This window comes from Castor canadensis, chromosome 1 (genome assembly GCF_047511655.1).
Source record: "Castor canadensis chromosome 1, mCasCan1.hap1v2, whole genome shotgun sequence".
NCBI classification, from domain to species: domain Eukaryota; kingdom Metazoa; phylum Chordata; class Mammalia; order Rodentia; family Castoridae; genus Castor; species Castor canadensis.
Genome location: NC_133386.1, coordinates 193,113,113 through 193,185,201, shown reverse-complemented (window position 1 = coordinate 193,185,201; position 72,089 = coordinate 193,113,113). Strand labels below are relative to the sequence as shown.

Genomic DNA, 72,089 nt, shown 5'->3' with positions numbered 1-72,089 from the left:
TTCTATTTCCATTTAAGCTAATTACTGATAAGGAATGATTTGTTAGTTCAATTTTGATGTTTGTTTTCTCATATCTTGATGTCTCATATCTTTTCAAAATTAGCATATATTAATTGTACAAAGGAACTGTATTACAATATTTACATAAACGCCTGTAATGTACTTTGATCATATTCACTCCTATTTCTCTTTCTTGCCCTCTCTACTCCCAATTTTTTTTATTTGGTGGTACTGGGGTTTGAACTTTCTGGGGCTTTGCTCTTGCCAGGCAGGCAGGCACTATACTGCTTGAGCCATGCCTCCATCTTTTTTTTTGTTGTGGTTATTTTGGAGATAAGGTCTTGCTTTTTGCCCAAGCCAGTCACCCTGCCATCTTCCTATCTCCTGCTGATTCCTGGTTCCCTTACCCCCAGGCAGTCCTCCTTTTCCCTCATGTACTGTTATCACTGTCATTATCACCATCATCATTTTAGGTCTAGATTCTACATATGACCAAAACATGTGGCATGTGGCCTTTTCAGTTTGGCTTATCTCATTCAACATGTTCCATCCATTTTTTTTCTGCAAATGACATAATTTCATTCTTATTTTTGGCTGAATGATACTCTATTGTGTATATATTTCACATTTGCTTTATCCAATCATCAGTTGTTAGGCAGAGGGGTTGTTGACAATGCTTGGATATTGTAAATATTGCTGTGATAAACATAGATGTTACAGGTATCTTTATTTTATGTTGATATACACTCTTGAATACATGCTCAAGGGTGGTATAGCAGGATAATAAGGCATATCTATTTTTAGTTTCAACTGAGAGCCTCATGTTTGCTAATTAGATGCTCTACCACTTGAGCCACACCTCCAACCCTATTTTTAGGTTTTTTTTGTGAAATCCCTCTGTATTCATGAACTTGCTTGTGTTTTTCTACCTCTCAGACACTGTACATAGGCTCTCTGAGCCATGATTATTGCTTGTTCTCATGTCCCCAGAATAGATTGTCTGAAACGATAGACTCCCTGTCAAGATGGCACCTGGCTATAGTGCTATGGGATATGGGGAATGACAAAATGTCATTCTTCTCTAATGCTAGCCTCTTATACAGAAGTAGTCTCTGCCATACCAAATCTCCACACTGAGTTTAAGACTTGCGGGAAGTGTGGGCTTATTCCATGGCCAGGTCTGCCAGTCTGTCATCAGGGTCACCTGGCTTACATTATAGTTGTGGCTTCAGTTTTTTTCAAGGAGCTAGGGTTGATTTGCAAATTGTTTCCTACTTTTTTCAGTTGCCTTTCTATTTCCTCTTGCTTTTTAGTTGTCCTGTTCCTCTTCTGTGCAAAAGACTAGCACCACTAATGATTTAAATTTGGAAGACACCAGCTTAGTAAAGTGTTTAATCCAAAGCTTTGAATTCTAGAAGGCTTATATACTTGGAGAGCATAAATACTATTTAACATACAAATGAACCAGCAATTACAATTACACAACAGATTGAAAGAGATCAAGATTGCTTGTCCATCAGATACCTTTTGCAAACCTTGAATCAGGCAGTTTTATAAGAAGCAATCACTTGGTTTTAAAATCTGCTTTTTTTTCTTTAGTCCTAAGTGTTTGAGAGTTAGCTCTTGAAGGCCTGGATTTTGGCTAAACATTGCTGAGCTAAGAAAATAGCTATCCTTATCTCAACCAGCAAAAACCCTTGTTCCTTCCTATTATGGCTTATACTCTCTCTACAACAAAATTAGAGATAAGGGCAAAATAGTTTCTGCTAGGTACTGAGAGGGTAGGGGGGAGAGAGGGGGCGGAGTGGGTGGTAAGGGAGGGGGTGGGGCAGGGGGGAGAAATGACCCTAGCCTTGTATGCACATATGAATAATAAAAGAAAAAAAAAGATTAAAAATCATTAACCTCCATCAAAAAAAAATAATTTTTCAGAAGAGACAACAGAAGAAGAGAGAAAATGAGAAATAACAGAGGCAACAGCTCATCTACATTAACAAGTTCAAGAATTATTCTAAAGATATACACATACACAAGTTGTAATGCAGGTATGTCAAGAATATCAATTTAAACACCTGAAATGAGGTAAAAGTGCAAAAATGAAGCTGTCACAAGTCTATTACTTATTTTTTGATTTTTCAGGAGAATATTAAGTTTGTCCCAAGGTTGTTTTTTAGGACTCATTTTATTAGAGGCTCATCTTGATGGCTGAAGCCAGAATCAATGCTAGCAAAGTATTTCGGGTCAATCCTCAACAGGACTGTGTTGTCACAGCCATCAGATTTTTAGCCTCCATCAAATCAATCATCACAGACCCAGACTAATACACATATGCAAAGTGACATGTAAAAGCAATTACATGATTTCAGAGTGCACTCTCAGTAGTCAGCTAGAATTCTACGGGGACAACAAGGTAGATTTTGTGCCTTTCATTCTCTCTTTTTATATATATATATCTTTAATTCATATATGCATACAATGTTTGGGTCATTTCTCCCCCCTTCCCACCTCCCTTCTTCCTTTTCCCCCCATCCCCTCCTGCTCCCCCCCATCCCTTCGCTTCCAGGCAGAAACTGGTTTGCCCTTATCTCTAATTTTGTTGAACAGAGAGTATAAACAATAATAAGAAGGACCAAGGGTTTTTGCTAGTTGAAATAAGGAATCTCCCTGTATAGCTATCTTTATCTCAACTAGTGCCTTTCATTCTTATACAGATCACAGCATAAACCTCAAACATCTCAGTTTCTCTGCATACCTTACACCCCTTCCTTCTTCCTTACCAACATGGTTACAGAATCCAAGATTCCTTATTAGACAAAGAGCAGAAGCCCAAATTAATTCAAATGAACTCAAGGCTCAGAAGAGCCTCCAAATGACAAAGAACTCAAATTCTCTGTAAGACATGACAAAAGCCAAAATTAGTTCAGAGGAAACCCAAATACTCAGAAAGAGCTTCCAGACAGCTAGGAAAATGAAGAGTAAGGCTTGCAGTATACTGGTCAAGGAGAACTTACCAAGGGTTAGACTCCAAAGCCCATAGAGTTCAGATACTCATTTCTCTGCCTAACCACTTGATAGTTTAAAAGTAGCTAGTGCCAGCCCAAGTGGAAAAATAAGAAAAAGACCCAGGAATAAAAGCAATTCTAGTAACTGTGTTGGGACCGTTCCATCTTTTCTTTCCACCCAGGGTCAACTTACTGTGAGTGGCTAATGCTTAAAGGGATGTTTTCTCCTGGTGTGACTTGCCAAAATTGTAGCAGGGAGTTCAAGGCCAAAGGCCCAACTCCAAGGGTTCCAACATGTCAGGTGCAGCCCCTTGCTCCAATATGGCAATAAAGAGATGAGTAATAGTGAAGGGCAGATAAGGGAGATTCGTTATGCAGCACAGGCACAACATGGGAAGAGGCCAAGTAAACATTTTAGCACATTCTTGGGCTAAGTAGACATGATCTTTAGGTTTAAATTGAGGAAGAATTAAGGCAGGAGGACAGAAGTATGCACAGATAAACAGTCCTGGTCGCAGGTGATCATAGGTGGTCAGGGGTGTGGTCCAGTTGTTGATCAACTCAGGATTAGTTGGGTGGCATGTGTTCCTGTTAAGAAAGTCATTGTCGTCTGGTGTGGGGAGGTAGCTTCAACTACTGTTACAAGATGTTATTCATCAGTCCTGTCCTTCCTGGATTTGAAAGTGGCTGCAAAGTAACTGAGAAAGAATGGCTCAGAGTTTTTATCCTACTTTTAGTCACCCTTTGGACAATTGCAGATCCAAGTCGGAAGTCAGTGCTTTTTAGCAAAAGCAGTTTTTAAGTAATTCTTATACTAACTACTGTGAGCACAAAAACCAGATCATAATTGTGTTTATCGAGGATTTAATATTTTAAGGCCCTAGGCTAAAATGTTTTATATGTAGTGTCTTATTTAATCTGTAAACAATCCTATAACATAACTGCTGTTAGCATTTGTATTTTACACATAAGGGATCTAATGAAACATGAAGTAACTTGGTCATACTTACACTGATAGCACAAGTTGAAGCTAGAATTTATACAAACCAGTTTGAACCCAGATCTTAGGAAATTAGTCACTAGGCTAAGCTGCACCCAAATTTGATAAAAACTGAGTTGAAGAAACTTTCAGTGGTCTTAAGGAAAAACATTAATTTAGTGATATAATGTTAAGTGTTCTATGCTATTTCAATAGTATTCTATGTAAATGCAACAAATATTATTAGCATAAACTATGTATTAAGCACTAGTCTAGGAAAAGGAACATATGGATATGATTCTTAAGGATTTTTATATATTATATGTAGCAAAATAGGGTAAAAACAAGGAAACCTACCCCGGCTTAGATTGTCTTTTGGAGTGCTATTTGGAAAATAAAATACAGTTATGAAAGGGGCATAACTTCAGTCAGAACAAGCCTCCTTATAGAGGTAGCACAGTGGGAAGAGCAAACCCAAAGGAGGTGGAAATAATGCAAAATCTTTAAAGTGAAAAGTGGAATGGGCTTTGTTTGTGTTTTCTGAAGACAAGAAAGCAGGCTGGAGGGATCAATAAGAGATTTATTACATGTTGTATTACTCATCCAGGTGAGGGAGGGCCAGGTTGGGGGGGTTTGGTATTATTCTAAGTGTTGTCAGGAGCTCAGCCATGTAGGATAAGTGGGGGAAGTGACAAAGGCAAATCATTGTATTTGACAGTACTTATTGTCTCTGATTGAAGTATAGACACCAGAGCAAGAATGGAAGCCAGATGTCATATATGAAGCTTATGCAGTCATCGAATTCAGAGAGCAGTTGGAACTAGGGTAGTAAAAGAGAGATGGAGAGAATGGCATTCAACTTTGCAACTGTGAAGATAGAGTTTATGCTAATTGCTTTTGGATTGAATTTTGAAAGTGAGAGAACTGAAGTTTGACTCCACCTTCTTCATCGATTGTGTGACTAGGTGCCATTTAACTGCGATGGAAAGATGGAAGGAGTAGGTTAACATCAAGTACAGAGAAAAGATAAGACATTACCAAAGAAACAAATGAACCCCCCAAAGCACCACCACCAATAAGAAATCCATCTCAGTATAACTGAAACATAATAAAACACATTACAAAATGTTTCATAAGGGACTTTGTCAAAACAAAAATTGGTGAAAAGCTGCCAACAGTCCCCAGAGACAAAGATGGATTTTCTTGCCCTTCACCGAATTTCTCAGAAAACATTCTTGTCAAACACCCCTGAACAGCACAGAGCAGGTCTGGTCCAGGCAGCATGATGCAAAGGCAAAGCTGTTCACACTGCAACTCTGCTGCTTGCAGAACTTGAGGGAAGACTGACCACAGTCCACCAGGGTGTGGTTAACTGAGCTCCTGCCAGCCTCCAGAAGATGTGAGCAATCTTCCCAATGAATCCAAAGACTTTGAAGAACAGGAGTAGCTAGTCTCAAACAGCCTTCATTTCAAACAGGCTATAATCTTTTATTGAGCCAGGACTAACCCTTTTAACCAGAAAAACCCAATTGTTAGTAATACCCCATCTGTTATACAAAGCAGGTGAGGCTTACCGGGACACATGGTGTGGACACCTTTCGATCACCTTTTTTTGTGTGTGTCAGCTGATACTGTGCACTGGCTCTCAATTCATAAAGTATTTTTTTTGTTGTTTTATTTTGTGGTACTGGGCCTTGAACTCAGGGTCTGTGCCCAGTAGGCAGGCATTGTACCACTTGAGCTGTTACCAGCCCTTATTTGATAGGGTATCGTGTTCTGGCCTGGGACTGGCCTTGAACTATGATTCTTCTATCTGTGCTTCCTGACAGGTTGGATTACAGGTGTAAACCACCATGCTAGCTTGTTTGTTAATATGGAGTCTTGCTAACTTTTTTCCTGGGATGGTTTCAAACCATGATCCTCCCGATCTCTTCCTCCCAAGTAGCTAGGGTTACAAGCATAAGCCACCATGCCTACCCCCTAAAGTATCTTTTGATGGGGCCATGTCTTGAGCTAAAAATAGTTTCGTGAATATTTAAGCCGTTACATGACCAGAGAAAGAAGACATATTTGGTGACAAAATTTTATTGAGCTTTTCTATTGTCCAAAATTGTTGATGTCTTATGATTTCTGTATGGCCAAGAGATTTTGTTACAAAAAGTGGAAGATGCTCTATCCATTTAGTCATTCAATCATGGAGCACCTGACTTAATCCTGGCACTGTTCCACATCATGGTTCTGGCAGTGAAGAAGAGATAGTTCTTGTGGCTGGGGGTGTAGCTCAATGGTAAAGCACTTGCCTAATGTCATGAGGTTCTGAGTTTGATTCTGAGCACTGATGAGGCAGAGAGGGAGAGGGAGATGGACAGGAGGGGAGAGGAGAGGAGAGAAGAAAGAGAAGAGAAGAGGTGAGAAGAAGAGTGACACACACACAGAGTTTGTTCTTGGTTCTCAAGTTCTCATTCTGATGGGGGAAAACATAAAACACTATTAAAATTATTAATACATATTTTGAAGGCACCATAAAGGGCTGCTATATCATAAGTATGAGATAACCTATAAGATTATGAGATGTGTTCAAATCAGACCTGGATAAAGTATAGGTATTTTTATGTTTAGTACATGAGAAAGCATTGGCAACAGAGTTGACTTACTCAATACAACTCCACCACTCGTTCTTAGAACTCTTATGGACTTTTAACTGTTGCTACCCTTATTTTTGATACATGGGTGGTCTTAATCTCTCCTTTTTATTCTGTATTAATCTTATCCTCTCAACCAGGCCTTTGAGAGCAGAGCAATGGCATGCCCCTATTCCATACGCCTGCAGTGAGTCTTAGCCACCATGTATGTTCTTTATAGTTACTTGTTAAATAGTCTGAAGCCAGTTATCAGGCCTTCTCCAAATAGTACTCTATTTGTACTTGGATTGTCCAAGTACAATACAATGTTTTCCCATGGCAGGAGAGTGAAAAAAGGAAAACTCACTCCCCAAACACTTTTTCATAATGGCATTAAACCCTACACACCTTCGTAAAGGCTGCATCATCCAACACTGTGCACTGGGGACTCCATTTCCAATATATGAAATCTAGGGGACACATTTCAGATCACAGTGGGTGAGGGCACAGAGGCTGTGTGCCTTAATTGGAATGAATGATATAACACAACCTTTTATAGAAGTTTATCTTAATAATGAAAACGATCCCCTGGGGCAAATATGTGGGAGAGTTCAGGTAAACGAAATGCTAAGTTCAGAGGTGCTTATGAAGAAAGAAGAGGGTAACAATGATAGTAGTTAGGAAGTCAGCACAGATGCCAGACATAGTACTGGTATTTTCAAATTTTGGTGAGGGGAGGGTGTGGGACTGGGGTTTGAATTTAGGGCTTTGCTCTTGCAATGCAGGTACTCTACCACTTGAGCCAGACCTCCAGTCCATTTTGCTCTGGTTATTTTCTGGAGATGGGGTCTTGTGAACTATTTACCTGGGGTGGCTTGAAATGAGGACCCTTCTGATCTCAGCCTCCCAAGTAGCTAAGACTGTAGTCATGAACCACCAGCATGCAGCTCACATGTATTTTATTTTTAAAACTCAAAGTAATCCCATGTATTTCATTCATCATCTGTGGAAAAAGGTAGCAATCCCTAGAGAAGAAGCAGAAGCCCATGACTGCATAGTGAAGTAGAAATATTAACTAGTGTCACTTCTAAAGGAACCCATGTTCAGTGTCTGGTCATTGAACCCTCATGGTTAGAAACTCTTCGTGTGATGTAGAGTGGCCTCACTTTCTTGAATCTTCCACTATGACTTTCTCTTTACTAATAAAGCATGTGTTGAGACATACATTCTCATGGTGTGAATCAATGTTTAGGTTTATCTGAAAAAGGTGGGGACCCAGATCACTTTTGTAAAACTTCTCTCAGTTGACTGAGCAAAGATCCAAACTAAAGGCTTTAAAAATTCCATCCACTCAGGCATTTTTTTTGTTTGTTTTTGGTCCTGCTGGTCAGAGCTGGATCCTAAGAAGCACTTACCAGGAACTTATGAGATGCTTTATAATGAGAAGAAAGATAATTTATTATTTTTCTCACTATGTTTTGACAGTTTGCATCTTTGCTTGATATACTTAATTAGGAGGTTTTATAGGCCATGTAGAAATGGTCAAGTTCAAATCACCTGAGACCTTGAGTTTAAGTTTGATTTTGGACAGGATATTTGTCTTTTGTAAACAAGCTGCTTTTTCAGTATATTGAACAGCTCTTAAAAGGTATGGAAAATTACCACCTCCCATTCTGAGGCAGTCTGGTGGGGATGGAGGGTATCCTGGTAGAAAGGGAGAAGGAATTGTGGAACTTAAGGTGGAGGTTTACCAACTGACATGGGAGTATTTCAATATTATAATAACTGACACTACTAAACTCCTGAATATTAGTAAAGCTGTCAGTGAAATACATACATGTGCCCTTTTAGTGGTATAGACCAGAACTTCCCAACCTGTGTGTTGGGACATCCTGAGCTGCTGAGATATTGGTTCCCTCATCTGATAGTTCCCAGTAAATCATCAGGGGATAAGTATACAATCCTACTTACTGTTATCTTTCATATAAACTTTATAATTTTTTGTACCATTTCAGAAAATTTTTTGGTTCTATGCAAATATAATATTCTCATTTGTGTCTTCAAAAATGATGAAAAGCTTTGAAATGCAAAGCAAAGTAATCCTTTTAGAACACAGCGGCAAAATTCAATGCATAATCTTCAGCCTGGATGTTTAGTTCCTTCTTCATATAAACCAAACAACTTTTTCAGACCAATCAAAGTTAGTCAAACATAAAATTAAATGGACTTGTTTCTATAATGGCTTCTCTCACTGTCGTTTTTATTAGCCACACCACTAACCTTCCTTCTCTCCTACTTTCTGTAGCACATACTCTGTGCTTCCTGTCAAGTTTCAGCTAATCTTTATCTTTGTTGCCCCTTTTCCCCACTGCTCTCCTGCAGAAAAATATCCTTTAAATTCTCTGCTCAATCAAAACTCATCCTCTACTCTTTCTTCTTGGTGACTTCTTTGGAAACTGTCTAAGTTGCATCTTTTGTCTTTATTTTCCTTCAAAGTTTCAAAGGACTTTTCTCCAGTTACTTGTGAGACATTTTCACTTATTTTTTTAATGCCGTTAAGTTCAATATGTTTAAAAGCAACCCATTACTTATTTTTTAGACTTTATTTTATTTTCATTTATTCATATGTGCATACAATGTTTGGGTCATTTCTTCCCCGTCCCCCCCACCCCCTCCCCCCACCCCCTCCCCCCACTCCCTCCCCCATCCCCCCCACCCCCCCACCCCATCCCCCTCCCTCCCACCCCCCATCACTTCCAGGCAGAAACTGTTTTGCCCTTATATCTAATTTTGTTGAAGAGAGAGTATAAACAGTAATAAGAAGGACAAAGGGTTTTTGCTAGTTGAGATAAGGATAGCTATAGAGGGAGATTCCTCGCATTGCTTTCAGGTATATATGTGTTACATTCTAAGTTGATTCTTCTCTGAACTGACCTTTTCTCTAGCTTAAAAGCACCCCATTACTTTTGTTCCATACCCTATTCTTCCCCTTTTGATGAATGTGATCATCCATAATCCAGACTTGGGGTTCTCTTTAAGTTTCCCCCACATTTCATTACTTTTCACGTCCTGTGAATCCAGGCTCCACAAGTTGGCCCTGTTCATTCCTTTATATTTCAAATTTGTACTATCACCTTTGGCTTCAAAATGGGTCTTTCTTTGGTGCTATTGGGGTTTAAACTCAGTGCCTTACACTTGCTGGGCAGGCACTCTATCACTTGAGCCACACTACCGGCTAAGGATGGGTCTTTCTAAAGCCCAATCCATTTTTACCCCTATCCCCAGATCAGAGGCCTTTGCACTTTCTTCTGATGATACTGCTCATGGGTATCTCATGGCAGGTTCCATCACATTCTTCTGTGTGGACCATGCAGTCATCTAAACCAAGCATGTGCATTCCATCATAGCATTTTAGATTGTTTTCCAATATGAAATCCTTTTACGTACCAGGCTTATCTACTATTGCTCTAACAAATGAAATATTCACTAAAATCTTTACTGAGCACCCACATTAGGTCACAATGGGTTGGGGCTAGTGATGAAATGATGACACAAGGTCACTGCCCCTATTGGGTCTTCAGTCAGTTTTATCAGTGAGGTACACAGTGCACAAGAGTGTATAAAGAGGGAGTTAACCTGGTCATCTAACTCTGGAAAAATTCCCAGAGAAAACTATACTAGTACAAATCATGGAAATTATTTTGAATACTTTTAAATAGCAGAACATGTTGCCCTGGTATTTGAGGTAGCAGCTTTACATGCTATTCCAGTCACACAGGTCTCCTACGTCATTCTTTGGACAAAAGATTGTTTCTGCCTCTACACCTTTTCACTTGTGTCTGCTGATCCTGCTCATCAGGATCTCATGGCAGGCTTCTTGGATACTTTTCTCAGAGTCACCTTTTGTTGACCTCCTCAACTAATCTAAACTAGTTCCCTGATTATATTCACCCCTACTTCACATGATTTATTTTCTTTATATGTAGTCATCTTTGATTTTCTTCCACATGCTAATTGACGGCCTTCTCCAACAGAGTGAAAGCTTCTAGAGCTTGTAGAGCACAAATGATATAATGTGATCCTTCCTTAGGCCATGGTATATGGTATATATATATATATATATATATATATATATATACCATATTTTCTATATCCATTTATCTATTGATGGGTACCTAGGCTAATTATATAACTTGGATATTGTGAATAATACCATGATTTACATGGGCATAAAGGTACCTCTATAGTAAGCTGACTAATTCTTTTGGATATTTACCTGGAAGTTGTATGGCTGTATCATAAGAGAATTTTACTTTTAAGGTTTTAAAGAACCTGATTTCCTTAGTGGTTCCCATAGTGGTGGGCTAATTCACACTGCAACTAGCAGTGAAGAAAATTTCATTTTCCCCCTGCATCTTTGCTTATAATCTCTTTTTTATGATAACAGTTCTGACTGGAGTGAGGTTTAATCTCAATGTTGGTTTGATTTGCATTTCCCTGATGGCTAAGTATGTTGAAAATTTTTCATGTATTTATTAGCCATTTATGCTTTTATCATTTGAAAAGTATCTTTAGGATAAAGGAAAAATATACTCTATTGACTGTATAACCTGAAGTTTATTTTAAAAAACAAGTCCCTGGAAATTTACATTGAAATATATGAAAGAATAAAATGGATTAATTGACAAATTGAGAGGAGGATAGATGAATACATATAGCAGGAAGTAAGTGTACTAAAATATTGATGTTGAAATCAAGTGATGTCTACCCAGATATTCACTATAAATTTTTTTCTATTTTCAATTTCTTTGCAAACTTTCAAGAATACCCAAGTGTATTCTTGCTTTCAATAGAGTTCAACCTGAGTTTCCTATATGTTCTGTACTTCTGAGATTATACCAGGTGAGGAGATGGTTAGCAAGGAAGCAATAATCTATCAAGCAACAGATGTTATTCTTATATTTAGTAAGATTTTCTATAATAAGATTTTTGCCCTTACATGGTCAATCAGAATTTTGGGTAACTAGAACTTTCACTCTTCTCTCCTGACAGCTTGAGACTTGGATGCTGGTTTCAGGCGATTTTTGGTACAGTCACAAGAGACAGGTGACTTGTGGGTGTTACTTGTTGCAACAGGAGAAATCATTTCCTCATTTGTGATGCATAAGCTACTCATTTGGTGAAAGGTACCTTCATCATTATTTAAATGATTGAGTGTCTTTCTGTCTTGTGGGTCTGTGTGGCTCTATCATCCTTTTTGATGTTGGTGGATCTAGGATATGAGAAACACTAGTTATAGTAATAACCAGAATCAAAATGGGTGTTCCCCCAAAGACATCATCCCATTCACCTTCATTTGATTGTTACAACTATGCTATGATGCATATAGACAAGAAATGTTACGCACCACACCTATTTACAGAAGTGAAGATTGAGGTATGAAATATGTAAGTGAACTGGTCAAAGTCATTATAGGATAAAATTATGAGCTGAAATTAGAATCTAGGTTCATGACTTCTAATCCAGTTTCCTTTACTTAATGTCCAACTAAAAACTCAGACAAATTTTCATTATTTGATTTTGCCAACAAGAATGAAGCCTTAGAGGAAATAGGGTATTGAGGAAAACCTTACAAATACAAATATAGACATGAATTTTCCATGGATTGAATTCATATTATGCCATTGTAAAATCTGAATTTTTTCCGACTTATTTGTCCATATTTAATGCAGCGTGTATATTTCTGAAAGTTTCAATTTCAGCTTGAATCTCTTCAAGTGAAATTGCTCTGATCTGGATACTTTTTAAGGATTGGTAAGTGGAAGTTGGCTGAGAAGGATCCTTTCTAGGTTACTGTTGTGTCTATCATATGCTTCTCCCAAATTCCCTTTCCCCTCCACAGGCATTCTGTGGAACACACTGGCATTGAGGATTATTTCCATTTAATTAGCTCCTGGGAAGCTATCATAAATATTCAAAAGATGCCAACTGTCCATGTCTTTTAATGCCACTTAAATTATACTTTACTTTGGATTTCCTGGCATGGGAAATAATGATCATTGACTATAGAGTCAAATATTCCTAGATCTGAAGTTCTACTCCCTGAGTTCCTACTTGTGAAATCAGGCAAATTGCTCAGCCTCTGTAAGTTTCAGGTTTTTCATCTACATAATGAGGTTAATTACAGCTCCTGCCCAAAGGGGCTGTTATGAGAATTAAATGAAACAATGTCCATGAAGGGTGTAGCTCAGTACTTATTGCCTGGTAGATGTTCCTAACTATTAGTAAGATTTTTATACAGCAATTCCACTTCTGCGTATTTGTCTAAAAGAATTGAAGTTAAGATCGCAAAGAAATTATTAGCATCCTCTTCTTCATTGCAGCTATATTCACAACATCCAAGATGTGGAAACAACTTAAATTTTCATCAGTATAAAATGAATAAGAATTTGGTATGTTCCTACAATTGAATATTATTCAGCCTCAGGAAAACAAAATCCTGCAATAAGCAACAAAGTAAGTTAACTTTGAAAACATCACACAAATTAAAGAAGAATACAGAAGTGTTTCTTATATCTTCAATAAAATTTATTTCTATCTGATTGGAAAGAATTACACTAGAATTTTTGTAATCAGAAAAATCTTGGAATAAGAAAAATCTTAAATGGTGTAGCTATGGAGTAAATTTTAATTTGGTTAGTTGGTTGTAATCAATAAAATCATCATTTTCCTGACTTTGTGATCTTGGTTAATTTTATCTCTTACGCTGTGGTGACTGGTATTTGCACTTGGCGAAGGAATTGATTATATTTCTATCACTTGTTCAATATGCTCCACAGAGGTAGAGAACCAGAGTCTGTTTCTCTTGTAACTTCTCAGACCTTTGAGCACTGTTAGAATTTAGGTTGATTGATCTTGTAGGTCATCTTGTTTTTGCTCTTTTATTTTAAGACTGTGATCTATGAGCATGAAAGAGGGTAGCTTGATCAGTCCTGAGTCTTTAAATTGAACAATTCTTGAGAGTTCTTGAGAGTGACATTATAGCCCTATCTGAAAATCTTCATTGGCTTCCCATGGCTCTTGGAATAAGGACCATTAACTCCCCCACTTTGTGCCACTCTGGCCATTGCTCCCTCTGCATCAATCTCACTGGCATCTCTTTTGCCACAGTATATTTTCTTCTGATTCTAGGGCCTAAACCAGTCTAATACTCTCAAGCCCTCAATCCATCCTACAGGGTGAAGTTGCCACATACCTAGCGCCTTTTCTCCTTCATGACTCTCAATTTTTATTTTTATAGTCTTAGTTCCCTTATCATGCTACCACATGTTGATGAATCACTAGACAGGAAATTGTTTCGTTTGTATCTTTTTGTACACCATAGAAATACAAAGGATCATAGTGATTACTGTAATTATGCACCAACAAATTGGATAACCTATATGATATGGATAAATCTCTAGATAAATGCAATCTACCAAGATGAAGTCATGAAGAATAGAACATCTGAACAGTTAAATAAAAAATAAGGGATTAAAGCAGTAATTAAAACCTCCCAACAAAGGAAAACCAAGGACCAGAAGACTAGCAACTTTCTTGAACTGATTCTACATTCCCCGTACATAATCTACCTAAATCTAGTAGATGTCTTCAAAATTATACAGGAGCTAACTTTGTTTGGGGAGCTACAAAGTAGGCTAGTTTTGACATTGAGTGAGGAATTCTTTTGAGGTAATTAGGTTTGCCCAGGAACAAATTTTGTTGCTATTTCCCGTGATTGGGAAAACAAAGAGTGCTTGAGAATTTTTGGGAGTTGGACCAGTTAAAAGACAGAAAGCTGACCACTGTATCCACTCCCACTTGCAACCCTGAATTTGGTCAGGTGAAAGTTTCTACAGACCATTAGCAGGAGGAACAAGGCCTCTTGACACAATCATTACAAAGAATCACGAAGTCAACAGAGCTTTGCATTCTTTTCACTCCCTGTCCAAGTTCCTTATTTGATATTATTACCGTTTCAACATTTCCTGTTCCCAGACAACCAGCTCTTGCTTTCTTAGCCATGGGATACATATCTAATGCCCCAGGAGTTGTGGGTGATTTACTCTGTTGTTCACATTAAGAAACATTGTTCAATTAAGAAACAAAATGCCAGAGTGTTTTGCAGAGTTTGGAGAGAATAGATGCTTACCAGTAAAATTTCAGGCAACAAATAAACCAATAATGCTGATTTTCTTAGAATTGGGTAAAGAAGTCTTGCTGTTATCCTTTTCCTCCCTATAGCTAAAGTCAAGTTTTATCACACCCCACAGAATAGCTGAACAAAAGCACAGCAAAGAGGTCAGTATGGTACTGAGCATATCTGAGTAGATATGATCTCATTCATCTAGCACTGAAACCTTTGCAAGGGGAAAAACACTTTCAAGACATGCTTAATTTGGTGCAAAAGTTGAAAAAATGCTTTGACACAACCTACAGTCTCCATTATAGAAAATGAAGCTCTTTATTTCATCACGATAGCCCAATAAGGATGTCCAGTAGTTCTGCTCTGTTGAGTAGGGAGCAAGCAAAGACACCTTGTAATATAGAACTGCTTGACAGTTACCATTAAGACTGCATATAGGTAGTGTTTTAATGAGATTTTAATGAGATGATTATTTCTCCATATGGAAACACAGTGTATGTACACACTAATTACACACATGTAGGTATGATAATGAAAGTCTGACATAAATAGTGAAATCTTTGAAGATATTTTAATGTTAATTATAATCAATTTTTAAAGAAAAAGAAATTTGCATGTTTGAGAAGAAATAAGAAAAAATCTGTACTATAACAGTGATTTCTTTAAATAAATGATTCTTTTCAAAGAGCAATTGCACACTGTTTTCCAAAGTACTCCATCAGATGTCTCTCTTTGGCCCATTTCTTTCTATGTCCACTTCATCTGTAAAACTTTCACCTGATTCCTATACTTGTGCTCCTTGACTTACATGATCTGCTTAAAGTCTATTGATTGGACTAAGTTCAAGATCTTAGTGAAAAAATGAAAATAATAAACTCTCATTTCCTTTTGTCACCCTGGCCAAAGTCAACTTGTGTTTCTTCTGGTTCTTATTTGCAGAGAAGACTTTTAGGGACACAGTTCTCATGTGTCCTTGGGATTCACATTCCTGTCACACTCAGGTGTACCAAAGGTGCTAGTTAGTTTCCAGTAAAGCAGGAAAGAGCTTTTGCACAGCCACCAGCCCCCTTCAGAGATACAATTAAATGCATGGCTCTGTATCATTCATAGTAAGCATCCATCCATAGGGCTGCAGATTTCTTCAAGGCCCTGTGGGAGGAGTAAACAAAATCATCAGTCAGTGAAACTAATGGAAAACAAACTTCTCTTTGGAGTGTTTATTTGCTCCTCTGCATGGATCAGGACAATGTTACTTCCAGCTATACCTGATAAATGCCATTCTCTGTTGACTATGGGAGGGGATAAAATACATTGAAATGATTTGGTAGATGACTTCACCTTTATTTTATGGAAAATATTTTAGTTCTGTTTTAATTTTATTCTATTCTGTATCCATATATCTATATATCAACCCATTTTATATTTTATAAAGTGGAAGATTTTTTCCAAGGCTCTTGGTAGATAGCATTGAAGAAGAAAGATATGAGTACTGTCTACATGGAGTTCCTGATATAGATTGGGAGACATGTATTAAATAATTTATCACCCAATAAGTTAAGTATCATTGTGATAAAGGTCATTAATTAAGAAAACCAGGTGCTGGGAGAGCGTGTGATAGATTTGGTCATGGAGATCAATGAAAACCAACATGAGAAAAGGAGCTTGAGATGAGCCTTGGAGAGTGAATGGAAACTGAGAAGGCGATATGAGGTGAGAGAGACATTTGGAAGAATATTCACGCAGAAGGCAAAGAGATGAGATGGTCAAGAGCAGGGAGTTTTGTAGCAACAGAAAGTAAGCCAGATATCTGGAGGGCAGAGAGGTAAGAGATAATACAGAGTCTGAAGCTGGAATACTAGACAGGGATCCGATGAGATCAGGCCTAGCTTTGTTGACCTTATTCAAGATACTATTTTCCCACTGATTTTAAAAGAAAGAGAAAGTTATTAAACCCAGAACTCTGGTTGTTAATTTGATCAGCACAATGTCCTCCAGAAAAATGTGTGTGAATGGCTCAGGATGAGTTTGAATTTTCAGTTTTTGTAGGCCTCACTACTTGTGGCTAGTCACCCCAAACTGATTCGCACATTATATCCCACCAAGTCTTATAGACATGTAAGTTTGCAACAGTGGACTGGAAGATTTGATAGTCCCTTCCACCACTGAATTTCTGAAGCATGTAAGAAGTTCTGAAAATGACACAAATACAAATGATACATAGCCTTGGTTTCAGGAAACTTAAAATATGTAGAACAGGAAGACGTTTCTGCTAAGAAGTATGTAGACGGCAATAGGTAAATTGTACTTCTGTTTTCATTATTGTTGGAATTGTTCTCTGTATGTTTCTGTGCTTATGTTGAGATCACAAGTAGTTCTTAAATGGTTGTTGGATGAATGATTTACAAGCCAGTGAGTAGTCTGGAGACTGCCAGGATGGAAATTGAGAGTTGAGAGTCAAGAGAAATTATGTTATTACCTGACAATATCTCCAAATGCCTTCAACATGGGTTTACTCACATACTGTAACCCATGCTTGGCACACAGTGACTTCACCAGAGGTGACACCTTGTGATAATTATGGCGTGGCATTGTGGGGAACAAACTAGGGAAACAAACAGGAGATATGAAACTTAGACCTGAAAAAAAACCCAAGGGAACTTTATTTCCTGTATTACCAAATAAAATTACATCAGCAGTGCAAGTCTAACCTTAATCTTGCACAATCCTTCTTGGAAGGTCAGGTATCTTGCCAAAATACCCTCATCTTATCTTTTAACATTCCTGTGAGCCCTATGGGTAACAAATGTTTGTGAAATGCTATTAACATGTTTATTTTGGGGCAGGTCAAATGAAAGTATGGCTTATCTATCATTTTTAATTACTTAAGAAAGCTGGAGATCCTCTTTCCTTTGCCTTTGTCTCTTTCTCTTTTTGTAACTTTGGCTCTAAATTGCCATTAAATTTCAATAAAACTTGGTTACTCAAGTGGTGTGATTTCTCTTGGGGTTCAACAAACCAAATGTGTGCCTACAAGCACACATGCACACGCACACACATTCACTCACTCACCAATTTCTAATACTCAAATCTGAAAACTAAGCCACTGTTATAATTCCACAATTCCAGTCCATTTTCTCACAACTGTTACACCTCCTTCCTCTCTCTCTTCCCTCCTTAACCACTGATACTAATAGAAATATAGCAGCCTTTAGAGAATCCTAGTTCATGTTTTCCATTCTGAGATTCTAAGCTGAAAGGCTTTACACTAAACTACATTGGGGGCTGTTATTAGTGACTATCCTTGACCTATCAGGGACTGCTTCTATCACTCACTGGTGCTCAATTTGGAAGTTCAGATGCCCAGTGAACCAATCGTTGAAAAAGGACTGTTCAATATTACAGGTGGCCAAGACCTGCAAAAAAAAATTACATTAGATATAAATGAGATTAACTATTAAGCAAGAAAGTATTTATTTTTTATTTAGTCAACAATCAAGAAGTGCTTATTCAACTGAGGCCAATAGGAAAAGGGGACCAGGAACTAGAGAAAAGGTTAGATCAAAAAGAATTAACCTAGAAGGTAACACCCACGCACAGGAAATCAATGTGAGTCAATGCCCTGTATAGCTATCCTTATCTCAACCAACAAAAACCCTTGTTCCTTCCTATTATTGCTTATACTCTCTCTACAACAAAATTAGAAATAAGGGCAAAATAGTTTCTGCTGGGTATTGAGCGGGGGGGGGGAGGGGGCGGAGTGGGTGGTAAGGGAGGGGATGGGGGCAGGGGGGAGAAATGAGCCAAGCCTTGTATGCACATATGAATAATAAAAGAAAAATGAAAAAAAAAAAGAAGTGCTTATTAAGTACTTTGTGTGTGTGTGTGTGTGTGTGTGTGCCTAAGAAACTATGAGGAATATAAAAGATACACAGTCCAAGATCTCAAGGATCTTAACATTTAAAAAGACAATGAAGGGTCTGGGGGCATGGCTCAAGTGGTAAAATGCCAGTTTAGCAAGTTCGGCTCCCTGAGTTCAAACCCCAGTACCACCATCAACAAACAAAAGACAGTGAAGTACATACAAACAATAAATATGAAAGAGTGTGTAGGATTTGGAGAGGAAAAATCACTATCAATCCTTAGACACAGAAGACTAAGGCGTCATGAATAAGGACTTTGGAGGATGGAGGTGGTATTGTTAGATTATGGTGGAGATTATAGTGTCAGATTACCATTTTCATAGAATAGATTTGAAGGACTTCAAAGTGAGGAGAAAGGCCATTCAAAGATTTTTATCATGTATTAATCTTACCTATTTTGTTTTATACATTTTTTGAAAAAATATTATCCTGAGAGGGAAGTTCATAGATTTCACAGACTATCAAGATTAAAAATCCACATAAATGTCATTCTGTTCAATGCCTTTCTAAGGTTTAATTTTGCCTGTGGTTGCCATTTTGAATGTTAATATCTGTGGCTGCTTTATGTTAGTGTTATTCAAAGTGGAGTTCTGAGAATTTTGAGGTACTTAGGATATATTAATGGTATCTACAAGATCAAAACTTTTTCTTAATACTTCTAACACATTGTTTGCCTTTTTCATTCTCATTCTGCCATGTGTGTATGTGGAATTTCCCAGAATATCCTAAATCACTGTAATCTTAACATGAATTTGTTTTATTCTTATATTTTATAATTAATGAATATATGTACTAAAAGTTCTCAGTTTTATTTTCAAATGTAATAGATATTAATGGATATAACCTATATAAACAAAAGCTTTTTTGAGCTTTTCAATAACTTTTAAGAGTATAAAGTGTTTTCGTTGCTTTTAGTCATTGTAAGTTAGATGGAAGACATTCACAAGACAAGGTAGGTTGGTAGGTTAGTGGAGAGACTTTACTAACCTTCTATACTAGCTGTAAACATGATATGGTGATATATTATTTTAATTAAATTTCTTATTACAACTACATGCCAGAATCTTCACTAGGTAGGGTGAGTGGGAAAAAGATGACTAAGTGGTTCATGGCAGGGATGTTGCATGCAAGACAATGTGAAATATTTAAAAATTCCTTCCATAGCAAAATTACAGGGTCAAGAACCAACTAAAGTATTTGTAATATACATTACAATGTATATTAGTCTACAAAATCTACTAGTCTATAAAGATTTCTGAAACCCAGTAAGAAACATGTGAACCCTAGAGAGAATAGGAGACTATGAAATTCACCCAAAAAGAAATATAAGGATCCAATACTGGAGAAGTTTTTATACTAACTAATGATTAAATAAGTGTTAAGTGAAAACCAAAAGATAAAAAAGTGGTTCTTAAACAAAAAGTTTTATATTGCTTCTCTATATCCTTGTAGGGGGTCCTCTGAGTTTGGGCATGAACTTGGAGAAAAAGCAAGGTAATGACTGTATTTCCTTGTTATCATAGCACTGCTATTGGTAAGGACTATGGTTAATGAGGCAGGGGTGATCTGTATTGGTTATAACTTTTTTAAGCATTAATAATATGTTTGGAGAGCATTTCATGTCCAGAATGTCTTAACTATTTAATGAGTTGATTTTCATTGTCTTTACAGGTATTAAATTCTTCCTGCAGTTTTATGAGTCTCAGATTCACTTGAAAGGCTGTGTCATATAGGAAATTAGAACAGAGGTCAGCAAACCTTTTCTATAAAGTACTAGGCAGCAAATATTTTAATTCTTTCATAGATACTCAATTCTGCTGCTATAGCATGCAAGCAGTCATAGGTAATATGTAAATAAATGAACATGGTTGAATTCCAGTAAAACTTGATATACAAAAACAACAAATAGAGAGTAGGTTTGGCTCCTGGACTGTAGTTTACTCATGAATGGTTTAGAGAAAAGTTTCTATAATCATGGTACCTAGGTTAAAACCCTGCTTCTACCACTTATTAGTTGTGTGACTGTATATGAGTTACTGAAACTTTTCATGACTCAATTTTATCAACTTGTGAAGCTAAAAAAAATCATTGTGCTTATCTTGTGGAGTTACAAGTGAAGCACTTCATGGTGGACATATGTAGGTGAGTTACTGTTACATGAAGTAATCAGATTCTAAGTCAGTCTGATTGGAAGGACCCTCCCTTGAGACTCTACCATTACCTGAGTGCTGAGCCAGTCCCGATTCTCCTCTCCACTCATTTTCATTGGTATATGGCTCATCTGGGTAACATACCCAATCCAGGGGCTTTCAAGAAACCTTTTAGGGAATCAAAATAGGAAGTGATCACTCTTTATGCTGTTCTAGTTGCAGCCACTGGGCTTGCATAACCCTTGGCAGAGCTGGCCAAGCAGTAGAGGAAATGAAAGAGATTCCAAGGTCTCAGTAAAATTGCAGTCATTCCTTTTCCTTTTTGAATGTCTTTTATAGCTAGAGTCGACAAACAGGTACTTGGCCGTATGGTCTTCCATGCTGGAGCAGTGCCTCCAAAGAGTTCTATAGGTCTGGTGCAAAAGTAAAAGATATCACACTCTCTGAGGGCATATGAAAAGTGGGTGACAAGTTGGGCTTTGACATCAAATAGAGCTGGGTTCAAGTTCTGTCTTGGCACCAGCATTGGCCCTTACTTGTTCTATTACCATTGGCAAGTGATTTAATCTCTCTAAGCTTCAGTTTCCTTAGCAGAAAAGTGAAGACAATGCTATCTATATTATAGGGTTGTATGAGTAGTACATAAAATAAGATAATGCATGTGAAGCCCTTAATAAAATATCCCATGACTAATAACTGATTTTATCATTATAATTAGTTAGGAGTTAGCACAATAATGCAGCAGAATGAGGAAGGAATAAATTGGAAAGTAGGGGAGGGCTATGTAGGCAAAGTAATAGTTTGAAGTCATTTTAGTCTTGGGAACATACCTATTCAGAGAAAAACTTTAAAAAGTTCCTGTCCTGGGCTGAGCTTAATGGTTCATGCCTGTAATCTAAGATCTTTGGGAAGCAGAGGTAAGAGTATCTCAGTCTGAGGCGTGGGCAAAAATGTGAGACCCTATATGAAAAACAACTACAGTAAAAATGAATTGTGCATGTCTCAAGTGTTAAAGTGCCTGTCTTTAAAGTGCAAGCAAAAATCCCTGAGTTCAAGCCCTAGTACCACCAAAAAATTTCCAGTCCAATCATGATTTTTGGCAGGGCTTATGATGTCCAACTACAGTTTTAAAGGATTTGGGAATCAATTGAAATGACTTAATTGGGACTCCAAGAACGTGGGGGGAAAATAGAAATTGGGCAAATTCTTTTTGTGAAAAAAATGGTCGCATTCAACAATGTATTATTGCTTTTTCACATTTGCTTAGAAACATATCAGTTCAGGGAATGGGACGTGGTGTCATAATGCTGTGTTAATCATAAATAGCTCTGATAAAGAAATAAGAGAGCCTTGTGGGTTATGGAAATAAGAAAGTATTCTTACTTGACGAAAAATATGAGCAGCACAGTTCCAAAAATTCCATAGAAAGGACCAAATGTGATGAAATATCTAATGTAAAAGCTGCTGACCCAGGCAATGTCCTGCAGAGGAAAACATTTCAAAGTTAGATGTCCTGAACATATTGCATTTGTCTTTACTGGGCAGGGGCTCCTTCCTGTGCTGGCCAAATCTTACATCCTGCTCCTTGAGGAAGCTACATCTGGAGGGCACTAAGAACTTTCAGTTCCCCTCTTCTGTCTGGTCTGGTTTTAGACAGTGAGCCAAGTTACTCACCACCCAATACTTTCGAAGGTACATGACTTGCATGGATTGGAGGTTGAAATATATAGGCATGAGGAGGGGCAGCCCAACTGCAAAAGAACAAAAAGAGATGGCAAATAAGTGAGCAGAATGTGGCCGCAGTGCAAAGTAGCAGATTTCTACTTCTTTCCCATGCCTTTCCCACAATGTTGGCTCTGTGAAAGGCTACAAAATGGAAATTCACAACCCCATCCTGAACTCTGTTGGGCTTTCCAAGTCCCAGAGGCTGAAATAGAAGTTTGGTCAGTAGTTCTGAGTTCTCTCAAAGCAGCTAGCAAAATTTTGAAGATTTGAGTCTTTTTTTTCTTTTGTTTGTGGTACTGGGGCTTGAACTCAGGGCCTACACTTTGAGCCACTCCACCAGCCCTTTTTTGTGAAGGTTCTCAAACTGTGATCCTCCTGATCTCTGCCTCTTGTGTAGCTATGATTATAAGTGCGATTCACTGGCACCTGGCTTGAGCCATTTTTGAAGAGGGCACCCCCCAAAATGTTCTGCTGTGAGTTTTCAATGCTTTTCCAGGTACTGGAGTCTTTTAACACCCTCAAATCCTTGGGAATGTGTTCTTTTACAAGTTGTTGGTATGGCAAGAGTAAGGAAAATGTATTCATTTTCATTTCCTGGCCAGAGAGTTATTTACCTGTTTCACTTCAAACATCCAAAAGGCTTCTGAGAGCATGACATAGACTCAGGGAGATTCTTTGGTTTTGGATAAAGGCTCTCTCCTTGAAAAAACTTTAGTCAGGATCCTCTGAGCCTTCTTCTCAGCTAAGTCTCAAAGTTGGCTAATGAGGACTACAAACTCTCAAAACAAATGATGATCCACCCCTATGCTAAAAATCTTGATGCAAACACTAGCATAGTTTCTAACAGCTCAACAGCACATCTCTGGGATGTTCCCAGCCTACTTCAAGTTCCTGTGTAAGAAAGCTGAATAATGCCATGGCAAAATAATTAACTTTTTTTCCAGCCAAAACCTGACTATAAGACCCTGACCTCCCTTTTCTTAGAGCATTTAATTTAAAAAACTTATTGTTGCAAATACTTTCTCTCTTCCTTTGAGATTTATCTTCTAAAACCCAGATAACTGAGGGCCATTCCTTTGAAATGTTATCATGAGGGATGATAGAGCCCCAGTCTCACAGTTTCTGAAGGAGGATCACACCTAATACAAATCAGTGCCAGTTAGCAGGCGCAGGTGGCCTAACCTAATCATTTAACCTTCCAAAGGCTTTAGTATTTTTCTTTAGGATTCCCAGACATTGCAAAGCCTCTCTCTACAGTGTGTTTCAAAAGAGTAATGTTCAGTTTATATTGAAATTTCTCTTTCTTACTGCAGTGGCTTGAACACAATTTGTCTGGCCATCTTTAATGAATGTCTGTCTCTGTTTTACTGTGAAAGTTTGTACCCAAGATGCTACTGGCATTGAAAGTGAAAGGACACACTAAAATAGCTTTTAAGTGGGGAGAGAGGAGAATATGGTTTCTGAGGTGGGCATTCTGCAGTGAATTCACACTATTCACTTATTCCTTATAAGCTAAGGGGATATTATACCATTACAGAGAAAGGAGGGAAAATAAAGTTCAGAAAATAAACTTGTTCTTGTGCAACTTCATATACAATTTGGCTAGGGTCAGTTATCTTTCAAAATGGAGTACCAAGAGATTAGTTAGTGATGGGTATAGCACAGGGAGGCTGAATCCAGTTCTGGAAGGGATAGCAGTGATGGTTGGTGAATTTCAAAAACTTTACCCAGTGATTATCCTCCATAGGGATGTCACAGGTGGCCACTAGTAGCTAACATGTGGGCAAATGAGATCTTCTGCAACAGGGTTTCTGAACCTCAGCACTTCTTAGAATTTGGAGCTAATTATTTTTTTAATGAAGGGCCAATCTCCAGACATCATAGAAATTTTAGCAGCACCTTTGCCTTCCACCTACTGGAGTCCAACAAAGAATCTCCTCCCCTCTCCCATTGTGATAAGCAAAACTGTCTCCAGATTTTGTCAAATGTCTCCAGGGGAGAAGGATTATCCCTGGTTGAGAATCACAGGTCCATAGCCAATGTTTGCTTCCCTCCCTGATTTTGTTTCCCAAATGTGCAAGTATGGTTTAGATGAGCAAATTTGCAGATTTACTTGGAAACTTTATTTTTAGGTTATTAGGAATTTGATTTTGGTTAAGAGTGAAGGCTTTTTGTGTATGATGTTTTTTTATTGATGTCAGAATTACTCAGCTAAACCGATTTGCTTTCAATCTTGACCAACATGTCCACGTGGATATGCATGCATGTATGTATTCTACAGTTGTGGGTAGGTCATGGGAATAGCACACTTTCTTTAACATAGTAGTTCTACTGGTGACTTTTATTCTGGAGTCTAATTTGTCTGGTATCACACTATAAATGTTTCAGTATTATTTTCCCACCTCTCTTCCCCCCCACACAAATATCACTCTTAGTTTTTCTTGGAATTTTTTAGTCTTTCCAAGATGAGAGTCTAGGACACAGGACCTCTGATAAACATTCTGCCTTCCCATCTTCTTTCTCCTCTGCCTAATACCTAGTGTGATGAGATGACTGTTGAAAAACAGCTTGCTTTCCTATTTTCCTTTTCAAATTTTCATCCCAGTGAGTCTGAAATAAGACCTACTGCTTTTCTCAAGATATGAGCTGATTTCCGTGAAAGGATTCTAATCACACCTCTGGATTGACAAGTGCTTGCATTAAAGATAAGGGAAGTGGCTCTGAGAGACTCACCCATGTAGAAGTACAGGTGCTGCTTTTCATAGTCAATGTATTTGATTTTCTTCTTGCCATACTGAATGGAGAGAGAATGAAACTAAAATAAGAGACAATACTTCTGGTCAACATGCTCACAGATGGGTGTCCATGTGTGTGTGTGCTTGTGTGTAAAATTCTGTGGAAGGAGCCATCTGATCAGTGTTCATTGGCTGTCAAACCTAAGAACAGGGATGGGAGCAAATATTGTGCTTTAATTAAAGGTGGGCATCTTTTTTCTTTAACTAAATGAGGGCAAATCTTACACAGATGGATTTTTCATTTTACTACAGGGATTTTGATCACTTTGAAAAAATTCTAATGGAAATTACTTTGAGATTTATTCAAGTATAATTGTAACTGAAAGGAACATTTCTGATGAGCTTTTCACCTCTAACATTTAGGATTCTGCTTGAAACTCAGGTTCCATTGCCATTATTTTATCCAATGAATATTCAATAAATGGTCATGTGATAAAGGATACTGATACGGTCTTTCTTGTCTTTCCCAACTTTCCTCTTTTGTGTTTTTATCATAGATCTTATAGTGTGAATTCTAAAAAACGATAGTATAGACATAGATATAAGGAGAGATTATAACACATGTCATATATCATTATTCATCATCTAGATTATTAGATTCTACTCACTACTGAGAATTTGATTCATTTCCTAAGCTTCCCCTTGTTTATTTGTCCTGTGCCTAGGACACAATGACAGCAACTGTTTTGAGAGGATGCGTAGAAATAATGACCATATCTCTCTAGCACCTACCAGTATCTTCATAAATACTTATTTGAGGTTTGAACGAATGAATGATGATTCATATCCATTCTATATCCTTCTCTATATTCTCTCAGTTACAACACTATAGGAGGTGTTAGACTGTTATTTTCTCTATTTGCTATCTTCCTTCTTACATGTAGATTTCTTCCTTTATTTAGATAATATAGTTAGTCCCTCCTTTTATTGTCATAAATAGGAGTAACATGGTGATGAAATAATGATAACTATTTTAAGTTGCTCCTAAGCCTCCAAACTCTAAGTAGTGAGAAAAAGGAAGGACTGTTGAGTATTACCCTGAAGAAGGATATTAAATCTTGCAGGATATGAGCACAGGATATAGAAGACTTAGCTAATGCTTGTTAAGAAATTGGTGTTTAATATAGTAGAAAGACTGTTGGGAAAGAGGGAAGAACTAATCAGAAATGCTTTGGATATGGAACTGTAGATTTCAGAGTTTAAGTCATACAGTTCAGTAGCTTTAAAATTGTAGTATCTAAAACTCTGAGAATAGGCCTGGCTCAGCTGCAGAAGTTGGAGAGGTGTCTTCTGCATTTATGAAGAGGCATCATGTGTACTGAGCATGTGGAAGCACATCTGGAGAGAGTCAGGCTGCTTCAACACTTTGAGTGAGACAAATTCCTCTTGTCCTGGGGTAGGTGGGGACCATTAGAGAAATCAACATATCACAACTTTAGTTATGAGGACATCAGGGAAGTCCAACTTGTTTGATGAGCTATTGTCAAAAGCAACTAATCTGTGATAACATCAACAATTTTTAAAGAAAAATTAAAAGCAAGAGATTTTGTTTTCTAATAAAGAGTGTGAATTCTCCCAAAGATGGAAAAACCTGTTTTCAAAATTTGTACCATTTTTGTTTTATATACCAGGTAGGTTCAGGCAACAATTGACAAAGAGACTATCTTATTTTTAACACTTCTAAGTTTTTCTAGAAGAAGATAGCAATATCATCTGAAGCAGCCTATTCTCAGGATCCAGCATTTCCCCTTGAGGAGAAATAACCTTTTGTGGTGGCAGTTACGTAACCTCTTTTAAGGAACACTCCTACAAAATTTGGTAATTTAAATAGTTCTTTACATGGCAGGTTTAAGCTGAGGTTTTTGAAAAAAATCAACAGCTGATAAATTCTAGACATGAGTTTTCCCTTCTTTTTTCCACTAAGAAGTCTAAATTAGAGGTGGAATCTCTAAGTGTCTTACAAAGCCTTTTTCCTGTGTGGTTTATATAAAGTAAATTCACCAAAGTGAACATGAGTAGATGTAATAGCATAGTCTCTTCCAACTGAGCTAGTATTGGTTGAAATAACTGGATTTTTAGGTGTTGGTGCTCTAGTGCTTATTAAATGCACTGACTTATCTTCTCTTGTGAAGGTCTTCCCATATCTTTGCTAAAATTCATAAAGTTCATGCTGCCTCAGTCATCTGATTCCACTTTATGACATTGGTTTGTGTTACTTCAGTGATAATGATAAATGCTGGGAAGGGACCTGCCTGGCAATGAGATTGTGCAAGTGATGATATGGGTTATCACATCTGCTGTGGGAAGCTAAACTGAATAACCTTTACTGTCATACAGTTATGATGCCAAATATTCTTCTATTCTTACAACCCCAGATTTAGTTATTTCAACTATATTCTGGACCTAAAGAAAGGTGAGATGCTCTCAGGTTGTGAAGCCAGGACTTTCAATTTGATTTTTCCAAGAGTAAGATGAAAGCCTTCCCAGGAATCCTTTAAGAATAGTTCCTCTTGTTCCCTGGGATAGATAAAATACCTTGACAGGTTGTGAATCCCCCAGCAGAAAAAGTGGGCCCACGTCAATATCTGGGTCTTTGGGGTAGATGTTTGGCTTTACATGATGTTGGAAGTGTCGGTAATTCCACCAATTGGCTGACAGGCCCTAAGGAGAAGAGAGAGTTTATTCGCTAATACAATTCCCTCCTGAAATACCCCTCACTAATGGAGTTTTCTGGATGCATCCTCAAAGTCAAAATAAGATGTTTGAGTTTCTCCAATCCACCTTCACTAACAAAATGAAGTAACAGAATGACTCACTGGAAAAAAAAACAACAACTCTTTCTCTTAAAGCTTATGAAGAAGTAATTCTCTGATTCAGGGACACAACTTGAGGCTAAAACAACTCCTGATAATGAAAACATAATAACCTACTAAAATGAAATGCTTTTCCATCTTTCTCTTATTTGGCTCTCATTTAAAAAATTCTGAAAGTAGGTGGGACAGGGAGTGTTATTTCCATTTTACACATAAAGAAGCCTCAGCTCCAAGACTTTAATTAATTCTGGGAAAAAGAGTGGCCCCAAGTATCCTACTTCCATGAGTATTTCAAAGAATCATGGATCTGAAGTGATCTCCTTAGGGGACTTGGCTCAGATCATTGCTAGTTCCAGCTTCAATGCTCTTATATAAAAATTAAATGAGAATGAAAATATTTTAGCTGGTGCCAAGCTTGAATCATCCCTAATTAGTTTGCTGATAATTTTCTCTCTTACTGAAAGTCTGAAGATTATAACAGAGCAGACGATTTAGAGGCATAACAACCTAGTTTTATATGCTAGATATTTATGTGCTGCTGTGAGGTTTTGGCAACTCAATCATCCTCTTTGTGGTGGAATTCTACTTCCACTAAAATGCAGTATAATGACATTTACCACTATGGGTAGCTCAAAGAGATGAGAAATGTGTATGTAAAATATTGGCACACTGCAATACTGTTTCCCCTGATTTATGTTAATCATTTATAGAAGAACAAGCAGCAGTAGTAGTTTTTACTATTTATTTTTCATCTCTTTATAACTAGGCTAACACGTCCTGGGTCTATATGGCTCAGTAGAATAGCCATTAACTACATGTGGCCAGTTGAAAGATTTTGAAGATTCAGTATAATAAAAGGAATACAAATATACTTCTAATCGTTTTTACATTGGTTACATGTTGAAATGATAATAGTTTGAATATATATGGTGTAATAAATTTACCTTTTAAATGTAACTATTTGAAAATTTAAAATGATAGGTGTCATTTGAATATGGTTTGCATTTTATTTCTGTCAGAGAATGGTGGTCTAGCTAGTATATTAGAAGTAGATGAGTGTGTTTTGAAATCTGTATGCATCAGCCCTGAATTTCCATACTCTTTCTGAGGCTTTGCTAAGGAATTTAGCAACTCCCTACTCACTTCCAACCAAAAGGAGTGAAAGGTAGAATTCTCTTCTCACACCCCCTAACACAATTCTAGAAAATCTCTCCATCCAGCCTAGGTCTGTCTCTGAAAATCATGACTGGTTGGGCAATCACTTTCCCACTTTTGAACATCTTGTGGTATCTCAGACTCTACATATCCAAAATTGAATTCATCAGTCTTTAGTCCACATTTTGGGGCTCATTAGACTCTGTACTTTTCCTGTGAAATTCCATATGACTCATTCTTAAGATTGTGCATTCGCTCATTTATTCACCTACACATTATTTATTTTGAAGTATGTCCCATGTGTGAGATGCTGAGCAAGGCATTTGTGATAGCAAGGTAAACATGTTAAAATGGAGTTCCCACACTAGCAAACATATAATCCAGAGGAATTAGTAGACAACTAAACAAGGACTGCGTGATAAGAACTGATTATCTCTTTTAATTAAGTCCTTCAAGATAACATGTTGGTTTCTTCCACCAGCTGACTATATTCTTGTAGCCAATGACTATCTAAGGTAATTGGTACTATGGGAGCCAGATTTTGATTCACATTGGGGCAGGGAGCAGATCTTAACAGACCTAGGCTCTGGTTCTTAGAACAGTGGCCAGGGTAACAATGGGTGTGATCTAAATAACCACCTCCACTTGGAAGTCACTCTTACCAGAGACAGAGGAGAGAGTACTTCACAAGCAAAAGAATATTATCAGCCTCATGCTTGACTGCTCTTGACACATTTGTATAAAGGTACCATCCTGACTCATTCCTCATTTCCAAGTTAGGTTCTTTTTCAGTGCAGAAGAAAGATTACAGGATATAGACCATAACCAACTTGAATTTAAATCCCCACTTGGCTATCTAATAGGTATGTGACTTTGGTAATTTTCTCATCTGCAAAATGGATAATGTTACTGAAAAAATTATAGGAAATACCATGCTTGACACTCCCTCTCCTTTGTCATCAAATGTTTTTGGAAGACGGAATAAGAAGGTCTTAATTTACAATATTCTGCTCCATTGTCCCGATAATGACATTTGACATTTGATTCTTATTTATTGTTTTGGTGAGATTGGAGTTTGGAGTTTGAACTCGGGGCTTCACACTCTCAAAGCAGGTGCTCTACCAGTTGAGGCACACCTCCAGTCCATTTTGCTCTAGAGGTAGAGTTTTGTGAACTATTTGTCTGGGCTTGCTTTGAACCACAGTCCTCCTGATCTTAGGCTTCTAAGTAGCTAAGATTTCAGGTGTGAGCCACTGCCGCCTACCTGATTCTTACTGTTTTAAAATGTGCATGCTGAGTAGCTTGAAAAATATGCTATGTGGAAGAGTTCACTTCGATTTTATTACAGACTGATATTTCTTATTTGAAATGTTTAGAACCAGAAGTATTTGGAATTTCGATTTTGGAATATTTGCCTATATACAATGAGCTATCCTATAGACACAACATTTAAATAATTTTTTTCATGAAACAAGGTTTTGTTGTGTGAAATTTTCTACTGTGGCATCATGTCAGTGCTCAGAAATACTTGGATTAAGTTGGGGGTATTCAGCATGCATTACATTAAGCCCAAAATGAAGGTAAATGTTTCATGATTTACTTTTAGAAGGGCTCTTTTATAGTGGATTCACTTCAAAGACCAGAATGCATTTATCTTTGCACAGCTAGTGAATGAAAATCCTGAGTAATATCAATATCTGTGCCTTTTTTGGGGTGGGGAGGAAGAATTGATGTTAAGTCAAGTTTTGAAGTTTAAAATTGTGATGCATGCAAAAGGCGGGGATGTTGCTACTTATAATTTTCTTTGTCATCTCCCTTCCACCCACTTTTCCTCCCCACAGGTAATTTTCTCTTCTGCACATAGTTGAAGCCTATATTCATCTTGTTCATGAATCACTGACTTTGCTAGCACAAAGGCAAAGTACACTGGTTTGCTTTTAGAGCCATTTTCCATTTTCTCCTTCTGTTCACAAACCATCAACATTATATTAATTTCAACTAGCTCAAAATTGTGGAGACACAGTATAGAAAGAGCTCTGTACAGATTTAGACAGTGGGAAACCATTGACTTTTAAAAGTGCTAGCAAGGGTGGGGCTGTTTGGAGATATTCCACAGAGGCACGAAATCAACTGCCAGTTACCTCTAGGTCACATGAGTCTTACCTTTCTTCTGACTTCTCAGCACAGCAGAGGGAAAACAAGCAGGTTCATAACCTGAATCTCACAGTGACTAAGGAAATGTTGCTGCTTTTATTTTGTGATAGTTCTATGTGAATTCAGAAACACATCATCATTCCAGCACTGGTGATGATGGAATTGTGTGCCTATAAGAATTTTCTGATTAAATGAAACTTGCCAGATCAATTGCCAATTTATGATTCATCCTAACCCTTTAAAGATATCTTTAATATGAATCCAAAACCCAACTCTATGTTCTTTAAGATACTTATTCTTCAATCTTATCACTGGGAGAAACAATAGATTAGAGTAGGTGATTCCTTGCAAGTCAATGTGGCTGTCTGGGATTTATGATCAACTTCCCTATCTTCTTAATACCATCATGATTAAACATTTTTCTGGGCCCTCATTTTATTATTAAAAATTTTTCCCTAATATTAGTAATGTCTAACAATGTCTAAGCACTTTTGGGGACTTTATTAGGCATGACACACGTGTATTTCAGATAATCCTAACTATATTGATCCAAGTTGAAGCCATAATAAATTTTCATTTTGCAAGTGAAGAAAGTGAAATTTGAACACATTAAATAACTTCTCCAAAGTGACCCAGCCAATAAATAACTGAGTTCCCATAGAAGGATGCTCTATGATTAGATCAGCAGTTTTCAGTACTTGGTTTCAAGTTAGTATCACCTGCAGAGATTTCAAAAACATGCTAACATCTAGACCTCACTACAAATGGATTTCATTAGAACATTTGCAATGGTGTCTAGGCATGAGTGTTTTTAAAAAGTTTTTCAGATGTCTCAAATGATAGCCAGAATTAAGAAACACTGCTTCAAAGTCAGCACTATTAGACACCGTGCTATGAATTTTTCTACTTAGTTTATGAACATTGGCTTAACCCTTTGAAGAACCAGCTCAGTTGAAAAGAAAGAATGCTGTAATCCTACCTCATGAGAACTGCATGAGACAACAGCCTGAAGGAGATAGTTCCGTGCCCAATACTTGGCAAGCAGTCATCTAATGTGAGTGACCACCTGCCCACTCTTATCATTTGCTGGCCATGTTTATGGCTTGCTGCTGTATGTGGGCTTGGCTCCAGGATTTTCTTCACCCTCTTATTAGCTAGCTACTTCCAAGATGCTATAGGCTGGAAAACCAGATAGTAGGTTTTTTTTTTTTTAATAATATAAAGGACCACCATGTTAACTAAGAACAAACAAGCTCTAAGTCAGTGCTCATGGACTTTTCCTAAGAGGAACTGACTTGAGTGCAAGGATTTGGTTTAGTGAAAGGCTTGCTTTTTTCAGAAGTCTAAGTTTTACAACCCTCTTCTTGAACAGAGCTTTCTGGCCTTCCCTGATTAGTCTTTCTCTTTTTCTTCACTTTTTTCTATTTTCCTACATCTTTTCCTTTATTTCCTCAGCTTTATCCTTCCAGGATTAATCAGGCCTGCTGGATTTCCCTAGATCCTGGCAAAAAAAAATGTTCACATTACTTTAAAAAAAATTCCCATTCTAATGTTATCTTCATTTGTAAAGACACAAATCTTCTTTTGTGAGGTGGTTCCTTAGGACAAAGGGTTCCAAGGATTGGGCCAAATTGTCTGTCAGATTAATGGAAAATATAAGAGCCTGTTGAATAAAAATAAATGTTTTCCTCATAAAATTAAAAAATCAAACATATATTTTGTAATGTGGTATTACAGATTAGTAGGTATAATGCACATTATTAGTATGTTCACATTTTATCTGTGAGGCATCATGAACAGTTTTTACTGATATGATTGCCCATTCAAGCAGGGACTCCCTATCTTATGGAATGACACTCAAGAATCCCTATCACATCCTGTACCTTGAGATGACACATCACGAATTTCTGCATCAGGTGGTTCCACTTGGACTTCTTAAACATGGAAAGGTGTCCCACATCATGCTGCAAAAAAGAACTCTGAGCCTAGGAGAGAGAAAGTGGTTAGAGAAGTTGGGAAGTCACAAGGAAATCATCAAGCCCATGTGATGTAGACTTGTGAGCCTATTGGAGAAGAATACTGGGGGATTTTCTCTGACCTCAATCTAAATTTGGTTTCTGTTTCCCACATGTCATCTCCTTTCTAACACCCATCCCTTCATCAGGTGGATTTTCTCAGCCTTGAATTCTCTCTTTGCCATTGTCAAAATCTCCCAATGTGGAGTGGAAAGACCACAGATTGTGGAATCAGACAGATTTCGGCTCTTCATCACCGTAGGCAAGTCACTCAGTAGCTCTGACCTTCAGTTATTTATCTGATGCACAGGAACAATAATACCTGATGAACTGGGCTGTTTTCTAATTGACATAGTGTAAAGTACTTAGCTTATGCTCAGCACCCAGCAAATATTTCTCTCTCTTCGTGTCCCAAATCTGTTTTCCAAAGAATAAACCAAGTTTGTTTTTCAAGGAAAAAATATTGACATAAAAATTCTGACATACATTACTTTATTCTGAAAAAGTTCTGGAATCTGGAAACACATTGCTGTTAATTTTCTATAAGACCTTCTCCAATTGTTCCTGTAAGAATGAAATGCCCCTTTCTACTCCAACAGAACATGCTTGTTCTTCTTGGCATTTGTCTTATTCTTCCTTGCACTACATGTAGCTGAATGGCTTCTCCCTTCCTGAATGTCTCCTTTCTCACGGACAGGGACCATGTGAATTTCCTTCCTATCCATAGCACTGTCTTGTTCCAAGATTCAAATTGTATTCAACAAGGATTTATTAAATGCCCTGCTAGGAGCCAGTTGTTTGTCATTTTCAAAGGAACTCATATGTTCTTATTCTCTTATAACAAAATGTAGTCTTTGCCCTTGAAGAATTTATGGTCTAGTGCATTGAAAAATGTTGGTGGGTTAATAAATGAAAGATAAAGATGAATGTTATGTGGTCAAGGACAGGTTTTAGTTGCTGAAATTGTGGGGATAAGACAGTGTGAACAGTACAGAGCAAGAGTCATTAATTAAACCTTTACCATATGCCAGATCCAGTGCTGGATGATTTACACATTAGCTTGTTTAGTGCTTTTCAGAATCATTGCATGTTCATTATCAACCTCATTCTGTAGATAAGAGAACTGGGGTCAAGAGAAGTTCAGTAACTTGTAGATACTTTGATAAGTAGTTTGCCAAGAAGTGTCAGGCAGCTAGCTGCTGACATCAATCTAGGGAGGGAAGAAATATCTCCAGGCCACTTCCTGAAGCTACTGCCTGGGTTTAGGATACTTGCTTACCTGAGAAACTGTGAGAAGAAAAGAAATGAATATTGTAACAGTCCAACCATTGCCAAAATGAAGCAGTATTAGCCATGCTAGAACTTCCAAAATCAATATCTGAGCAAGGTGGATGAAGAAGAACCCCATGTTGGCACTGAACATGTTCATAGCCTTCAACGTCCTGTGCAGTTCTTGGAAATCTGCCACCAACTGTGGCTGTGAAATAAATATTAAAGGGAGCAATTAGTTCCTCTGCGATAAGTGAACAGAAGTAATACTTTATTACTTTAGTAATAAAATTATTTTACTAATAGAATTTTATTAGTATGAACACACATTTAATTGTGAAGAACAAATGAAATATTTCCCTTTTTTTGTGGTACTGGAGATTGAACTTAAGGCCTTGTTGCCTGCTAGGCAAGGACTCTACCTTTTGAGCCATGCCCGCAGTCCTTTTGCTTTTTCGTTTGTTTTTCTGATAGGGTCTCAAGCTAACTTTGCCTTGGCTGGCCTTAAACCATGATCCTTCTACCTCCACCTCCCAAGTAGCTGGGACCACAGGCAGATGCCATCACACCTGGATTGTTTTTGAGAGAATCTTGCTAACTTTTGCCTGGGCTGTACTCAAACTGCAATCCTCCTACCTCTAACTCCTGAATAGTTATCACACCCTTCTTTGATGCAACTTTTAAAGGATCTGCTGCTGGTCAAAAGTCTGGATGGCCTCATCTTCCAATCCTTTATCCACCTTAAAATTCTGTGGCCATAGGTAATTTTAACAATTGATATTAATCAGTCATCTCTTGAGTTTCTCTAAATCCAATCATCTTTTCTAATCCACAGATTATGCAGCGTAAAAGGTCACCAAAATCCAGAAGAGTGACTGGATTGAAATCATCAGCAAGTCAGTGACAGACGCTGGAGGTTAGCCTACACTTGCTGGTATCCTGTTTTACCACTTTCCTATATAGAGAGACCTGAGTATTTATATAGATGTAAAGAAAATTTATGGTTCATCTTCACAGATGAACATTGTTTTAAATAATGATTATCTTATAGCTCTGAGCCATTAATGGGAATTTTTTATTTTACAGAAAAGCCTTAAGAATAAAAATTGGCTTTGCATCATCTTTCCCTTTTAACCTCATGCCATCTGCCCAATATGAAGGGGAAACATCTGTAGGTTTGTAAACTACTAGTACAACTATTGGGTTCATGATAATCTCTAAAAATTATTGACCATTTGTTATGCTCCAAACATGTTCTAAGCTCCTTAAATGATGTTACTTCTTTCAATCATGTTCCTAATAATTCAGATGTGTTTGGAACTGTTGCTATTGTACATGGAAGAAAACTGAACCACAGAGGGGTTTGGGGACTTGTACGAACCAGAGCAATTTGAAAGTGGGAGGTTTGGGATTTGCGTTCAGGCTATCCACTTTCAGAGTCCAGTCTTTTATGCAGAGCTATGGTCTCTGACACCAGCTGTGTGGGAGGTACATTTGTCTCAGATATATACATACCCAGTTCTTTGCCCACAAATTATTCCTGTTCCCTATGTCACTTTGTCTCCTCATTTCTTAATCAGGGAATGGAGTCCTTACTCTCCCACTGTTTCACAGTGGTGTGTAGATTAGTATTTTGTACATGTTATTTTTAAAAAGTTAAGAATTAGATAAATTTAAGTTCTTAACATAAATTGCAAAAGTTGAACTGCTCACTATTAAGTATAATACCTTTAAGCTTTATGTAAAACCATCCAGGTTAATTTTTAGACTTATAGAGATCTTATCCCTTAAAGGCAATATTTCATGTGCCCAAAATATTAAAGAAGAATGGCATCTATCCTTGGGAGCACTTAAGAGATTGTGCTGAGGAAGAAGTGATTTAGAGTCCCAGTTCTTTGATATATCAGTTGTGGGATTTTCAGAAAGTAATTTGTTCTCCATGAATAGTAATTTCCCCAAGTAGAGAAGAAAGATAGTTAAGATATATTTACATCTTTCATTCAATGACTTTTTATGGAGTTGCTACTACATGTCTGATCCTGTGTAGTCAGGATTATCACCCCCAGGGATATAAGGATATATATGCAAGATAGACACAATCTTTGCTTCCGTGAAACTTATTTTAGTAAGGAACATAGACACAAATATCAAACACATAATTATAAGGAGACACTGAAGTAAAAAAAATATATACATAAGTTGCCTGGCATCAAGTTGATGTTTACAAACAGAATTACTATTGGGTGCAGTACCCCAAATTTTATTCCTTTGTTTCACAGTGGTTTACCAGTCCTGAGGATCTAAAGAGGAAGACATTTCTTTGAAATATACAGAATCAACTCATTTATAATAGTACCCATTTGATTCCCATGGTTTCAGCTACCTTAGTCACCCATGGTCTAAAAATATTAAATAGAATATTCTAGCAGCAAGCAATTCATCGTGTTTAAATTGTGCAATGTTCTCAGTAGTGTGATGAAATCTGCCATCCTCTTCCATCCTGTCTAGAATATGAATCATCCCTTTGTCCACTGTATATATGCTGTGGGTACTCCCCTCCTTTTAGTCACTCAGTAGTGATTCTGATAAGCAGGGTACCTGACATGGTATCACATTGCTTGTATACAGGGTTCAGTATTATTCACAATTTCAGGCGTCCACAGGGGTGATGAAATGTATCTCCTGCAGATAAGAGGGAGCTCCTGTACTCTATTGTGAGCTCACACAGGGAAGATAGCTGCTTTCTCACAGAAAATAGTAACTTTGTCTTGAAATATGCCCTGTTCCCATCATCCTACACACTTGGATCCTGAGACTTCACTTACACTTTTGTTTCTTTCCTGGCTGGGCTCTTCTGGGGCAAGCTCTCCAATAAGCAGAGGCTTAAGGTATAACTTCACAATGTCCAGGTCCAGATGCATGGCTCTGAAAGCATCCTGTAAATCAGAGATACCTGTTAGAAGCTTGGAAGAGACATGTTTATCCACAAATCCACCCCTTCCTTACTCATCCTGTGCTCAACTTGGCAATCAGCAGACTCCATTACAAAGGATTTGCTTCTCATTTCACTTTGATGTTTCAAGTTGAAGAATCAAAACTACCCTTGGGACCCTTCTATCAAATGCTAATGCTAGATGGAGACTCACCTAGTCTATGCACTGTTTCTCTAGGCGTGACCAATATAGTCAGGCTATCTTGGAGTAATGATGACATGATTGTTTATTTTATTGAGCACCAGAAGCGATAAGTGCTTTAGTTTATGAGCCATGATCAATCTTTAAAATCCAGCATAAGGTTTCATGTGGAAATTGCTTATACTCCCTAAGGCATGCAACAACCAAGACTAGTTATGCAAATTACATCTTCTATTGAGGGATTCCTTTGGGTTTGGGTCCAAGCCCCAGAAGAATGAGACCCTTGAATTAGTTATTTCCTGAAACCCTTTGATTAGTTATTTCCAGAGAAGAATAGGTTAAATTTGATGACAGTGGCTAAAAAGAAAGACATTAGAGATCATGGCAGCACAGTCCTTGAGCCCTGGGCTGTCTAAAGTAGTACACTTTAGGTTAAGTTTATCATTAAAAGACTCTTACCACTCTATAAAAAGCATTGTTGCTAGTTAACTAGTAACTCATATTGCTGTAAGAAGCAGAGAGGTTCCTATATCCTGTTATATATGGAAATAAGAGACACTTCCCCTTCAAGTTTTTATGTAATTTTTCGGGAAGAAGGATTCTGCAAGAGGGAGATGCTGGGTTTCCTGACATTAGGGCTTTGGAGTGAGAGTGATTAAAAGTGAAGTTGTAAGTTGAATATATGGAAGCAGTACAAGTATTCTATAGGGTTGGTTTTGCATGGTATCAATTCCTAAAGTAGACCCTGGATGCAGCTTTCCAAACCTAAATTCTGGCTCTGCCACTTACTAGCTGTGTAACCATGGACAAGTCTGTTGACTTATATGTGGTGTTCCATATTCTCTTCTGAAATGGAAGTGATGATAGCCACTCAATTCATAAATTTCTCATTAGGATCAAATGAATTAATTAGAATGCTGACTGGCATATGCTGTTTGTAATACTTATTGGTATCTTTATCCTATGCCTACCTCTAGAGATAAGAATTCACCATTTACCTTCTCTTTAATACAACAATTCAGATATTTTATTCCTATGCTCTAATACCTCATGTAGAGTGGGTTCAGAATATGTTTATGAGTATAGTAAATCCTACATTTCCAAATCCTGAAACAACTAATGACATATCCAAGAAATAAATATGAATCTATTTGTAAGAAAGGCTTATATAATGAATATGGTAATTAAAAGGGTACAATATCAACTCACTTCACTTAAGAATCTATATATACAATAATATAAAAATGGCTTTTATCTGCTGGAACCAGTCCAGGCTTTACTGTATATTGTATTTTGTATACTTTGTATGACCCCTTTGAGAAATAATGGGCTATATTATTACCATTCTCTGATATTAAAGCTTATTTCGTATAACCAAGAAAAGAGTGATTCAGTGATTAAGAATGTGATTATTATAGCTGTTGATGATCCGTACTGACAAAATGATGTTTTGCTTGATATTTCAGAGTGGGTTAGAATAGGAAAATATCCTGATGGACCAATGTATGATGCAGAAGAATGTGATCTATTAAAATTTTATTTTACAATGTGCTGATAATAATATTCTTGAGTTCATTGTTTCTTCTGATCTGCAGGAAAGTTCACAGGTCCATACTATGGTAAAAAATACCAAAGAACTACAGCATTTTCCAGAATAGTAGGCATTGACTTTCTATGTGAAATTCTTTTTGATTGTATTAGTACAACAAATTAGTTTAGATAGTCTTAGAATATTTAATAATGTTCTAATAGAATCCAGATAATAGGCTGTGAAATCCATGGTTGAAAGTCTGCCAAAAAAATGAACAGGTTCTGTCACTAACATTCTTGAGCAAGTTTGTTCCTGCTAGAAAGGAGGCAGAGTACAATGAAGGGAGAAGGGGACAGTGCTAGTGTTTCCAGGGTGCATCTTATGTACAAGGCACTCTGTGGGCTAACTCAGAGCTTTCAGACTTCTGTCATACAGATAAAGCTGTGAGATTTCATTTGTCCTACAGATAAAGACACCAGGTCTCAGAGGGGAGAAACATTTTGCCCCAGGTTTTGAAGTCAGGGCTAGGTGACTCTAAAGCAATGAAGCCATAAAGATCCTTTCCAGCCTAACAGGTATAATTCTGAAAGATACAATATTACATCATTTTCAAATGATGCTAAAATCAGTTTATATCTTTTGGGCAGTTGGTAATGGTGTTTCTTTACCTTGGGTTTTAGTTATATAAAGTAGTTTGCTTCTGGCTTGAACCTGTCTCATTGGGCTTACTTCTAGATCTATATAGTTTATGCACTGTTTTCTCTACTTAAGCCTCACATTTAATAAACATTCTGAGGGAGCCGGGAGGGAGAGGGAAGGCGGCGGGGCGGGGCCATCCCCGCGCCCCTGCAGGCCGCGCAGGCTCTGTCTGGCCGGTCGGTGGCCCGCGGCCCCGGGGAGGCTGCGAGCACGCGGCCCCGCGGGTCTCCTCGGAGGCGGCGGGGCCGAGCCGGGGTGGGAGGAGGAGAGGCCGCGCGGCGCGGGTCCATTCATGCAGCGGGCATTTATTGGGTGACTGTCTGCAGTACTGCAAAAGGTTGCACAGGAAATGGAAGATCTGGCCCTTGCAGGTCAGGAGTTTATAATCTAATTAGGAACATGGGCATACGTACAAAGAACAACTAGAAAATAATCCCCAGCTGTTAGAAAGCATGAAGATGGAGACGGTTGTGTTGGTTCTTTTGTTTTTTGTTTTCATAAGAGGGACTTTGTACCAATTTGTCTGATGGAGATCAGGAGAGGAAATTCCAGGTCAAATCAAGGCAAGAATGCCTATACGTTGTATCCTTAATCTGTGGAACAGCAAGGCAGAGCCTGCAGGGTCACCTGGCTGAAGTGTCAGCCCTACCACTTGATGTTTTGACCTTGGGCACTCTTTTAACCTAAGAGGGGGATAAAGACCCTCTCGCAAGGTAGTTATACTATTCGATTTTGATGAGACCTTTCCCAGCTGCTGTGTAATGTTCCTCAATCACGTACATTTACAGGGTCCTCATTTTACAAACTGGCCTCTTGTTGGTAACCTTCCTTACAGTCGTTCCCTGCAGGCTGTAAGATCCTTGAGAGCAAGGTACCAGGTATGACTGTCTTCATCATGTGTTACCATGCCTAGCAGAGTGGTACATGTAAGTGCTTAATAAAGACTTGCTGAATAAGTGAATAAATGAATTATTGAATCTTAAAAAAAAAATTCTATGCCTCCCTATGGTTCTAAACTTTACGCATACTGTTCCCTTTGCCTTGACTTCCCTCTTCCATTTTCTCTATGTAAAAGGTTCTCCTCATCCTCCAAGACCAATATGGGCTTTCCTCACTTACTCATAATCACTTCTGGGAGCTCAGGACACTATTAGACCTTTTCAAATTATGTTGCAATGAAACCGTGTACTTGCCTGTTCTTAGTGAGTTGTGAGTTGTTTGAAGACTGGAACTATGCATTGTTATTGATCAATGTATACCTAATACCTATGACAATGCCTAGAATATAGCATGGGATGAATGGATGCCTGATGAATAAGGGCAGGGTGAATGAATAGACAGAGATAGCACTTCTATAATGAGGAATTGGGATGATCAAAGTGTGGCATTCCAACAATGTAGGTGTTAAGTGCTGCTCCCTAAGTTTAGCATCTCCATTTTTTACATTTTTGCTAATTTTATACCCCCCATTTCACTTGTTAGCCTTTTGACTCCCTTCTCAGTCATCATCTTCACTCATGGAGTTACTAGTCAATTTATATTAGAACTCATCTTGAAACCAATTAATTCCAATAGTATCAACACAGGGAAGATGTGACTAGTACATTGCTTTCACAAATACCTTAGAAATACTGCTAAGTTTTTGCTACTATTTAGTGGGAGGTGGAGTATGTACTTTGGTACAAAAGCATTTTAATCCCTAGTGAAAGAGAAATGTATGGGAAGTCTGAAAGTCTGAGGCAAAATGTTGGTTTTACAACTTAAATACTATTGCACAAATTGTGCCCTGCATGAAGGCACCCATCCAAGAGGGCAAGTGTGGTCTGAAGTCCAGCAGAAATTTCATTTGCCAAACCTTGCACCCATGGAGCTGCAACCACTCAAAGAGTGTGTGCTTTTTCTAATCCACTACACAGTACAGTGGAGGGTAGCAGAGAAGTAGGTTATTTCATATTGGGGAAATGATTTAAGTTCCTCAAGCCTCAGTTTTATTACCTACGTAGATAATACTAGCTAGTCCTCCTCATGGACTTATTAATTCCTTTATTCATTTACTTAGTCATTCTCAAACCTATCCATGACCTAGTCTAGTGTTTAAGAGCTTAGGCTTTGGAATTAGACAACAATAAATGATTACATATTATTGCTAGTATTATTACTTAGTTCATCTGATATGGCTTGAAATGTCCCAAAAGAAGTTTGGTAAGAAACAAATTAAAAAAACACTAATGGCAATTGTAAGTCACAAAACAAGATAACTAGAATGTAGGTCTTGATTTACTCCAAAAAAACTCACAAGAATATTCTATACCTATCCAAAGATGAAGTTCCATTTCCCATGTTTCTGCTTCCTCCTCAGATTTTCTCTGCTTCCTCCTCAGATTTTATGCACTCCATGGTAATAGCTAGAGGAGGCTCTTAATATTTCAGATGAAGTGTGAGTTGTAAACAGGCTGTATTGTGGGGGAGAATGTGTCTTTGCTCTTGTCCTATAAGAAAACTGTTTTGGCGTAGAGGATGCTCACATGAAATCACTAGATTCCCCTTCATCCAGAGGAATAAGGAGATGGTTAGATTTCCACTGCCATTCATTCTATTGCTTGAAAACTTTTATTATTTGAAGGCTTTTCTGTATACTGAAATATTTTTTTCTATGACACTTTCAGCTAAGCTCCAACCCAATGTTCTCTCTTTCTCTCTCTCTCTCTCTCCAATATTCCAACTCTGAACATTATCCTGTACTGGGCATCTAGTTGCCCAATTGAACTATCAAATCAATTTAGACTTTCACATTCTGGTAACTTATTCAGTTACTCATTAAATATAAAATATGTCTCCTAAAAGTACCTCCCACCCATCTTCTCTCCATTCCTACTGTCAATGCTTTATTTGGGCCTTCAACATGCTCCCTGGACTCTATTCTGGTCTTCCTTCATTTGAGATAGCTCTGCTTGATTTCATCCTTTACTTAAATGCCAGGCTGACTTTTAAGAGAGGCAATATCTTCTCATGACCCATTTTCATCTGATAGAACTTGGACTTCCTTCTTTCTTCTCCCCATGTATTTTTCAACTGTAACTACATTTTAAATGGGAGTCAGATTGCTTATAAAGTTTGACAACCCAAGAAAGACACGCTTATTATGATTATTACTTTCCTTTCACCAATGGCTTAGAAACAGTGGTTGATGTTGTGAGGATGAGAACATGGTACATGCAAGGTATCACTTGAAGTGGAAGGACAGGCAGCCATGTAGTGAGGGTAAAATGCAAACTCCTTAACTCAGTATTCACCATCTTTTCTCTTCTTCCTCTTCTGCATTTTTCTTACTTTGCCCCTCTTCTTCCTTTCTCTTCTCTCCATTTTCTCTTCTCACCATCCTACTATGATAGATACTGTCACTAATTAAGTATGCACTTTTGGCCAGTGTTGTGCTAAGCGATGGAAGTGGCTAGGCTGGGATGCCCATGCTGTTTGTGAACGCAAGCATGAATCATACCTGTACTCCACCTCTGCTCACATTTACTTCCTCTTGCCCCAGCCTTACTTCTGTTGGTTTTGCTCATCCCAAAATCACTTGGGAGTAGAGTTGCACATTACTTTATCTTTTCTACATAGGAGTCCAATAGACAATTGAAAAAGACTCTGATCAGAACATCCTTGAAACTTTTGTCATTCCTCCCTTGTCATGTCCACCTTTGGCTCTCATGGGAAAAGATTTGAATCTCTCACTGTCCTTGCTAGAGTGTGGTGTCTAGAGTTGAGGAGTGGGTTGATCTGAACAAAGGATAATAAACTTGCTTTCTTTGTTCTTAACATGCTACTTCTGCGTAGCATTTAATTTTTGATGGAGCTTGGAACACATTGTTGTCTTATATAAAATTTATGGCCAAATATTTATTCATGTAAGTGTCATGCCATCAAAATTCTTTATTATCCTCATTTTAAAGATCTCAAAATGGCCTAACCTATTGTAATCATATGATAATCTTTATAATTAATTTTTCTTGAACTTATGGGCTGTTTCTAGTTTTTTTGAGTGTAAGCTTACACAAGTGAAAAGACCTGGGCCCAAACTCTATATATAAGGACAGTGACATTGGTTTAAAACCATATAGATTGAAAACAACCAGATAACTCATTCATTCAGTAACAAGAGTTTATGGGTCAATATCATTCTATAGGTTTATTTTTCTTAGAAAAGTTCTTCGGAGAACATTAAAATCCATCTTAGAACAATGAAGTAATAATTAAATATAAGAACCGTCATTTGTTGAGTATTTAATCTGTGCCATGCACCATAAGGAGCACTTCATTTTATCTCCACTGACTTCTACAACAAAATGAGGATTAAAATATTATTCCCTTTTATAGATAACGAAACTGAGACTCCAAGAACTTCAGCAACCTCTTTTGGATCATCCTAGTAAGAGTAGAGCCCAGATGTGTACCAGACCTGTTTTATTCTAAAACCTGTACTTTTAACCATTAGGCTAGACCTCTTACAAAGGTTTTAGAACAAATGAATGGATGGATTCACAAACCCCTGGAACAGATCACTTAGGTATCATTATCCATCTTGTATGAGGCATGGAAAAGAGTTCCTGTGTAAATTGGAGAAAGATGCCCTACTTGGGCAGGTACAGCCACAGGCCCAGGGCTGACACATAGAGACTCTATTTTGGTCTTCACTTGCCAATCAATGCACAACCTCTTAAGTTGTAGAGCAAGCATTTGACCTCAGGTCCTTGAACTTGATGTTCTTCTCCCTTCACTAAGAAGTGTAATGCTTCTCCACCACACACCCCTCTGTTCTCAATTAAAGGCACAGTGATAATCAGAAGTTCTACACTGATGGTAATCTACCAGAAAGTAATGATCACGTTTTTGATGATAGATGCTGGCGACATGAATAATAGAAGCCATGATTTCATGAACTTTTATCTAATGTTTGGTATCATGGTGAACACTACACATACATTCTTTCTGTTTACCATAAACCAATTCAATGGATTATGCCATTTCTATTTTGGAGATCAAATTGTTGAATCTCAGAGCATTTCACTCTCTCATGTTCGCATAACCTATTCTAATGTTCGTTTCTTAGCCCGGAGTCAGGTAGGAATATAATTGCCAGGATTCTCCTGATACTCTTCTATTATTCTTGAGCTGTCTTTCCTTAGAGAATCTATTCTCTGACTATTTTTAGATTTATTTTCCTAGATGCTAAGATACTTGGCTGACCAAGCATATGATTTTGCTCTGTGACATGTATGAATATGAAGGTTGCATGGGTATTTATCCCTAAGAATCTGATGGCTCCTATGTGGCTAGAGTTGGAAGCAGAAGAAAATCATTTCCTAATTCCTGGGGTAAAAACCACTAACAAATTATAAATTTATCTTCTGGGTGGCTTCAAACAAGTGAAGCTGTCACTACTTTTCTTTTTCTTTCTTTTTGATGGTACTAGGTTACTACGGTACCATCAAAAAGAGCTTGCTAAGCAAGTACTCTAACACTTGTGCCATGCTTCCAGCGTGAGGTTATTTTGATTCAAAGTTATTTTTCAGAAAGGGTCTTGCACTTTTTGCTTAGGGCCATTCTTGAACCAAGATCCTCCTATCTACATCTCCTACATTACTGGGATTATAGACGTATACCACTATGCCTAGCTTGTTTGTTGAGATGGGATCTCTCTAACTCTGTCGGTGCTGGCCTTGAACCACAGCCATCTAAGTCTCCATCTTCAGACTAGTTGGGATTACAGGCATGAGTTATTATGACCAGCCTTGTCAGCTATTTTAACACTGTTGGAAACCTATGCCTTTGCCAGTACATATTTGAGCTAATTTTGTGGTGTGTGTTAGAAAAGCCTTATTCATTTTCTCTGAGTTGTAGGAATGAAGGCACAGGAGAGCTAGGGATCTGTGGTCTTTTTTTTTCATTTTATATTTGTCAATTTATTTTCTATTGTTCTCACACAAATGTTCTCCACCTTACTACATCTCTGACCACTGTGTATCTATCCTGTCCATAATTTCCTAATACCCATTAAACACACATCCCTAACTGCAATGAGCTTGTGTTCATTTTCCCAAGGAATGAAGAACTTTGTTTTAAAAGTATCAGATCTAAGAGAAAAAAATGAGTATGTAGCCTAAAATCAAGATAGAAACATGGTAGAAGAACAACACCTAGTAGTTAGAGAAGGGGGTAAAAAATTGGGGACAGACAAACATTTGTGGAAAACAGATGTTGATGGCATCAACAGATGCCATTTTCTAATGTTTATAAATCTGCCAAATATCTGTAAATTCTACTATCGGCACACACCATTTGCAAAAAACAAAACTGCACTTGGAAATCATTTGGAGAAGTCGTATGCTAGTTTCTGAAATGCACAGGTGCAACAAAATAATGCCCAGGTGTAAATTTCTGTTCTGTCATATGCTGATTTCTCTGAACTTGAGTTAGTTGTTTATGCTCTCTATCCTTTTATACTATGTGAAAAATAAAATTTTCAGTTGGGTGGAAACATTTGTCATTATAGAATACTTAAAGAGAGGTTCCTAAATGTACTTAAAGAGTTTGGGAGACCTCCTTATCAAATATTAAGTGGAAAGCCTGTGTTTTAGAGAACCAGATAGACAGGGCTATATGGTCAAACCAAATTAATTCCAAAATTTGTCACTGTCAGTTGCTAAATGTGTGATGCATTATTTACCTTTCTTAACATCACCTTTCTCATGTGCAATATGGAAATAATATTCACCTTCCTTATGGCAAGTTTAAGTAAGGTGGTGCATTTGAATGTGTCCATAAAAGTGGGTTGCATCACCTCTCACACTGAATGAGTTACTAGATGCCAAAGAACTCTTCAAACTAAAAGTCTGAGTAATTGTTGGCTTTTGTTGTTACTAACAATATTTTGATGCCCACTGGATCTTTCTTTTAGACACTGTAATTAAAAAGATCTCAGAAATCTCTGCTTTAGTTGCAGATATTTTTTCAGGTTTTACTAACCTATTTATTATTTTCTTCTTATAAGACAATGACTCCATTGTAAATCAAAGCAAAACAAAGCCCCAAGAAAAAAATGAAACACCAAAATATACAAACACAGTATCCTCTGTCAACATCTGAGTATATCCCAAACTGTGAGCAGTTAATAGCTAACACCTTGAAGCTTGATGTACTTCCAAGTTCTTGCTTAGATAGGAATCCTGAAAAATTGGTTTGGGAGGAGATGAGTGATTGTGGAGCTCCAACATGTACTTAAATGTTTTTGGGAAGACAGCCAAGATTTCAGCCACCTAGCTGTTGGCAGAGGGAGAAGAAGGGAGGGAAGGAGGAAGCGGCGGTGGGGAGTTGAGGGGGAAGAGAGCTACAGGAAGAGCAAGAAAGAGGGAGGAAGGGAGGGAGGGAGGGAGAGTGAGAGAAAGAGAGAGAGAATGAGAGAATGGCTTGGAGGTTCTTACCGTGGCATCTTCCCCAGCATAGTGGTTGAGGACTCGGTGCCCACCTGGATGCTTGTCTGCCCAGTCTGTAACATTGTAAACCTTGCGATCAATCACCAGCCACTGGTCGGCCTCCTGATTGTGTCTCTGGATTTCCTCCCAGGTGTAAGTGTTGAGACTCTTGTTGAACACATTGCTCTTGCCATTTACTTCCTGCCTTACATAGGCCTCGGCTTTCCCATTTGCTACTGGTTTTCCATTTGCCTGATGTATTTGGTCTAGGTATGGCTGACACTTTTCTACAAGGCTCCCAGTGCCCTCAAACTTTTCTTCAAACTTCATGGTCAAAGAATCTCTGAGATTATCTAGGTTGACTCTTGAAATTTCTAATCCTATGAATGGACCATAAAGTGACTGTTTCTGTTCCCTGAGAAGGCAATATGATGCCTATACAGAGAACTTTCTAGTTGCCTCTTCACAAACCTGAGAGATCCCCTCCCCAGCTTGTCATGAGTCTTTTGTGCTCTGAGAGAGGCTAGACTATCTTTCTCTCTTTGCTTTGCTACCTGCTGGCTGGTCTGTTATCAGTAACCGCCTTCATCCTTAAATATTTCTGAGTAAAGAACCAGGGCCAATCACAGCCTGGCAGGATGTTGAGATCCACCCCCCAAAGAGGAGGCGGCTGTGCACTACACTCATCAAGGTGTGTTGGGTTCACCTGTTCTCTGACATGTCTGTGAATAGAGATCTTTACATTCTGAACTCCAGCAGTTTTCAAAATCTCCAGGATGACACACAATACTTGGTGGATGTGAGAAACCTTTTTCTGACAGCTGTCATTTCAACAGAGTGCTTTCAAATACTTTTAATCTTCTTTTTGTTTAAAGAAAGCTTCATTTTACAAAAAAAAATGAGATAAATCACTTTTTTCCACTTTCAATGACCTTTGAAAGTTTTCTATCAGTAAAAATAAAGGTAACAGCCACTGACATGTGCTAGAACACATGATGCTTACAAGATCCTTGTCACATGTTTTATCTCCTTTAATTCACCCATCAACCTTTTGAGGGAGGTGCTATTAATGTTCCATTTTTTCAGGTAAGAAAACAAGGGCGAGAGGCCTCAGACCTCATGCCAGGTAACATTATCCTCTGTGTGAGAAGTGAACTGGTGCATGCCAGATGTTCTCATCCCAAATTACAAGCTCTTTTCATCCTTTCTGCACATCTACATTTGAGACATTTATACTATTGACTTGTTGGTTTAGAAAGAAAGCAGAAAAAGAGATTAGGGAACTGTGGTGGTAGTTGGGGACAGTATGGAATTCTGAATTCAAAAGGAAAAGCAATTTCATGAAATATAGCACAATCAATTTTTATATTTGGGAAACTAAATGAACTAAATCTTCCAAAATGAAGTCCAAATTTTATGTACAAAGGGATTTATTTCACTATTAATTATAACTGTTAAAATCAGAAGTGACTTAGATGTTCAGCTACAAGGGAGAAGACTGAATTAATTACGAATATATTGATATATGATATAGATATTCAAAAAAAAGTTTTTTGTAGAATTTTTAATGCCATGCACTCATGATTGAAATATAACAAAGGAAAAGTTGTTCAATAAATTGTATGTACTGAATGGTATGTTATGGGAAGGAAATAGGTCAAAATGTTGGCAGCAGTTCCTATTGGATTACAGTGTTACTTGATTATGTTTTTTAAAAATGTACTACTTCCTAAGTTTTCTATAAATTAATATACATTATTCTTACAATTTAGAAATGAAGGTTTCTTTTTTAAAGGGAAACAAAGAAAGAAAGGTAAACCCTGGATTCAGAAGTTAGATGGATTTGGGATCACATTCCAGTTCTATCATTTATTAGCAGTATCATGTGCCAAACTATATAGTTTCTGTGAACTTTAGTTTCCTACTTGTAAAATGAATGAAGAAGCACAAGTCTCAGAAATGCATTGAATTAATATATTAAATTAATTAGTTTCCATGATTTCTGAGTGAGGGTTCATTAATTCAGCAGGCATATATTCAGTATTTGTAGGCCACATGCATGAATTCAGGATGACTCCAAAATTTCAGTATCAGAGTTGGGGATTTGAGAACAACAATCTGCTGGGAACTATGGTGGTGAAAGTCAGGGATTGTCCAGGGTAGTTGTCTGGCATTTGCAGTAAGCTTGAGATAATACTATTTTAGCACATCACACCATGCAGATTCATTGATGGGAAGTGAGTGGGCGCATTGGTTAAAGACCTTCACATTCCTTACATTTATTCCTCATTTCTTTCTTATGTGTCTGGAAGACTTAGAATGTATTGGTAATGGGGTTTGCCTAGCAATAGTCCTCAGTACACTTTGCTACCAATGAATGTTCTTTTTCAGAATGGATGTGAGTCTATCAGAATCTGGGTATATGTGGACTGTGTTCAAATCTTTCTGAAACGTGGAGGGGCTGCCCAGATGCACAGAGCACTGATCTCTCTTCAGTAACTGCCTCTAGCTTCCTTACAATATTATAACTCCTCCTTGGGGACAGTTAAGTAAATGCCTTGCCTCAGCTACTCCAGATGGTTATGATTGCAGATAAAATGTGTTTAACCCAAAGTTTCTCCTAAGGATAAGATACTGAGATGTTAATCATGCAAAGAGCTTTTTGAAAAGCTGGCATCTTTTTCCAGTTGAGGATGAGTCATTTAGTTATTTATTTACAAATCCATTCATTGATCTCACATTGAGTGACTTCTGTGGACTGGCATTGTGCCTGCAGTACTTTCACCATCTTTAAAAATAAATGGGTATTTCTGATTTCATCACTCAGTGGGATGATGGAATAGGGGTTCTATGACTTGAAGATGTCAGTTACTTAGGAGACTTATGCAACTCTGGACCAGAGAACTTAGACTTTCAGAATATTGGTGTCCCTTCCAGTCAGACTAGAACTGGTCAGAGGCATTACAGAAGTATTTCCTGCCAGCAAGGACTTTTTCCTTTGCATAATTTATTGAAGATGTTCCAAGAACTGTTTTCTGGTTGCTGTGTTAAATACCTGGAGATGAAAGATGAACAAAACTTTCTTTTCTCTTTTCAGTATAGCTATAGTTTTAGCTATACTGAAAACAAAACAAATAAAGAACCCCTCCAATCCCTATTCATTCAAGTTCTTTATAAAAGTTTAAATAGCCAGAGTTCAAAATCAAGGACTGATGCCCCCAGGACCATGAATTTGGACAAGTGACTTAACCACTCTGTAGCTTGATTTTCTTCTTAAAAAAAAAATGTATGAAGCTACTAACACTAATGTTTCACAGATTGTCCTTTCTGACAATTAAATATGCTAACTCATGTACAACTCTTAATATAACACCTAGCAGTTGTCTACAAATGTTAGCTATTGGTTTTATTCTTTACAAAAATATTTTAAATTGATATAGTAATTAGACATATTTAAGAGGTATGGTATGATATTTCAATATGTGCAGCGATCAAATCATGATAATTGGTATATCCATCACCTCAAGTACTTATTTCTTTGTGTTGGGAGAATTCAAAATTATTTTTACTAGCTATTTTAAAATAAACAATTCTTGTCAACTATAGTTACCCTACTGAGCAAATAGAGCATCAGAAATTATTCTTCTTATTCAGCTGTACTCCTTTTCTTGTTAACTACCCTCTCTGCATCTCCCATGCCTCAACTCTCTTGAGTCTCTGGTGACTACAGTCCTATTTACTTCTATGAGATTAACCTTTGACTTCCACATCTTAGTAAGAACATATGGTAATTTTTAACATAGTCATTTTCATTATTAAGTAATACACATAATTATATGCACTATATTTTTATATGATTGCCAGTCATGGTCAACTTGTTTATACCAGTATAACCACAAACTTTTAAGTAAAGCGTTGCATTATGGCATTGCAATAGTTGTGATTACATAGAAGATAGGAGTTTTTCAGCTCCACTATAAGCTTATGGAACCATGTTATATATGTAGTCTATCATAGACAAAAATGTCATTATGTGGGCCATACTGTTTTCCATGAAGGCTGTACTAATTTACATCCCAACAGCAGTGTACTAGTTCCCCTTTCTCCACTTCCTCACCAGCATTTGTTATTTCTAAGTCAATGTAGCATTCAATGACAGAAAATAGTTGATGAGCAATTGCTGTTGTTAGATATTAAGTCTTTATAATAAATTAGTTTCCCCAAACGGAGTAGAAGATGGACAGTCACATGGGTAAGAAAAAGGGGCAAACATGTATAACTTTAGTGAATGAATTGGGGGTAGTATCAAGTATGAATTACAGATTGTAGATTCAGGCTGATTTTTCCTTCTCCCACTGACAAGGACTAGATTTTCTGGAATTCAACTGTGCTACTTTTGATCTCTCTTTTTCAGTCTCCTGTCTCCTCCTCTTCCTCTTTTTTCCCCCATCTTTCTCCCTCCTCCTGATCTTCCTGCTACTTCTTCTGTTTTTTCTCCTTCTCATATTCCCCATTACCTTTTATCCCTCTTCCCTCACCCTAGTCTCCTTCTTTCTTCCTAAATAGACCCCCTTCTACTTCATGTGCTTCTCTTTAAAAAAAAATCTAGATTCCACATAAATAAGTGAATATTCTTTAGATCTGCAATGTATTAAACTAAACAAAAAGGTCAAACTTATGCACAGCATTGAAGTAATGTCCTCAAAACCAAAACATTGCTCTTTTAGGTGAAAGTGAAAGTAATTTAAAAAGATGTTTTATAGCAAGCTTAGATAGCAGTATATGACTCTTAGATCTTGGAGATGCAAACTCTATAAGTAATGGAGAAAAAGATCTTTGAGAGTGAGAAAGCTCTGGTCTTATGATAGAAGAACTGTATATGCCTCTTTTCTGCTATTTTATTCTTAGAAGCTGTACATTTCCATATGTCACTTATCTCTCTGAACCTCAGTTTTCTGTGAAATTGAGTATGAGGTCCATGATGCATATCTCTAGTTGTTGTGAAGACTCAAAAGTATTAATGGAGGTGAAAATATGGTCTTAATGTAGAGGACTATTATTATGATAATTGTGTTTTTTATAATGAGTACAAGATTTTCCAGGTTCTCCAGAGAACTATTTCCACTGGATGCACTGAGTCTCAGTGAGAAATATAACTATTCTTCTTAGCCACAGAACCATAGAGGAAGTTGGAATCAGTATATGGGGATCCAATTCTTTGTTGGCTCCCTATTTATCCACCTGCCTGTTTATACTGTGTTTTGAGTTTCCTAAGGACTGATATTGTATACATGCCTATGAGTGCAGATACAATTGTAACTGCTCAATCTGTTTTGCAAATGAGTTCTTTTAACTTGGGGCACACCCTAGTTTTCTGTGAATGAGCCAATATATTAACTGCATACTCATTTTCCCAGGGTAATTGTTCTTTATCATTTCAACAAAATTTGTTTGACAAACACTGCAATTAGCTTCTTGAGTCTTGGATTAATAGTCTCATTGTTCTGGTGTAGATGTTCAGGAAGAACTGCTTTAGCCGGTCTTCTGTCAGCCTGTGATTGGCTGCCCTGGTGCTGCTAAGGGCAGGATACAGATAGACTAGTACAGCTTGGTTTTCATAGGTTCGAAATTACCCTTTTCTGTTGAAGTCTCAGATTCTACCTTATCTCACTGGGAGAAAGGAGAAATGGAGGTCTAATCCTTCAAACACCCAACACTGTGCTTTAGCAATCAAAGAGAGGGGAAGGGTTAGAGAAAAGAAGGGGATTTTTCTAGCATCCAAAGGGCAGGAAATTTTGTTTTGTTTACCACTCTAGGATAGGAGTGGGTCTTCATCAAGTATTTGTTAAATAAGTAATGTATGAACTTAATTTAAGGTCTGCCAGTGACCTTTAGCTAGTCTCTCAGGTGTGGTATTTCTTTGGCTAAGTAGACTGCTTGAAAGCTCCCAGACTACCTAGGGGAGTAGGCTAAAGACTCTCAGATCAGCTTCTCTATCCAAAGTTGGTGCAGAAAACCTATACTTAGCATCACACTAAACAAGGATAAAGTGAAACCATTTCTTTTAAAGTCAGGAGCAAGACAAGGGTGTACACTTTCTCCACTTTTATTCAATATAGTTTTGGAATTCCTAGTAAGAGCAACATAAGGAGGAACAAATAAAAGGAATTCAAGTAAGAGAGAAAGAAGTCAAATTATCTATATTTGCAGATGATCTGATTTTATACCTAAAAGATCCTAAAAATGCCACCCAAAAACCTCTTAGACCTCATAAACACATACAGCAAAGCAGCAGGGCACAAAATTCATACACAAAAATCAGTAGCATTTCTATACACCAACAGATTGAGAAAGAAATCAACAAAAGAATACCATTCACAATAACACCAAAAATTTAAAATAACTAGGAAGACATTTAATGAAAGAAGTGAAAGACCTATACAACAAAAACAATAAATCACTGAAGAAAGAATTTGAAGAAGACTTTAGGAGATGGGAAGTACATCCCATGCTCGTGGATTTGCAGACTCAATATTGAAAAAACTGTTATAGTACCAAAATTACTCTACAAGTTTGATGTAATTTTGTTCAAAATTCCAATGACATTCTTCACAGAAATTGAAAAATCAACCCTAAAGTTCATATGGAAGCACAAAAGATTTTGAATAACCAAGATAATACTGAGCAAAAGGAGCAACACTGGAAGTATCACATTACCTGACTTTAAACTATACTACAGAGCCATGGCAAAAAAACAGCATGATACTGGCACAAAAATAAACACAAAGACCAATGGAACAGAATAGAAGACCCGGAACAGAACTTGTTGTGGAATAGAACTCCACAACAAGTATAACCATTTGATTTTTGACAAAGGACCCCAAAACATATGTTTGGGGAAGGACCGCCTCTTTGACAAATAGTGCTGGGAAAACTAGATATCTCAATGTAGATGACTGAAACTAGACCCCTGTCTTTTACCCTGTGAAAGTGGGATCAAGATCTTAATGTAAAGCCTAACCTTTGAAACTACTACAGGAAAAATAAGGGAAAACACTGAGACATATAGGCACAGGCATTAACTTCCTAAATAAATCTCCAATAGCTCAACAATTAAGATAAGGGATTCACAAATCAGAATACATGAAACCAAAAATCTTCTGCACAGCAAAGGAAACTGTCACCAAGCTGAAGAGGCAGTCAACAGAATGGAAGAAAATCTTTGCCAGCTATATATCTGATAAAGGATTAATAACCAGAATTTATAGGGAGCTTAAAAACTAAACTTCCAAAGAATCAATGACCAATGGAAAAAAATGGGCAAATGAACCTAACAGAATTTTTTCAAAGGAGGAAGTACAAATGGCCAATAAAAATATGAAGAAATGCTCAACATTTTGACTAGAAAGGAAATGCAAATCAAAACCACATTAAGACTTTACCTCACTTTAGGCAGTATGGCTGTCATCAAGAAAACAAGCAGCAAATGTGAGGACATGAGGACATCAGCTGTAGGAACTCTAATACACTGCTGGTGGGAATGTAAGTTAGTACAAGCACTATGGAACGTAGTATGGAGATTTCTCAAAAAACTAAAAACAGAACTACCATATGATCCAAGTCAGGATACAATAAAGACACTTCTCCCCCCGCCCCCGCCGCCATGTTTATTATAGTGCTATTTACAATAGCCCAACTATGGAAATATCCCAGATGCCCTACAACTGATGAATGGATTAAAAAACTGCAGTAAATCTCTATGAAATATATAAAGAATGTTGAATGAAATTATATTGCTTGCAGGTAAGTGGATCATCCTATTGAGTGAAAGTAAGCCAGGTGCAGAAAGACAAAGGTTGCACGTGTTTTATTTTCATATGTGGAAGATAAATCCAAAAGCTAAATATATACACAAGCATGGACACAGTCATTATATATATATCATATGCACAAACAGGAATAGTGGGATTTACTGAGGGGACTGGGGGAGGAGGGAGAGGAAAAGAGAAGGAGGGAGATTAAATAATATCTAAACACATTGCATCTGTGCTGGGAGATGGCATAAAGAAACATGTTGAAAGCTGTTGAATGATAGGGAGTGGGGGAAAGGGTAAAGAAAAGTAATAGAGGGGTTTAATCTGTTTAAAGTACACTATATTCACAGATGAAATACCATGATGAAACTCCTTTGTGCAATGAATACACACGTAAAAATGAAGAATAGTAATGTAAAGAGGATCCTGTTAGGGGAGGGGTGGTTATTAGTTGGAGGGGAAGGGCGAATGGAGATGGCAAAGGAGGATGAATATGGTCAATATCCTTGTATGAAAATAGAGCAATGCCTGTTGAAATCATTTTAAGGATGAGTGGGGGCGATGGTGGGGATGAACTTAACCAAGATACATTGTAAGCATAGATGGAAATGTTACAATGAAACCCCCCGTACAACTAACATATGCAAAAATAAAGGTCAAAAATGAAAAGAAAACGTCAGTCTCGTGAATAGATCTCTCATGAACTGTCAATGGGAATGTGAAAGGGTGTAAATAAGTTTGGCTGTTTCTTATGAAGGTAAATATATACTCATCACAAGAATGACCCAGAAATTGCAGGCCTAGGTAGTTGTCCTAGAGAAATGAAATGTATGTTTACACAAAACCCATACACAAAAATTCACAGAGGCTTTATTTATAAGAACCAAGAAGTGGAAACAACCCAGATGTCCTTGAAAAAGTAAACTGAAATAAATGGTGGTACACTCATTCATGCCAAGGGATACTATTCATTGATATCTATCAACAAGAACAAATAACCTGTAGCTACATATAGTGACTTGGATGACTCTTGCTGATTTGTGTGTTTGGTTTTTGTTATTTTGTTTTGTACTTTAAGATTTCTTGACTATTTTTGAAACAAGGCCTTTATATGTAGCCTTGAATTCACAGTCCACCCCCTCACCCTCCTCCGTGCTGGGATTACAAACACATGCCACGGGCCTGGCTTTAAACTCAAGCGTATTATGATAAGTGAAAATTAAAAAAATTAAAGGGTTGTCTACTGTATGACTCCATTTATGTAACATTATTGAAATGGCAAAATTATAGTGATGGAGAACAAAGCAGCAGTTATTAGTGATTGGAGTTTGGGAAGGGCGTGATTGGTAAGGGGTGGCATGAGATAGCTTCTTTGTAGATTTAGAACATTTCTGTTTCTTGATTGTGGTGAAGTTCCTTGAATCTACTCATAAGAGAAAATACCACTGACCTGTATTACAAAAACAAACATAAATAGAAAGAGAAAAAGAGTGCATTTCAATCCTGTTGAAATATAAATAGTGTCAATACCTGGGTAAGTAGTATTATATCATAGTCACTTTTGTGGTTTTGAGTGTATACTATGTTATGTAGCATTACTGGGGGAAGCTCCGCAAAGAATACATGGGGACTTTATAATTTTTGCAACTCTTGTGAGTCAAACTATTTCAGAATAAAAAGTTATTTTAGAAATCAACCTTGTATTTACTTTTAAGCTCCTTCTGCACCACTCAAAGTTTGTAAAAATGGCCCAGGAACTCTGCTGTTGTCCTCTCTCTCCCTATGATTTTGGAATATAAAGGAGAAAGCAGAAGTATGATGTTTCCGTTTATAGTTGTCCTTGGTGAGTTGGCTGTCATTTTCTTTGTTGTAACTTCTGTTCCCTTATATCAGGGTTTATCAACTTCAGCACTACTGGCCTTTTGTATAAAGTAATTCTTTATTGCTGGGGTGGAAGGTGAGAAGCTGTGCAATAGAATATGTAGTAGGGTCCCTGATCTCTTCTCACTAGATGTCAATAGCAAGTTCTGCCTCTCTCCCATCTAGTCATAACATTCAAGTTTTCCAGGTCTTTCCTCTTCACTTATTCTCTGGGAGGCACACTTATCCTGAAGGAGGTTGAGAAGCATTGCCTTTTATGTATTCCATAAAATGTATAGGATACCATTGGTTTGGACTGAATTTGTACACTAGGCCCAACAGACAATACCAAAGTGGAGCATTTGTGCTGAAGGTCCAAGTCACTAAGCCAAAATTAAGTTCTTTATCTGATCTTCTGAGAAGTTAGGATAGCGAGAGATAATAGCCAAATTCCCAAATAGGTCAGTTTTACCTAGCATGATAAGTAAGTCTTCTCTGCATTTAACCTTTATAGGAAAGTAACTTTGAAATGTCCAATCTTGTTTTTTATTTTATCATTTTTACATTCACTCACATGCGTATAAATTATTTGGACCACTTCCTCCCCCTGCCTCTCCCCACTGCCTCCCTCCATCCCGTTCTGCCCTTTTGTTTTCTGATTTTGTTGAAGAGAAAACATAAGGGAAAATAAGAAATACATAGCGTTTTTGCTAGTTTGAGATAAAGATAGCTATATATAGAGATTCCTAGCATGCTTCCATGTGCATGTATATTGCAACCCACATTGGTTTATCTCTACCAAACCTGAGTTCCAATCTGGTTTTTGTTATCAATTTCTGCTCCTGTTAGCCCATTTCTGTCTATAAAATCAATTTCCTATGATCAGGTCATTAGAAAACCCATTCTAACGTGCAGAATGAGGTGTGTTCTGGATTCCAGGTTTGCAAGTAAAAACCAATTAATAATTTTAAATTTGTTGTGATTTTGTCTTTTGGCATGTGCTCATTCTCACATTGGCAGTGTGGATGGTGAGTTTCCTACCGGCTTCACTAAGGAAAGGAAACTCCACAGGTCTCTGGATTCATTGGCTACAGATATAGCTAACTCACAGCTGATGGCAAAATGATGCCTTTATTTTATGCTTGATCTGCAGTAGGCTTGCAGCAGCCAATTTTGTCTCTTCCTATTTACCGAAAGATTTCTAATTGCTCTGTTTTGCCAGGCCATGTTACTTTGTAAGTGAGGTAAAAATAAAAATCTTCCTAAATACAGTGACTATGGAGGAAAATAATAAAGAATGCTTTAATGGTGAAATGGTTTAGTCTTATCCTTTCCAAAAACCTTTTCCAACTTCCACAACTCTTGGAGAGCTCTCCACTTCAACCCCCTCCAGTATCTGTAGTCTATTTCCATTTGTCACTTTCCTTAGCATCTAGCTGAGGTGACATGGATTGTTTATTCTCTGATAAATGCTGTGTAGTATATCAAAAAAACAAAGACCAATAAAATATCAGATGAACTGAAAGAGAATGAAATGAAGTTATCTTAGATTCAATGCTCTCATTTACAAGGTCCCAAACAGAGATTTGGGACTTACTTAATATCAGACTATATCTAGGTTCTACAACCAAGTGTTAGCGACCTCTTAGTAAAAGTACTTCTTGAAAACAAGTATGGTTGATTGGTCGTATAACATGTAGGTAAGATTATTAACTATGCAGCCAGATAGATCTGTGTTCAAATTCTTGTTCCCTCATTAAATTACCTATGTGATATTGAACAAAATTTGTCATCCCTTTGAAGCTCATCTATAAAATGGAAATTATTGTAGGATATAGCTCATAGATCTCTTGGTGTGGATTAACTGAAACCATATATTTGAAATGCTTTCCCCATAGCAAACACTCAATTTTGATTCTCACGTTAGTCATCATTACATTGAGTGTTTTAGAGTATGGAAAACTCTTTCACATTAATTTAATCTTTTCAACCCACATGGGACTTTAGGAACCAGGTGTCCATGACATTTTAAAGATGAGGAAACAGTTAAGAAAGAAGAAGACATTTGTCTATGTCCATACCTCCTGTCAGGTCGAGTCAAGCAAAGGTCTTCTGACACCTACACTCATGCTTCCTGGAGGCTTCCCAACTCCCATGTAAGATTTTTGTCTTCAATGGCTATCCTAGTAGGTGTTGTATTTTTTTCTGTGTTTATGCTCTTTCCCTACCAACACACTTAGCTAAAAATTCTTAGAGGACGACTCTTTATCTCAGGTATCTCATGGGCCACACATACACGGTTTGGAGCTAAACCCATAACTTGTTTTCCATAACTTTTTGATGCAGATGAAATTGTAGCATCCAATGGAGATGTGATGTGAGCTCTGATGTCTAGGTAGCTTATTATCTAGGAAACTTTGCAAAAGTCGGAAACAGAGGCCCAAATGGGGACCAAAGTTCAGGCAAATGGAGTGGGTCAGAAAAACATCACCAGACCAGGTTTTATAATATGCTCTTTGTCACATGGATTCTGGAAAAACAGAGCAAAACAACCATGACAAAAAACCCCAGAGGACTAAAGAGGAAAATATAGGTGCTGCCTGAAGGAAATGTGCTTTTATCATATGATTAATAAAAATGGCATGTTTCTTGTGCTATTGGTATAGCGTAAGCCATAACAACTGTTATTTAATAATGTTTTAACATTAAGTTAAAATTTATGATTATTTCATTATTCTCCAAGGGAATTCTTCAAGGCCTCTGAGGCCTAAGCCATTATTGGAAGAACTGAAAATGAAGGCCTGAATGCCTGGAGCCTTCAAGCACAGTAAGACGGTGGCATGGGAAGAGTAAAAGAGGTCCAGATGCAAAATCATGGTGGTGCCTTAATGGGGTTTTGTTTTATTTGAAGCATAACTGGTCATAAGTTGAGAGGTAGTACATAGTCAAGGGATATAATACAATTTGAAATTTTCAAAGATAATTTATTCTGGATGCTGTGTAGAAAGAGGTTTGAGAAAAATTCAAATGGAGAGACCGTTTGGAAACTCATTTGGTAGTTGAGGTGAGCGCTGATGGTAGGTTGGATGAGAGGAGTGGCTGTAGAAATGGAGAAAGTATGCATTTTGAATTCATCCTTCAAGATTATTCTCTGAAATGGATTTTTTTTAACAAGGGAAAAATAAAGTTGAATTTTAAATAGGCAATTTCTTGGTCCATGTGCCCATGGACTCCCCCGACTTCAGTTAGGGGAAGAGACAAGACTTTCAGATCTACACTCTCAGCCATCCATTACTATACTCATTTTTGGTAATCTGATGAAGAGATGGAGAAAAGAGAGGAAGAAATAGAATTCTTTAACTATTACTAAAACCAAAGTAAACCCTTTAGTCTAAGTACCAAGTATATATATTAAGTAACTCTAAAGTTGAAACTGCAAGGTATGTAGTTGTGCCTCATGCTTTGGTGTGTTCTTTTGGAGGAACATGGCTGGGTTTGGTTTAGAGCCTTCATGGTGGGGACTAGGTAAATGACCAGTGCATTCAGTGAGAAGAGTCTTTTACCAAACTAAGTGGAATTGTCACCTCATGATCAGAATATGAACTCTGTGAAAGCAGCATGCGTTTTCACTTGGGCCTTTCATGGGAAACAAGGTTAGACTAGGATTTCCTCTGCTAATCCTGTGAGATCCATCATGACCTCAAAACCTAGAGCGTGTGATCTCAAAGTTTATTACTGTGCACTAAGGGACAAGCCCAAGTTACAGGCTCTGTGGTATTATGAAAAGAAACACAGATCTTGTTTCTCAAATCAGATTTTATAAACACACTTAAGAGTAGCATGTTTATATTATATTCATATATAGATGGGTTGTTTCAATATTTTTCATTCTCTGACATTTTCTTTCCTTCTTCTGCCTCCCGTAGTTCCCTCAGACAAACTCACATATACAATTTTGTTTTCTCTCTAACTATATATATGTATATTAGTTTATATATAATTTACTGTACTATAAGCTGTTGAATACTAATGGAGCATGGTGACAAAGAAAGAGTAAGTAACAGGAGTGCTAATTTGATTAAAGCATAATTTATGCTGATCAGAATGTACCAAGGCAAAACCCCCTTGGACTATTAATATACACTTTAAAAGATGAAGGGCAGGAGGGTTAAATATTCATATATGAAAATAGAAGAATGAAAGCGATTGAAATTGGTCTAAGAGAGGGTTGAAGAGGGAGAACAACAGAGGGGGTAAATATAACCAAGATTTATTGTAAGCACATAAGCAAATATCATAATGTATCCTCCATGTAGAACTATTGTATGCTAATAAAATTTTTAAAAAGAGTAGCAAATTTATTTGCAATAATGATGATAATGGTGATGACAAAAATAGCAACAATAAATCATTTATTAAGCACTTAAGATATATCAGCACTATTCTTAACACTTGTGTGCATTAGAAAACTTAATCTTCACAATTGTCCTATGAAATAAGTAGGGAAAGTTTTAGTAACTTGCCCAAGTTTACATAGCTCAGATTTGTCAGGGTTGGAACTACCACTTTTTCCCCTATTCTTCCACCTACAGTTACTGTTTCACCTTTTGACTGTGTTTCTGTTGTGTAGAAACTTTATTTTTTACAATGCACTTTTTCTGATCAGCCCCCTCACTCTACACATCCTAAAAATTCCTTTGAATCTGTTAGAGATAGCTGTGAGATTTCCTAAATTTCCCTTTTGTTTCCTTGGTACTAGACACATACATGTATCTTACTAAATTAGTAATATGTGTGTATATGGTTGTCTTTCCACAAGAAGAGCTCCAAGAGAACTAATGGTACACTTTTTTCTTCTTTTTTGTCCCCAAGACCTGGACTAGGTCGCTGATTACTAAATGTGATGAATAATGAAAGAATAAATAAGTTGTCTGGACAGATTAAAAAAAAAATAAGTTAGAAGAACAAAACTGTGAGCAGCCTGAATGAACAGCATGACATTTATGCTCTGAAATGCATATACGTCTTCAAAGAAGTGTTGGTCAAATGTATTGAATTGTCCTTTCATCATGGTTTCCTAATGGAATTGCTGCAACTGATCTTAACGAAACAGCTCCTCTGGAGTGACCACATCCCTGTAATGTAACCTCTTTCCTCCAAGCAATGGTGGCTTGTGTAGGAGAGCTCACCAAACCAAACTGAGCCTGTGAATTTGTTTTGGAAGTGACTATAAACTTGAATAGAGAAGATGTAAATCTAAGAACTATTGGTGGTAGTCACACTTCACTGTTTGGACCAGAAAACCAAAAAGGCTTGCTTGCAATAGGTGTGAAAAGTGAGGAGATTCTATCCACGAGTCCTCTTATGGCTGAGTCCTCTAGTGACTGAGTACAACAGAGTTCATGAGAAAAGGACTCTTTATATCTTGCATACTATTTTATCCCCAATGTAGTGTGTGACACATTCAATAATTATTTTGTTCAATGAATGGACAAGTAATGTATCAAGCAGAAGAAGTAGGTGGACAAAGGAAGGGGTAACTGGACCAATTAATTTGATTTTGGAAATTTTTATCTCAAGTAAGATTATATTTGACTGTCATAATTATTCCATCATTTTAATTTAGGGATTTCTGCTTTAAAAACTACGGCAGGTGTTCATTTGGGTGGACTAGGTAATCATCAGAGTTACCTGGAGAGTTTTTGTAAATGTCACATTCTGAGTTCTAGCCTGTGGAAATTCTAATTCAGTTAGTCTAAACTGGGGTTCAAGAATCTATGGTTTTCAGCCAAGCATGGTGGCTTATGTCTATAATCCCAGCTACTTGGGAGGGGGAGAATGAGAGAATTGAAGTTTGAGGTAGGCAGACCCAATTTCAACAAAAAAAGCCAAGGTGTGGTTACTTATGTCTGTAATCCCAGTTACAATAGAGGATTGCCTTTCAGGCAGGCCTGGGCTAAAAAAGTGAGACCATATCTGAAACATAACTGATGCAATAAAATTGTGTGAGGGAAAGCAAAGGGATGACTGAAGTGGCAAAGTCTCTACATAGCAAGAGTAAGGCCCTGTGTCACAAAACAACCAACAAACAAGTGAAATCCCTGCAATTTTAAAAGTGTTTCTCACATGATTCTGTTCAAGAGTCAAGTTGGTGGAGTCCACAAATCTCTACAGGCTGTGGCTCTCTCTAAATTATTTATTGCATTAATTTGCTATTAATTTAGTGAATACTTAACATGCTCTGCTTTTAAAATTTCCTAGCAGGAAAGCAGATACTATCTCCCTTCAATTAGTAAGAAGGCAATATTTTCTTATAGATAGGAGGTTCATAGTACTATTTCTTCACAATGGAAGTAAAAATTCCTTCTATAAGCATGAAATCACAAATTCTAAGTTATGAACAGGGTCAGAAATAAAAAGCTATTTTTATTCCTCTAAGTTGGAGTCATTTATTCTGACCTGTTCTGCCTGCTTCTCAAAGGAATGGGCCACAGAACTAATCCAAGATAAGCCAGAAAGTGCAACTCTGACCGTGAAGGTAAATCGCACCATTGTGAGATCCACATGTGGAGCTGTATTCAGAGATCTGGAAAGTCATGGGTCTGGCTGCTGCCTAGTCAGAAAGCACTGATCCTCACACATGGGGTTCTAGTCCCCATTTCTGGTACCGGGTTCATTACGAAGTTGCTTCCCCTTTCCCCGTCCTCATATCCTCCTCTCTCACTGAGGGATTGCATCAGATAGACTTGTGGAATTGGAGATCCCAAAGAATATCAGATTAGAAGCCAAAAGCTGTCACTTTGGTCATTTTTTGGCATCAAGATTTTCAAAACCACAAACACAAAACCTTAGTATCAAAATTGCATGGCAGGACTTGATAATAAGGTGAGTGTCCATTTCTATCTATCTATTTATCTATCTATCATCTATCTATGCATACATAAATATCTTTCTATAATTTTACATGTTGTATATATATTATATGTGTTAGATGCATTATTTTTACAGTTTGAATAAAAAAATTTCATAGGGTAATTGAGGATGTCAAGTTAATATCTGACATTCTTTCTAGCCAACTCTAATTTCTCTGTTATGGCCTAACTCCTATTAGTTCATCTTCAGTCATTCTTCTCTTGTTAGCCATAGATAAAGCATACTTCTAAATTTTCCCTACCAGATGTAGAAATTATCTACAAATAATATGAGGTTGAATAATAAGCACTCATCTCCTGAAAATATATTGCATGTCAATCATCATTACTGGGAGTTCTTGGAAGACTCACAAGAAAGAGATTATTTGGTCTTTGCCCATCAGTGGCTGGTATTTGCTAACTTCTTTCATTTTCTATTCTCCCACTGTTGCCGGAAACAAGACTGTGCATGAGTCACAAAGAGCAGCCCACTGTAGCCTCACTTGTGTGGTTCTTTTTGACTGAAGTACCTCCATACCATCTATCTACCTTTCTAGGAAACTCATTATCAAAACTCAGTTTAAGATATTATTTATTTTTATGTATGTATGTATTTATTTATTTTTGACAGTACAGGAGTTTGAACTCAGGGCCTCATGATTGCTAGTCAGGTACTCTACCACTTGAGTCATGCTCTCAGACCATTTTTGCTTTAGTTTTTTTGGATAAGGTCTTGTTTTGTGATTCCTCTGTTTACATCTCACACATAGGCGTGAGGTTATGGGTTTGCTCCACCATGTCCAGCGTGGTGTTTATTATATTGGAGACACTGGGGTTTGAACTCAGACCTCATGCTTGCTAGGCAGGTGCTCTAACACTTGACCCACTCTGCCAGCCCCCAGCTGGTTTATTGAGATGGGGGTCTCCTAATGTTTTACCTGGGACTGGTCTTGAACCACATCTTTACCCACTGAGTAGTTGAGATTTCACAACACTTTTATTTTTATCATGGTCATTATTTTGCTTTGTCTTTGCTTTTGCTCCCTATTTTAATGTTTTTAGATTTAAATTAATTTTAATTGATAAATAAAAGCATAAGAATTGTACTTATTAATTGGTATCATGTGATATTTTGGTACATGTTGCATGCATTGTGTAATGCATAAATTAGGTTAAACATCCAATTTTCCATTTATCATTCTTTTCTGGTGAAATTATTCAAAATATTTTCTTATGGCTTTTTAAAAATATATAGTACCACCTTGTTTGCTATAGCTACCCTACTGTGCAATAGCACACCAGTACTTACTCCTATCTGTAACTTAGGACTCATTGTTCAACCTTTCCTCACCTCCTTCCTCTCCACTCTTCCCAGTCTCTGGTTACCATCCTACCCTCAACTCCTATGAGACCAGCATTTTTAGATTCCCCATATGAGATCATTTGTGATCATTCTTGATGGGACTGAACTCTTTTGATTTCTTACTATACCTGGGACTTGTTGTAATTTTACTACAATCTATCTCATTTGCGTTTTTGTGTATATCTCCTCCATTAGACCATGGATTGTGTGAGGGAAAAGACTATGTGTTTTTTATTCCTGTGTTTCTCAAACCTTGTATAATGCTCAGTACTTGATTGTAGAGTGAATGAATATGTCAGTGACTAACTAATATCCAGAGATGTTCACATCCTACTCTGTCATAGAGGTGAGTGTATAGGTGAAAAATCTCAGATAAATTAAATCCCAGGTTGGCTTCTCATCTTAGCAATGTCAGCCTGTTCTCTTCTTTCGGAGCCATCCCTGATTATCCTCTTCCCTTCTTAGTTAGAAGTGTCCTTAGGTCTTTCATTCCAGGTGCATACTTCTTTTTTGAATGTGGTGTTTATACTTTCATGTCATTTGCATCCAGTCTTTAGATATGATGATATAATTACAGAGCCTGAAAACAAATTCTCATGGAGGAGAAGGAAAGGCCAAATGAATCCTTCATGTGGTAAGATAAAGACCCAAATCTCATTTTTAAGAGATATTTACTGTAAGTGACAGTTTCTTGACTCTGGAAGGTAATGCTAGGTAATGCAGTTGATTTTCTGATTCTTATAGTTGTTTTATTTAAAAAAAAGTTTTGTTAGTTTATTTTAGTTGTAAAGGGAGATTTGTTGTGCCATTTTCATATGTTCTTACAATGTATTTTAATTAGATTCACCCCTCCATCATTCTCCCTCATCTTACTCTCCCTCTTAGAAAATTTTCAGCAGGTTTCATTCTATTTTCATACATGTCTACAAAGTACATAGACCATACTCTCCCTCCTTCACTCTCTCCTTTTAATCTTTATCCCCACTTTCCACTAATACCCAAACCTTAACTACCTTGATCCAAAAAGTTACTTGCAATTTTTAAAGCAGTGTTCATAGCTGTTCCTTGGCCACACTTTACAGGTGATATTTAGAATAGACAGGAGCTTGCTCAAAGTCACACAGCTGGAAAGTGACTGGGATTCTGATGTATTTGCAGGTAGCTTCATAACTGAAGTTCTTTCTGCTTTGGTACATGTTATTCAGCTATGACTAGTTTTATTGGCTACTTATTGTCAAGCTACATGCAAATGAGCCTTTATCTTCTCTCCTCTGGCTAGAACTTTTGAATAGTTTATAAAGAAATCTCTTCAATTCCTGATATGTTCTCTATGAACTAGTTCTAAACTGGAGGAGTTGAATAGCAAGGACCTTGCAGTCCTGTCCTTTTATCAAATATGAACATTATCAAAGTACATTATATGCATGTGTGGAAATATCACAAAGAACCCCCTTACTTTGTACAAATACGCTAATAAAAATGTGATACTGAGCACTCACTATGCCCAAGGCATGGTATTAGGCCCTTTAGGAGATCTTTAGGAGAGGAAGGATCTAATCTCCTTCCTCTAGAGTTGATGCAACTAAGACCCAGGGTAATTAAATGGCTTGTCCAAATATCCTAGCTAGTAGTGTCCAAGGTCTGACTAAAGCTCAGGTCTTTTTTTAAAAAATTATTCATTATTTCACATGTGCATACATTGTTTGGGTCATTTCTCCCTTCTGTACCCCTCCCTCCTTCACCCTCTCCCCCAATCACATTCTTGTATTTGCCCTAAATCTAAAGTCTGCATATGAGGGAGAACATATGATTTTTTTGTCTTCTGAGCCTGGCTAACCTCGCTCAGAATGATGTTCTCCAGTTCCATCCATTTGCCTGCAAATAATAAGATTTCATCCTTCTTCATGGTTGAGTAAAATTCCATTGTATACAAGTACCACATTTTCTTGATCCATTCATCACTAGTGGGGCATCTTGGCTGTTTCCATAACTTGGCTGTTGTGAATAGTGCTGCAATAAACATGGATGTGCAGGTGCCTCTGGAGTAACCTGTGTCGCATTCCTTTGGGTATATCCCCAGGAGTGGGATTGCTGGATCATATGACAGGTCTATGTTCAGATTTTTAAGAAGCCTCCAAATTTTTTTTCCAGAATGGTTGCACCAGCTTACATTCCCACCAGCAGTGTAAGAGGGTTCCTTTTTCCCCACATCCTTGCCACACATGTTGTTGGTGGTATTTTTGATGATGGCTATTCTAACAGGGGTGAGGTAGAATCTTAGTGTGGCTTTGATTTGTATTTCCTTTATGGCTAGAGATGGTGAGCATTTTTTCATGTGTTTTTTGGCGGTTTGAATTTCTTCTTTTGAGAAAGTTCTGTTTAGTTCAGTTGTCCATTTCTTAATTGGTTCATTGACTTTAGAAGAGTTTAGTTTCTTAAATTTTCTGTATATTCTGGTTATTAGTCTCTTGTCTGATGTATAGCTGGCAAATATTTTCTCCCACTCTGTGGATGGTCTCTTCAGTTTAGACACCATTTCTTTTGTATAGCTATCCTTATCTCAACCAGCAAAAACCCTTGTTCCTTCCTATTATGGCTTATACTCTCTCTACAACAAAATTAGAAATAAGGGCAAAATAGTTTCTGCTGGGTATTGAGGGGGTAGGGGGGAGAGGGAGGGGGCGGAGTGGGTGGTAAGGGAGGGGTTGGGGGCAGGGGGGAGAAATGACCCAAGCCTTGTATGCATATGTGAATAATAAAAAAAAATAAAAATAGACACCATTTCTTTTGTTGAGCAGAAGCTTTTTAATTTTATGAAGTCCCATTTGTCCATCCTTTCTCTTAGTTGCTGGGCTGCTGGGATTCTATTGAGGAAGTCATTGCCTATACCTATTAGTTCCAGAGTGTTTCCTGCTCCTTCCTGTAGTAACTTCAGAGTTTCAGGTCTGATATTTAGGTCCTTGATCCATTTTGAGTTGATACTAGTATAAGGTGATAGGCGTGGATCTAGTTTCAGTTTTTTGCAGATGGGTAACAACTTTTCCCAGCAACATTTCTTAAAGAGGATGTCTTTTCTCCATCGCATATTTTTGACACCTTTGTCAAAAATGAGGTGGGTATTCTTGATGGAAAGTTTAGGATCTGTAGGTTACTTCTGTCTTTAGAGAGAGTACAATTTATAATAGGAACAAAGTAGTGTCACAAACAATGATGGCATATGACAGTGCCATGAAAGTGTATGTTCTATCTAGTATAGAAAGAGAAGTTTGAAAGAATTCTCATTTGCTTGTCGTAATCAAGGAAGGCCATATGAAGGAGAATGTTTCTATAAGACCTGACCTGAAAGATGATGAATTAGGTAAGACTATGAAGGACAGAGAGCATGATCAGGAGGCTTGTGCAATGGTTTGAGGTGAGAAGTAAGGAGGACTTGAAAAAGGATGGGGGTGGGTATGGAGAAGAGAGGTTATGATATCTCCTAGGCTTTGTGCAGGCATCATCCCATAATACTCTTGTTGAGATATGAAGATTATGGAATCTCCAATTGTTAGAGCTATAACTACAAAAAAAAAATTCGTTTTCTCTTTCCAGCTTCCACTGAAGCAAATGGAGAATTTATTTTCCTGAGTAGGTTTTACAGATCTCTATCTCTTTGTCTCATAAGATGGGAAGAAATAAACATGTATGGAAATCATCTTCCAATGACCCTGCTTTTGAGAAGAACTCAAATACATGAAAGAACCTTATTGGAGATTAGAAATGGGCATGGGTAATGGGAGTCAGGATATTGAAGTTCTTGTAATAGCTCTGTCTGTCTAACTGTGGCTTTTGGAAAGCTATTTAATCTTTCAAATCTTTGTCCTGTACAATCCAGTAATGTGATTTGGGTTCAGGAGTTTTCAACTTTTCTCTGTGATGGAGTCTTTGGTTTAAATAAATTCTGAGAAGTCAAAGATATAAAACTAATAAATGAAAAATGTAGTGATGTAGCTGGATTGAAGAATTTAAATCTTTCTTGCTTAGCTCCTGTGCAAACTGTCCTATCCTCACTCTTCTGAGCTCCATGATATTGTCAGACATCAATTAACATTGGAGTTATTAGATAATACCAGATGTTCCTTATAGTTCATATATGAGTCTCCAATTAAATTCCTTAACATCTTTGTTAGAGTAATGGAGTAGCCAGTGAAGATACACTCCTTACATGGTATCTATCAACTTCTCAAATTTGTTCCTGCCTTGAACCATTCACTAATGGTTCACTCTCCCAAAATAGTAAATTCCCTTTTTTTTTGCATTATTTACTACTTTTCATCATTTAAATCTCCAAATAAGTACACATCAAGAGTCCTTCCTTACAAAAAAGACCTTCTTGTTATATTGGTCTCTGCCAAGAACCAAGGAAGAACTCAAAAAATGTGCTCTCTTAACCACATTTTTGAAAAATTTTCTAAAGGTATTTCAATCATAATTCATTATGACTATGTTCTCTTTTTTTAATGTCACATTTGCTCTGCTACATTTACTTTGTGTTGGGTGGCTTTTGAGAGTTTGGTGGCTCATTTCCTTCATCTACCAAATGAGAATAAAAATATGATATACCTCCTGTGGTGTTCTGAGGGTTGACTATGAACATATTCATGCATTAAAATTGTTTAAAATGGTGCCTGATAAGCAGTAAACACTTATTGTTCTGTTGTCTCCATAATACATAGGTATCACCAATATATAGATCACTGGATTCAAGTTCTGGCCATTGTAGATTATAAGCAAATTACTGATAGTAATAGCACCAAAGCAGGAAGGATCTAATCTCCTTCCTGTAGAGCTGATGCCACTAAGACCCAGGGTAATTAAATGGCTTGTTCAAATATCTTAGCTAGGTAGTGTCCAAGGTCAGACTGAAGTTCAGATCTTCTGATGGAAAGTGCAGGGCCTCTGAAGTACACTACTGCAGGCCAAGGCTTTACAGGGAAGAAGGCTGCTTGGAGTAGTTACTCAGTCCTTTGTCTATGGTCTTCATTCATACAACCCATATGTGGACTCTTACCCCTTAGAACAGGTTAGAAAGGGAGTGACCCAACACATCTGCCAAAAATGCTGCAGGAACCTATGACACTTAGTGCCACCAAACTAATTTTGAATAGGTGAGATGTGCATTTTAGAACAGGTAGATTTTCTTTTAAGGCATTGCCTCACTTTAGGGTGACATCAGAGCACATAAGCAGATATGAATTCATATGCCAGTTCTTAGAAATTATATCCATATCTCATTACCACATATAAAGATAAATTCCATAAGTAGAATGATACCTATGTAAAAAATAAAACCAAAATATTACTCGAAGAATGCATAGGTGAACATTTTTATAATCTTGAATTTGAGACCACCTTTATTACTGCTACACAAACATCTCTATGCCATAAAAGAAAGGCTGATAAATCTGATCATGTTAAAGAACAAAGAAACATATAATGTAAAATAAGATCTTATAAATGGCAAAACAAAGCAAAAAATAAAAAACAAACTTAAATAAAATCAAATGAATCTGTCAAGTTGAGGAAAAAAGTTGCAATGCATGTCTAAGACAAAAGGTTGATTTCCTTATAACATAAATATAGCTGCCACAAATTAAGATTCACACAGAGATATCATTTTCACCAAAAAGATGGACAAAAATCCAAAAGTTAACAAAATACTTTTCTTATGAGTTTTGGGAAAACACTCCATGAAATATTAGTTAGAGTAAAAATTTACTACCACAATGGAAGGCAATAGGCAACTTTTATTAATTACCCTGACCCAGTGACCTCTCCTGTACAAAATGGATTATGCACATCATTTGAACTAGCAAAGACTTAGAAACAATCTGCATTTCCTTGAATAGAAGCCTGAGAACCTAAACTGTTGTTCACATTTTTGAGGGGTAGCAGATGTCAAAATGAGATACTGTCCTGTTGTTATAGAATGGTCTCTAACATACATTTTTATACATTTTATAGTTTACATGGTGTAGTACATTTAGATGAAGAAGGGAAAGAATGTAAAATTGTATTTGGTTGTACATGCATAAACACTTGGATAATATCCAAGATACTGAACCTAAACAATTTTATACAAGCACTAGGGAGTGGGAACAAGGGATGGAATTCTATGAACAAAGGAAGTCAGGAAACTTCCCAGTGAATGCCTTTATATTGTACTTTGGTGGATATGTAACTGATTTGCCCATTCAAACAGTCAAAGTTAAAATAATCTTAAGCAGTGGCATGCACTTATGAAGTAACTTTGAGAAAGACGTTTAAACTTCAACAGCTTCAATTCTCCACTTATAAAATGGGGAAAACAGCACTTACTTAAAGATTTCTTTCAGTTAATTCACACTAATCAAGATCGATCTTGACTGGTCATTTACACTTCTGCACCATATGTGAGGCATGTGTTATCCTTGAGGTTCGAGGAAACTCCTGCATTTGATCATTTCACACTCAGCTCTAATGTCAGTCTCCGTCTCTTTGGAAAAA

General features: G+C 37.3%; 1 protein-coding gene across 2 annotated transcripts; it reads right to left on the bottom strand.

Annotated features, from left to right (window-relative positions):
- Positions 1-15,082: 15,082 nt before the first annotated feature.
- LOC109676824 (fatty acid desaturase 2-like protein FADS2B) lies at positions 15,083-48,199 on the bottom strand. Of its 2 annotated transcripts, XM_074045678.1 has the most exons (12): positions 47,626-48,199; positions 37,609-37,719; positions 34,794-34,991; positions 33,383-33,484; positions 27,913-28,038; positions 25,316-25,376; positions 22,532-22,608; positions 22,241-22,338; positions 20,929-21,025; positions 18,121-18,200; positions 17,264-17,389; positions 15,083-15,936 (listed from the first exon to the last, which is right to left on the bottom strand). In XM_074045678.1, exons 1-12 carry the CDS (start codon positions 47,944-47,946, stop codon positions 15,888-15,890), a joined length of 1,446 nt encoding a protein of 481 aa, XP_073901779.1. In that variant the 5' UTR covers positions 47,947-48,199; the 3' UTR covers positions 15,083-15,887. The 2 variants fall into 2 exon arrangements, with proteins under 2 accessions (XP_073901779.1, XP_073901785.1); XM_074045684.1 differs by lacking the exon at positions 17,264-17,389.
- Positions 48,200-72,089: the final 23,890 nt, after the last annotated feature.

Coding starts and splice junctions, on each gene's coding strand:
- LOC109676824 (XM_074045678.1), bottom strand. CDS start 47,946: ATGAAGTTTGAAGAAAAGTTTGAGGGCACTGGGAGCCTTGTAGAAAAG. Junction 33,485..34,793: donor TTCTTCTCACAGTTTCTCAG/GTAAGCAAGTAT, acceptor TCTCTCTCCTAG/GCTCAGAGTTCTTTTTTGCA. Junction 18,201..20,928: donor GGGACTGGCTCAGCACTCAG/GTAATGGTAGAG, acceptor TTTTTTTTGCAG/GTCTTGGCCACCTGTAATAT.